General features: G+C 56.3%; 1 protein-coding gene across 4 annotated transcripts; it reads left to right on the forward strand.

The window, feature by feature from the left end:
* The first annotated feature begins 32,152 nt into the window (after positions 1-32,152).
* LOC111157534 (platelet derived growth factor subunit B) lies at positions 32,153-52,472 on the forward strand. 4 transcript variants are annotated; one of them, XR_002641306.1, is made up of 7 exons: positions 32,153-33,217; positions 41,184-41,280; positions 43,571-43,663; positions 44,865-45,070; positions 46,416-46,560; positions 46,910-47,106; positions 50,407-50,446. XR_002641306.1 is itself a non-coding variant. In XM_022519028.1 (7 exons), the coding sequence occupies exons 1-6, from the start codon at positions 33,155-33,157 to the stop codon at positions 50,529-50,531; spliced, it is 729 nt and encodes a 242-aa protein (XP_022374736.1). In that variant the 5' UTR covers positions 32,157-33,154; the 3' UTR covers positions 50,532-50,557; positions 50,922-52,472. The 4 variants fall into 4 exon arrangements, 3 of the variants coding, with proteins under 3 accessions (XP_022374736.1, XP_022374734.1, XP_022374735.1); XM_022519028.1 differs by lacking the exon at positions 46,910-47,106 and adding an exon at positions 50,922-52,472 and having other exon boundaries at positions 32,157-33,217; positions 50,407-50,557; XM_022519026.1 differs by lacking the exon at positions 46,910-47,106 and adding an exon at positions 50,922-52,307 and having other exon boundaries at positions 32,157-33,217; positions 50,404-50,557.
* The last annotated feature ends 16,833 nt before the right edge of the window (positions 52,473-69,305 follow it).

A 69,305-nucleotide genomic window follows, 5' to 3' on the forward strand; every position in this document is an offset into this window, starting at 1 on the left:
GAGGGGGCCCTCTGTTCCGAAGGTCGATCTGCTTGCCCCAATATAGCGGAAGAGACGCTACATCAGAGCCTTGACCCCGCTGGGGAGAAACGGCCACTTCCACGCACATGTCTGGGGACACCTGGGAACTCAGCCACCATGCTGTCAGGAAGCCCAACCGCTCCATGGAAAGGCCACGCAGGGAGGAGCAGAGGCCCCAGCTCTCGGCATGAGGAAGCTAATGTGTCACCCAGGTCCCAGCTGAGCTGCCCCAGCTGTTGCCACCGAGAGCGGGGCTGTGGCTTCCCTGCCGAGCTCTGCTCATTCACAGTGTGTGAGAGAAACTAGTGCTTGCTCTTGTCTGAGCCACTGAACTCTGGTGTCATTTGTTACCGAGTGGCAGAGAGCAGGAACCCCCCTCCTCCCCAGGGCCCAGAGAGTCACTGCCAGTGCTTGAGAACAGCCCTGCGCTCAGACCCACCAGCCATGTGCTAAGAGCTCTCTCTGCAGATAGTGACTATACTGGTCCTCGCCCCCTAGGGCCCTGAGGGAGTGAAATGGGTTGATGCAGGGAGGGGCCCAGCCTGGCGTGAGCACCGGGCGAACGGTGGTAGCCGTTCGGACTGTTGGTGGCTACTGTTGTTTCCGTAGGCACTGGAAGATTCCTCCAGGCTTTATTAAAACAGATTCTTCAAGGCATCTTCCTTCCAGGGCCTCCCCCTCCAGGAAGCCTTCCCTGGTGACACCAGGTTGAGCTGCCACTTCCTCTGTGCAGCTACAGCCCCTTGTTCCACACCCGCCACAGTGTGGGTCCCCCTCCCTGTGTGGCCATTGTCCGTCTGTAGCTGCCAGGCTGGAAGGTCCTCAAGGGCACCCTCAGAAGGGCCAGCGAGTGGTGAAGGGTCCAGTGTCAGGGCCAGGTCTGTATGCACATGGGCAGGGGGCTCTGGGGCGCTTCTTGGCTGAATGCAGCTGGGCTGTGCCCTTGGGCGGGTCTGGGGTGCAGGCCGCTGGAAGTTTGGGCGGGCCTGTGTACTGTGCATGTGTGCGTGTCTGTGCGCACGTGAACACCTGCGTGTGTGTCTGTAGGCGGACGGGGGCACATCTCTGTACGTGGTGCGCCCCCGTACCTGCCTCTGGCGGGGAGACGTGTTCGTTCACGTGCATTCGTGGATTTGCATGAGTGCCGTGTGCATGGGTGTGTGTGCGTGCGTGTGTGTGCGTGCGTGTGCGCGCCCGTGAGCAAGCGTCCAGGCCAGGCAGCTGCTGTGAAAAGCCTTGCTGAGCAGCTGCTGCACCCAGATCCCACGATTCCTCATTTGAGAACTAAAAATAGCCTGTGTCCAGCTCTGTCCCGGCGGGCAGGGGGCCGACGGGCAGCCCCACCGGGCACCCAAGCCAGGCGGCTGCCTCCTCCCTTCTTGGGCCACCATTCTCCTTGCCTGGCCTGCCTCAGGCCCCCATGAGCTCATGCAGGCCCTGCTTAGCCCAGGGCAGGGAGGAGGCGGGGAGGTGCAGAGGCCCTGCCCCTGGCCGGGCGGCTGGACTCCAGCAAGGCCTGATAAGGTCAAGCACGGCGTGGGGTCCGCCCCCTCGCTCCAGCCAGGGCCAGCCGGATGGACATGAGTCAGCGCGGGGGGCATCGGGCAGCCCAGACCTGACCACAGGCTGGTGGCAGGGAAGGCCTGGGGGTGGGCTCTCCCCATTGGGCAGGGCAGGAACTGGCCAGGAGGAATCACCTGCCAGCGTCGGTCAAGCCCTGACCTCATTCTCCATCTTGATGAACGCCGCCTCCGCTTCCACCCACAAAGCCCCTCTCGGAGGCCCCTAGTGGGCTTCCTGCCCCGGTCTGGTCATACCCCTCGGCATCCACAGGGCGGAAGCCCACCGTGCGTAAGGATGCTTCCTGGTTTAGCTGCGCTGTCCCGGCGGGGGTGGAGGGTGGGCCTTGCACACACAAACCCCCCCCTTGGGAAGTCCTCGCTGACCCCTGGGCTGCCCTGGGGCACATCTGAGCTTCCCGCTCCCTCCCTCGGAGCCTGTCACTCACTCTCTGGAGGGAAGCGTGTCTTTTCCATCTCTGTGTTCACATTGTGGTCCCTCAACCCTTCTCCATCACGGCCTGGGAGGAGGTGTCCTTCCGTCCTCTATGGGGGAGGAAGCCAAGAGATGTGACTGGTCCAAAGTCCTCATTTACTGTGTGACTTTAGGCTAATGGCCTAATGTCTCTGGTTTCTTTCTCAGAAGGCTCAGCGGGGCACGGACCTCCTCCTGGTGATGCCATATGTTGTGTAAGGGGACACCACGAAATCTTGAGGTATCCTGCAAATCCCACCTTGGGCAGTATGTACTGGGGGATCCCCCGACATGGGCTCTATCGGGGGCTCTGCGGCCCCCAGCTGGACCGGAGGTTCAGGGATGGAAATGCTTCTGGCTGGAACCCAGATGGTCTCTGGACCTGGGGTTGAGCCATTCCCGGAAGGAATCCAGCTGCTCTGAGCCCAGCTGGGATGGGTGAGAGCGTGAGGGTATGGCTCCGGGACCGGGAACTGCCCCACCAGCTCAGGAAGGAACTTAGAGAAGGAGCCTCTGGCCTGGGGTGTGGGAGGAGCCCTAACATACTCCAGGCTGTGGATCCTCAGTCTAGAAAGGGGAGGACTTAGAGGAGGAGCAAGGACTCTTTGGCTGGGCTACTGAGCTCTGAGCCAGCCTCCCCAACTTCTGGTCGCGTGACTTGGTTTCCTCATCTGTAAAATGTGGTTAAAACTGCTTCACCTCAGAGAGCTGTTGGGGGGACTGAGTGGGTCGTGCGCATGGGGGCCTGGCGCACAGTGGGCCTCATCTGGGGCACCTCCCCTCCCCCATATTCTCTGCCTCCCAGACCCCAGGACACCTGCAAATGCCTCCTCGGTCCCAGGCTCAGAGAATGACACAAAGAGGGGAAGAGGGGACAATTAACACAAATAAATACCCTATATGCTTGCTAACAGGCTCACGAATGTCCAACAATCAAAATACATCAAAGGGTGTGGAATGAAATGTCTCCCTCCCACCCCTTCAGTCGGCTTCTGGAAGCTTCTCCCAGAGACGGCCTATGCAGATACACTTGAATATATATTATCTTTTTGTTCTCCACCTTAAGCCCATATCCCTAAATGGCAGATTCTTCATTGCGCCTTGGAGAGTGGCGCCCACCAATACCCACAGGGCTTCCTCATCCTTCTCCATGGCTGAGATGTAAGGTGGCCCATCGTTTCTTTCACGAGATTGTGGACACAAGTATTATTTACTTATTTATTTAGGAAAGCAAAGGAAGGCTTTAAGGAAAGCATCCTTCCTGCCGTGGGGTCCCCGGGTTTGAGTGTGGACTCCACCGCATACCACGTGGGTGGCGGGGTGGGGGGGCTGGTGGCTTGCTTCTCCTCTCTTGGCCTCAGTTGTCTTGCCTGCAAGATGGGGGTTGTATCCAGCACTGAGATACTTTGCTAACTGGTGGCCTGTTTGTGGAGAGTTTGGTTCCTCCAAGTTTTCCAAAATCTGGAGATGTCACAGTAAATTCCTGACTTTTGAAAATTCAAGCCTGGCAATTGGGGGGCCGGGGCACTTTGGATGGGGAAGTGGCTCTCTGCTTGGCCACAAGCCCCACCACACCCCACTGGCCACTTCATTCCCTCCTGACTGATCTTGTCAGCGTCTTCCATCGGGGGCTGGGTGGTCTTTGGCAGCTGGCATTAGAGTTGTGCAAGCATAATGGGGACTTTGTGAACTCCACAAGTTCAAGGTCGCCAGCACCCTCCACAGGCCCAGCTTCTTCCTCCAAAGTGTCTGGGGCTCGGTAGCTGGAGCCTCGGCTCGTGGGGGCCCGGGGACCCAGGCCCTGAGCAGGAGGCTCCAGAGCGTCTCCCCCAGCAGAAGGGAAGAGGAAGGGCTGGCACCAACGGCTCCGGGCTCCATGCCAGGCAGCTGTGTCCCAAGAGGCAGCGGCTAAGTCTTCTTCCCTAGGCTACAGGCACCTGGAGTTCCCATCTCCTGGTCCCCAGGATGCGGATTCCTGGACGCCGCCCCCCACGCCTTCCTCTTCCCCACCTACATTTGGCAGCCACATCCTGTAGGTTGGGCCCGGCCTGAAGGGGAGGCAGGACGTGGGTGGGCTCCCAGGGGGGACCTCAGTGGCATCCTTTCTCCAGGGCAGTTGAAATCTCTTCTCGGCCCTGCGGTGCCTTGAAATACAGTTTTGAAAACCACAGATGGAGCCCTTTGGGCCAATGGAAAACAGGGGCCTGGGGTGAGGAAGCAGGCGGAGGGTCAGAGCAGGGGCAACCTTGCCGTCCCCCCCCCGAATCTCCAGTCTACGCCAGAGCCTGGCATGTGAGAATGCGGCATGCGGCGCCCTAGTCCTCCTCCCCGGGAAAGCCTGCCTCAACAGCACCCCCTCTTGCTCCTGTTTGACCAGAAGGCCAGGGAGTTGTTCCCTGCTTCCTGGGTCGGACACCCCATTTCTCCAAGCCTCACTGAGCAGCACCTGCCAAATGCCCACCTCCCAGGGTTGCTGTGAGCAGCGAAAGGGATGCTGGTGCCAATCACAGAGATCCGAAGCCCGGGTTACCCCTTCCTGAGCTCCAACCCTTTGCTGCCGATCATTTGTCAAAACAGCTTTACGAAGACCTAACTTGCATCCCATAGAACCCACTCATTTAAAGCGTGGTTTTTAGGGCGTTTACAGAGTCATACAACCATCACCAGAATCTAATTTTAGACTGTCCCTGAAAGAAACCCAATCCCCTCGGGCAGGCACACCGCGTTGCCCTTCCCCCAGCCCCAGGAGCCCCCTGCATACTCTCTATGGGTATTCTGCGCTTCTGGACTATTCCGGACGTAGCAGAAGGTCTCCCGCGATTCACTGAGCGTCGCGCTGTGGCAGGGGTCAGCCCTTCATTTTGTGTTTTTTTTTTTTATGGCTAAATAATATTTCATTGCATGGATTGACCCCATCAGATTTACCCATTGATCCGTGGTGGACACTTGGGCTGTTGCCTCTTTTTGGCTATTATGACGAATGCTTCTATGAACATTCCCGCACGAGGCTTTGTGTGGACATATGTTTTCATTTCTCTTGGGTGTATGCCTAGGCAGAGAGCTGCTGGCTCAGATGGTGACTGTGTTTAACATTTTGAGGAATTGTCAAATCATGTTCCAAAGCCCCTGAATCATTTCACATTTCCACCAGCCATGCGCGAGGACTCCCGTTTCTCTGCATCCTCACCAACGCTTGTTTCCAGTCCATCTTCCTGATTATACTCATCTTGGCAGGTGTCAAGTGGTACCTCGTTGTGGTTTTGATTTTTTTTTTTTTAAACAGGCTCCGTGCCCAGCATGGAGCCCAACGCAGGGTCTGAACCCACAGCGCTGACACCAAGACTTAAGCCCAGGTCAAGTGTCGGATACTCAACGGACCGAGGCACCCAGGCACCCACGGTTCTGATTTCAATTTCCCTAACCACGAATCGTGGTGGTCATCTTTCATACCTATTTTTCGGAGAAGTGTCCACCCAAATGGCAGGATCTCATTTAACCCTCATGATGACATCACAAGATTTGTGATTCAGGGGATCTCATGAGAGACGGTGGGGACAGGGCTGGCAGGCTCTGGGTCACCATGCTGGGTACTGAGTCTGGGGAAGATGGGCCTCATGCATTACAAAATCATTGGAGTGGAGGCCAGAGCTGATGGTGGGGATAAGGCGTATTAGGATCCCCCTTCCCCCCACACCGCACCCGGGGGCTGCAGAACAAAGAACCCAGCCCTGAGTTCTATTTCTGTCTGTTTCCTTCTGTGGCTTTGGACAAGACACCTCCTGCTCTGGGCCTCAGTTTCACTAACATTTATTCTGCTGCGAGAACCAGGTTCGGGGCTACAGGTAAATTCATGGAGAGCAAGATGAGGGGCTTGGAGGTTCCCAGGGCGGTCACCCGCAGTCCCCGGCCTTCCAGGGCTGGCTGCATGCGGGTCCTCTGTTCTGGGTCTTGGGCCAGCCCGCGCCCTTGGGCTGCAGATGCTGGGAGGTCTGGGGCTGCAGGGAAGACCTTGCTCAGGCTGGTGGTGAGCCGAGAGCAGGTGGTCGGTGCCTGGGCTCTAGTCTGTGGGAAGCAGCACATTTGTGGCTGAACGTTCCTCCCCGCTGTCCACCTGCTGCTTCCACCAGGGCGGGGTAGGGGGGCGGGGGTGAGGTCGGAAGCTGGAAGGGGAGGAGGGGGGTCAGGCTGGACTTGCTCGTTCACTCATCAGCTCTTTGTCCGGCCCTGGGTGCCGGCCTTCCTCGGTGCCTTCTGGTTGGAAGTCTGAGCGTGGTATGGTCATCATCTCAGGAGACTTGCTGAGGGGCTGGACCCCGCGAGCCTGGGACCCGTGCTGTGCATTACACACCCCCAGCCCTGCCCCCTGGAGCTCTGGTTGAGCAGGACAGACAGAAAGAGAAGCCAATGTGGGATCACAGCCATTTCTTGCGGAGTTTGCTGGGGCGAGGTGTCGCCCTACGGCCCTTGAACCAGTAAAGTCATTTAATTCACGATGCAGGACTCTGTGACAAACCCAATATCGTCTCTGTTTATAGATGGGGAAACTGAGGCTAGGAGCGGAGGAGGGGACTGGGTCAAGGGCCCCCGGTGAGTTAGTTGCAGAGCTGGGGGCAGAAACCTGGTGTCCTGCTCCCAGCTCTCGGTCCCTTTCCCATCCTGCAGCCCCTTCCTCTTGTCCCCACCCCACCCTCTGGAACTCGGACCTGATGCTTTGTCCCCCCTGCCCCCTACCTCACAGTCTCTGACCAGTGTTTGAGATGGCTGTCCGGTGTGTTGCGGAGAAACTTGCAGCAGCCTGGAGATCCAGGTTCAAGACCTCACTGTGACTTGGGCAAGGCCCCCAACTTCTCTGGTTCCAGGTTCTTCCTTGGTCAGCAAGAGGGCTGGGCTGGACGTTCTTGAAGGTGCTCTGTCTTAGGGCATCTCTGGAGAGCATGGACTGGGTTGGGGTGGCTCCTTGACGAGGTATGGGTAAAACCGGGCTTGGGGAAGGGTGGCTGCAGCCGTTGGGTCACTTTCCAGGGACACTGGAGACTTGTCCTCCCCCACCCCTCAGTCAGCTCTGGCCCCACTTATCATCCGCCTTCTCGGGCGGCTCTTCCGAACGGCTTCTCAGATTTCGGCCTGGGGTTTCTGATAGTGGGATCGTGGGAGACCCGGGGGGCAGGTGGGTGGCCTGCTGCTAGGAGGGCTCGGGTACCCCGTCTCCCCCGGGTTATCTCTGGTCTTGGACAGGCCGGGAAAGTGAGAAGCTGTGTTATCTCCTCCACTTCCCTCCGGAGATAGGGCTGTTTCAAAACCCTCTTGTTCGGCCCCCCTCACACCCACTGGCCCACCCCTGGGAAAGCAGGGAGGCACCGATGCCGCCCTGAGGCCATGGGCAGGGAGGGGAGAAGAAATGGGGCCGAGCAGGACCAGACCAGAGAACCGGGCAGGAAACAAGGGGGTCCTGGAGGGTTTTCAAACCTCAGTCTTCGCTCAATCACTGCATACTCACTGGGCACTCACCATGTGCCAGAGCAGGGGTGGGGGGAAGTTAAAGGAGTTCATACCCGGTGTGGTCCAGGCACTGGCCAATCAGGCGACGGGCTGGGGGAGGGACCCGGGATCCCCTTTTGGAACATGGGGTATACACTAGTTACTAGCCATGAGGAGGTCCGGGGGTCCCCAGGGAGGGCTTGGGCAGGTGGGGGGCGTTTGGACGCCCGGAGCAGAAGCTAGGTATGTTGACTTGGGTTTATTTCAGGATTTTAGCTTCCTGTAAGTCCTGGTGCCTCCCGGCCTGCTGGGTTGTGGTAAGGGGCCTGGGGCCAGAGGCGCCTGGAGTTCTTGTCTGGAAAACGGGTCTGCGAGTGGCTGTTGCTGAGCAGATTGATGAGGGGGAAACAAAGGCCAGGAAGCTCCCAGTGCTAGTGAGGGTCGAAGAGTGGCTATTTGCCCAGCTTGGATAAAAATGGCCATTTCTCATTCTTGGCCGCAGTGAGCGCAGATGAATGGAGGATTTCGGGTTTCCCAAGTCTCTTTCTAGGTACTGGGGACATAGCAGTGAGCAGGGCTGGCCAGGCCTGCACTCGGGAGCCCCTGTCTGGTGGAAGACAGGTGACCGCCGGCATGTGGCGGCTGGTGGCTCCACAGGAAGCGTGGCACATGAATAAGAGAACCCCCCGCTCCAGGATGGCCATGTCCTAAAGCCCTGGACCTGGTGACCGTGTCATCCTACAGGGCAAGAGGGGCTTAGTTGGTGGGCCAAAGTGGGGGTTCTTGAGCTGGGGGGTTAGCCTGGATCCCCCGGGTGGAGCCCAGGTCATCTCAGGGGCTCTAGAAGAGGGAGACGTCAAACCAGTGAAAATGACACATGTTGTGTTAGATATACTTTATTACAATCTGAGGGAATTCATAATGTGATAAACCCCCCATCAGTGACTTGCACACTTCAGATGGGGGAATCGTATGGTGGGTGAATCGTATCTCAATAACGTTCAACAAAACCAAACGAAGAGACACTCTACAGAGCACAAGGTCAATGTCAGGAAAGACTGAAGACCGTCATGTATGGGGGAGACTAAGGTGACCCGAAGGCAAATGCCCCGTGGAATCCCAGACAGGCTCTGGAGCAGAGAAAGGACATCGGTGACAAAGCTGGTGACATCTGAGATCGTCCGTGGTGTGCCGGGTTGTACTCCTGCTAACGTCTTCATTCTGACCAACGCAGCCCAGTTATGGTGGATGTTAACATTAGGGGGATCTGGGTGGAGAGCGCATGGGAGCTCTCGGAATTATCCTTATAACTTCTAGAAGCCTCAAATGAGTTCTAAATAAAAAGGTTAAAAAATGGAGGGAGGGAAGAGGGCCAAAGTCAGAGAGATGTGACAACAGAAACAGAAGATCAGAAGGAGGTCAATGAGGGTATAGCTCAGGGATAGAGCATTTGACTGCAGAAGGAGCTCAGAAGATGCTACGTTGCTGGCTCTGAAGAGGGGGGAAGGGGGCCACAAGCCGAGGCATGCCCGTGCTTCTAGAATCTGGAGGAGGCAAGGAGATGGACTCTTCCCTAGGGCCTCCAGAAGGGCCACAACCCTGCCATCATTCGTATCTCCAAAAGCGGAACTGTGTTGTTTTAAGGGCCCACGCTTGTAGGAAATCATTACAGCAGCCACGGGAGACTCATGGGGACGGTAAGGAGGTTGCAGTGACGGTCGCCACCGCCAAGGAGCTCTCAGAAAGGGCGTGGCAGCGTTCCTGAAGCGGACTATACGTGTTAACTCAGTGACTGTTCAAACACCCCTCTTCAAACATCTAGCAGACGGACTATTATTGCTCCCATTTTAGGTAAAGAAACAGGCCCAGAGAGGTTAAGTAACTTGCCCGAGGTCACATAGTTGAATGGGGCAGAGTGGGACGCTCAGCCGGGCGGGTGATAACTGCACGCGTGTGTGGCCTCTGCCCTCACTGCCCGCTTCACCCTGTATGTCAGGGCTGAGCCCGTGTTAGGCCCTTTACACAGACGAGTAGGTTAACATCATAACTACCCTATAGGCTAGAAGGGAAAAAAGAGGCACAATGAGGTGAAGTCCTTGCCTGAGGTCAGAAGGACAAGGATGGGGAATGCTCTCCCATGATGCTGCTGCCTCCAGCTCCCCTCTCCTGCCCTCCTGTCCACACTCTGTGGGCTCCCAGCATGGGAATGGCGTCCTTGTCAGTTGTCCCGGCACCCCTGCATGCCAGAGGCCAAGGAATATCCCAGCCCCATTGTTCAGGCCAGGAAGCCACCCCCTCCCTTGATGGCCAGGGAAGGCGGTCTATGGGGGGAAAGTTCCTTCCCTGAGAGGTGAATGCCCAGGGAGCAGGCCCCTACTGGGCCCAGGCCAGAAGGCACAAGCTGGTCCTTTAATGGAGGAGCTGGGGTGGGGCCCAGTGCTAGGGGTTTCCTTATGAGAAACCCTTTCTTCCGGGTGGGGGTAGACTACCCCGAAGGGCTGCTGTTGTCAGGAACTGGGGTGGGGATAAGGGGCTCTTGTTGAAGGTCTGGCCTCCTCCTCTCTGGGCTGGGTCTTCTGCGATGTAAAGTGAGAGTGGGGTGGGGGCTCTCGGGGGGGCCTCTGACCCGGCAGGTGCGTGCTCCCCTGTTCATCCACAGAGACATAGTAAATGCTCACTGGGGCATCCACGCCAGGTCTGCTCCTGAAGGCGCGCAAGGCACCCCCTTACAGTGTGTTTGGAGGTGAGGAAGCGGAGGCACAGAGAGCTTCAGGAATGCCCGAGGTCACCCAAACGGAGCACGAGGCTGGGAGGTATGCCCGGGAATCAGACCGCAGGGGCGCCCAACACTCCCCGCCACACCCACAGTCCTGTCTCAGTGCTCATTCTCCCTTTCTCTCCTACCTGCTCCCTAACCCCCACCCCAGGCCCCAGCAGCAGAGTGGGGAGAGCTGGATCAGAGATTGGGGCTTGAGGAGTGAGGGTCTCCTTGCAGGAATTGAGGACGTGGATGTTGCTGAGCTCTACTCCCTCCAGGTCAGCTGCAAACCCTCCCCTCTGTGAGGGAAGGCTTCTGGGGAGGAGACGGCATCTCAGTGAAGGAGGAGTGAGTGTTAAGCCGGTAAGGGGAGGGGGATCCTGCGTTCTGGGCAGGAGGATCCCCAGGCCTGAAGAAACACAGGGATGCCTGGTGGCTCAGTCGGTTAAGTGTTCAGCTCAGGTCTTGATCTCAGGGTGGTGAGTTCAAGCCCTGCGTTGGGCTCTAGGCTGGGCATGGAGCCTACTGAAAACAAAACAAAACAAAACAAAACAAAAACCCACAAAGAATTGGAAGATCTGCCTGACTTTTTTACTTCCAGCTCCCAGGTGCATTTTATTAGGCTGCCTGGGCCTCTGCTGTCCTGGGGGGCCCCTCCAAATTTCCTCTGGCAGGGCTGTCTGTTCAACTGTGGGGGCCTTCTGATACCGGTCTTCCCCACTGAACTCAGGAGCCTGACTGCCCTGCTCAGATCTGGTCTTTGTCCCTTGCGGCTCTGTCACCTGGCCTGAGTGTCTCAGCCTTACTACTGTCATTGGTCTTACGGCTGAATGCTTCCAGCCAGGGTCACATCACACAAGGCTCATGGACTGAGTGTGTTCGGGCAGCACAACCAAGGGGCAGAGCGCCGTGTGGGGCAGGGCGGCAGGTGAGGTCGGGATGGTGGTGGTGGGGGCACTGGGTTGAGCAGTGGCTCCAAGGACCACCTGGGAATTGGCCAGGTCTGCAGCATTTTAGGGAGATGCCAGGAATCCAGACTTTTGTGAAATCTCCCACATTTTAAGGGAAGGCCAAATTCTAGAAAACGATGAAGGGTCCAGGAAAACGGGCCTGGAGGTGCTGCCCGATGTCACCACTCTCTCTCTCTCCCTTCTCACCTGCCCAAGCCTCGGATATGCAAATGAGCACCTTGATTTGCATAGAGCCGCTGAGCAGTAGATCTGCCCTTCCTCCTTTTTTTTTTTTTTTTAAAGATTTTATTTATTTGACAGACAGAGATCACAAGTAGGCAGAGAGGCAGGCAGAGAGAGAGGGAGGAAGCAGACTCCCTGCTGAGCTGCGGGGCTCCATCCCAGGACCCTGAGATCATGACCTGAGCGGAAGGCAGAGGCTTTAACCCACTGAGCCACCCAGGTGCCTCTCTGCCCTTCTTCCTGCTTGTCCCTTCCCTCCATGCCTTTGGGATGGAGTCGCCTTGTGGGAGGGGTGTTTTATCCGTTTTGTTCATCAAAGGATCTCCATGGCCTTGGCCTGCACCTAAGTGAATGAAGGAGGGAATGATTAGAGGGGCCCATAATAACGAGGTGCAGAGGAAGGACTGTGGGCTGGCTCAGTTGACTGCACGGTTCAACATCATCTCTTGCGACCTCTCTTTGTTCATCTGGAGAGTGGGCGCAGCACAGGCCCTTTCCATTGTGCCAGAAACGTGTTTGACTTACTGACCCAGTAATTCCATTCCAGCCAAGGAGATATCCCTAAATATGGAAAACAGAAAAGCTTCCTGTGCAAAGATCTCCCAAAATATATGATAGATGGTGCTGAAAAACTGGAAATCACAGAGCTGCCCAATAATAAAGGAATGCTAAGTAAACTATGGAACTTCCACCGGACAAAATACTGAGGCGGCCAATAAAACTGAGGTCAGACGAGAGGGAACAGAAAGGTGAGAGGGAAACTAGCCGGGGAGCGCCCACGCTCTAATGGCAGGTCCGAAAGGCAGGATACTACCGTTTTGTTTTTCTTTTTCCTTTTAATATACAGTATGATCTCAGCCATGTTTAAAAAAAGTCCCCAAACAAAAAACTATGGAAGGAAATACATCAAACCTTAACAATGATTGTCTCTGGGTGGCGGGGCTGTGGGTGGTGATTTTTCTTCCTTATTTTGACTTTTCTGCATTTTTCAGATTTTCGTAAGTGAACATGTATTGTTGCTCTTATAGTCAGGGGATAAAAAATGAGAAAGAATTAGAGTTTGGGGGTGGGAGCTGATGCTGTCTAAGATCGGCCCAGGTCTCTGGCAGGGAAGGTCAAACTTGCCTCCTGGGTATCAGGGAGGTTTCTGGGCTTGGAGTTGGCACCCCGAGCGTCAGAACCAGGGCCACCAGTGTGACCCTCGGCAAATCTCTCTGCCCTTTGGCACCTCAGTGGTGTTCCCCATCAAATAGGGCCCTGTCCCCTGTTTCACAGGGGCGGAGGGAGAACAGGGCAAGAACAAGGCCCTGTAAAGCCTTTGGGAATTCTCACTGAATGAACAGAAATGGTACCGTCCTTGTCAGTTCCTGGGAAGGCCAGTTCTGCTTTAAGATACCTTTGAAAATGTCAGCATTCTTGCCGGGGAGCCCCTGGGAATATTTTCAGCCCCCAGAGGTACAGATGTTCCTGACTCACTTTGGAAAGTAGAACTGGGGTGATTTCCAGAAATGTATCACCAAGTGGGAGAGAAGCACAGCTGGGGGTTAGAGGCCCCTAGGATCTGGTCCCAGCTCTTCCCCCATAGCTGGGTGACATTGGGCGAGTCACTCAGCCTTCCTGGCCTCAGTTTCCCCTGTGCCTTAGGCTCTGGACCCAGAGAATACTATAGTTCCTGACCTCTCTCTATTGAACCCAGACCTTCGAAGCAAGGACACTAGAGTCTGAGAAGCAGCCCCTATAGCCCGGGGTCCCCAGAAGCTCCCATGGGTGACCTGTGATCTCATTTCTTATAGTCTTTTCCCAGGGGAGTGGGGGGTTGGAAGGACATTTCCCAGCTGGTCTCTGGAAGCTCAGTCTGCCGTGACAGGATTGTCCTCAGTTTCCCTCAACATCCTCTGTTGCATTTGGCTCCTTAGAGGGTCCCCCAGTGGAGGGCAGGGTGGGGCTGCTTCCGGGCAGACAGTGTGTAACCAGACAGAGCACCTGATCACACAGAGCCTGCACCACACTCCCGGCTCTGGGGGTGACAGTCACCCTGTCCTGGTGCCACAAGGACCCTCAGAACCTCAGTATTGGACATTCCTGGCCTTCTGCTCTGACACATAGCGGCTGCATTCACACGAACCAATCATGTCCCCAGAACCAATCATGTCCCCTCGGAAGATGCAGATCGAGGACCGCAGACCTCATTATGATCTAATTAGCCTCAGGTTCCTGCGTGTCTGGTGCTCCCCCCAGACTAGGCTTCCCACAGAGTCCTTGCAGTCCAGCACTTACAGATGGGGGTTCTGAGGCTCAGAGAGGTTAAAAATCTCACCCAAGGTCATGCAGTAGGCTGGGGGTGGGGGGGCGGGGCCGGGATTTGAGCCCAGGCCGTCTGGCCAGAGTCCACACTTGTGACTGTGATGCTTTGAGATCATGCAGCCTCTTCCAGCTGCTGCTTTGCAAATGAGAGGCTCAGCACGGGTCAGTGACTTCCCAAGGTCACACAGCAAATTAGTGCAGAGCCCAGAACTGCTTCAGACCTCTGAACTTGGGGTAAGAGCTCTTTTGCGAGCGGGTTTGTCATTCCTGGCTCCTGGGCCCAGCGTGGTGTTCGCCACGCAGATCGGTGGATAATGGGCCCACTGGACCCAAATAACTCTCCATTCATTCGTCCATCCACTGTGATCCTTCCTGGTGCCAAGCCCTATGCCTGGCCATGGGGTGATAGCGATGAGCAAGACCCATCTGCTGCTCATAACCCAGGGACTTCCAGGAGGAGGTGACAGCTGAGATTTGGTCAGAGGCAGGAGGGAAGAAAGGGGGTTCTGGGACGGCTGATGCATTCGGGGAAACCCCGTGGCTTCTGGGAGGTTGGCGAAGGGGAAGGGGAGGAGGCTGCTAGGGTCTGACACTGCCGGGCCGGAGGGTGGGTGACGGGGGAAGGCAGCTGGGGAGTCCAAAGGGGGTCAGCCACTGACCCAGAGTCCAGGCCAGGAGTCTGAGGCCCACCCGCTGGGAGGGAGTGCAGGAAGGGGACGTCCAGTTTAGGGAAAGGATGTGGCTCCTGACTTCCTGGGTCACAACTAGAAGGGGAAGTAGGGGTTGGGGCTGGGCTGGGTGGGGCTAAGGTCACAAGGCAGGAGGGGTGGTGTAGAGCAGCATCCCAGCTGTGGCCTGGGGGCAGCTCTGCAAAGTGCTAGTCCCTCAGAGGGGGGAAGGGGGAGAAGGAAGAGAAGGAAGAAGATGTAGCCTCTGGGGTTCTCTGACCACATCTCCCTGCTCTGTTCCTCACTCACTTCCTCACTGGCCTTGCTGTTTCTCCAATATACCCAGTTCATTTCTGCCACAGGGCCTTTGTGCCGGCTCCTCCCTCTACCTGATGTGGCTCTCTTCTTTTAATCATTTACCTCTTCAAATGGCAGACCCCAGAGAAGTCTCCTGAGGCTTCTAAACCACACTGAACCCTCCCTGTCCATCTTCCTGTCCCCAACACCACTTGAATGTTCATTATTGCCCGTCACCGTGTGCCATTTCATGCCCACTTGCTTACTTGTTCACCGTCTGTCCCCATCTCAGGACATAAGCTCAAGAGATTGGGGGCTTGGTGGATCTGGTTCATCACTGAATCCCAGCTCCTGTGGACAGTGCCTGGCACCCAGTGGGCCCCCAATAGCATGGCACTGAGCACTCACTATGTACTAGACACAGCTCTATGGGCAGTAACTTACTTAATTCTGGAAACCCTGTGGGAAAGGGCCAATCCTGGGTTGGTGAGGCCTGAAGCTGAATTAATCTTGGGACCTTTAAGGAAATACATATGCTTAAGAATATAAAATAGGGATTTTACACGTGCCTTGGAATGGCTATGCGCGTGAGCAGGGCTGGGGCTTCAAGTTAAAATACTGCAAGGTTTGGATGTTATAAATCATCTGTTGAATATGTGAATGACCGATTCACTTTCAACAAATGATTTACCTTCTCGGGGTCTCAGTTTCCCCCATTTGGAGCATGAAGATATACCCTGAACAGGCTGGAGAGCAGCCCGTTTTGAGAGGCCCCTTCTCTCACCCATCAGGGGTTTTATTGGACTGGAATCATTCATTCACTCATTCATTCATTCATTCAAGAGACATCTGAAGCTCTACTACGGGCCAGGCCCTGGGCACAGAACTGTCAAAACAGCACGTCTGTTAGGAGGAAGCTCGCCTGACAATGGAAGACCGCAGCCCGGTGACAGTTAGTTGAGATACAATGGTTGAGATACAATGGGTCATCAACATCAGGAGCCAGGAGAACCAGTGGAGAAAAATAAAGCAGGAAGAGGATGAGGGAGTCTGGGGGCCACGGAGTTGGGTGGGGGGAAGCCTCACTGAATCGGTGACATTTGAGCTGGATGCCAAGGGGAGCCAGGGTGAGTTAGGCAGGTGTGCAGGGAAAAGAAATCTGAGGCAGAAGGAACAGCATTGGTTAAGGTAAGAGCCAGCTGAGTTTGAGCACCAGCTAGAGGCACCGTGAGAGCAGAGTGGAGGCAGCTGAGCTCAGAGAGGCCTGGGGCAGATCGTGGAGGGCCTGTGGGTTGCTGTCAGGACTTGGGGGAGACGGGAGCCCCTGGAGGGTTTGAACAGAGGCATCTCTGTTACACAGTCCTCGCTCTGGCTGCTGTGCAGAGACGAACCACAATTCAAGGGCCGAAGGAGGGAGATGGGTCAGGAGGCCACTGCAGGCGTCTAGGCAAGAGATCACGGCCGCCCAGAGTAGGGTCGGGGGTGGACGTGCGAGATCCTGGATTATTCTGAGATTATTCTGAATATCGGTCCAGCAGGATTTGCAATGGGTTATGTTCCCGTGAACTACCATGGTCTAACCAACAAGCCCCAAAGCATCTTAAAACGATCAGAACCATTTTGTTATTTCTCATAGTTTCTGCACCTCAGGAATTCGGGACAGGCCCGGCTTGGTGGTCTGGCCTGGGGTCTCGCGTGCAGCTACAGTCAGGGACTGGAGCTGGGATGGCAGGGTGGAAGCAGCATCTGCGCGCTGGGCGTCAGTCCCCTCCTCCGGTCCAGCCGCGGCCTCTCTGTTGGGGCTGCGTGGGCTCATTGGGCTTCCTCCCAGCATGGTGGCCCAGAGCCCTCAGGCAGGGTCCCCAGAGAACCAAGCGGAAGCTACGCTGCCTTTTCTGACCTAGCTCAGAAACCATAAAGCATCCCTTTTGCAAATTCAAGTCTATCCAGATTCAAGAAGAGGAACACGGGATGAGCATCGTCAGGGCACCGTTAAGAGTATGTAGGATGGGAGAGACCGCTGTGGTTCTCTCTGGAAAACACAACCTGTCGCAGACAGCAGAGGCAGGATCCGGTGCTGCCACTGGGTGACGTGACCAAAGTGCTCTGCCTCTTCACGCCTCCGCTTCCTCAATTGTAAGGGGGTGTGGGTACCAGAGACAATCCAAGGTTGGGATTCCACACGAACCGTGCCTCCCCCAGGGATGTGCTCGGCGACCGTGGGCTTCTCCTGCCCACGTCTCACCGGCCACATAGGCTCCACTCTGCAGCGCAGGGAGGCTCCGGTCCATGGAGACAACGGAAGCAGACGCTGAGCGGCTGGGCCTCGGGGTGTCTGTTGACCCCACGCCACCTGTCTGGGCCTGGACCACCCTCCTCGCATGTGCTCCTGTGCACGTGCATGTGTAGGGTGTGCTCGTGTATGCACACCCATGTGCTCAGTGCTTAGGAGGGCGTCCCTCTCCCAGCCCAGCTGTGGGGGCATCTCAGCCTCTAGCCGGCTGCTCCAGCGGGAAAACTTGCCTCGTCTGCCGTGGCCAGACACTCATCTGGTCCTGAAAATTCCTCTCAAAGCCAGTTCTCAGGGTCGCCCCCCTTGACCTTTCTTGGGCCAGCACTGTCATGGTCGCTGCCTCCAGCTGACTGGGTCCCTCCATCCTCCTTGGGCCTCTTCTCCAGGGCCCATGTGGGCGCAGAGCCCTCCCAGGTACAGGCATGGAATTCTAGAAGGGGCGACACCGTGGAGCTAGAAGTCAGGTCAGTGATGGCCAGGGCCAGCGCCAGGTGCATGAAGGAATGTTTGGGGTGGAGAACACGCCCCGTGTCCCCTCCGGGTGGGGAGTGACACGACTATATCTGTTCAAGTTTTGACACCTGCTGACTTTTCCACCCTGCTAAGCCAACAACAGCAAAACCTTCCCAGGGTCCTTATCTGTCTGAGCGCTTGTCGAGCCCCTGCGGTGTGGCCGGCACTGTTCTGGACACGGGGCACAAAGCGGGGGTCGAGGCAGAGGAGATCCCCATTTTCATGGGGGGGGCGCCGGTTGGGGGCAGATGAGTTAGAACTACAGGGGACATTACAAGCAGCAATGCGAGGGGGGAATCAAAGCGGCCCAGGAACCAGGAAGGACCAAGCTCATTGCGAGGCCTTCAGCGACCTGTCCCCTCTCCACCGCCCTCTCCCAGAGGTCTCCCTTTCAGACTGTTCCCCAGCAGCCCCAGTGGGGCCAGGCTCTGGGAGACGGGGGCCTGATGGCTGGTGCTTCCTGTCTCACCAGCAGAGTACAGTGGGATGGGACACGTGCCCCGGTGCTCCCACCTCAATGGCAGGACGAGGGGACATAAGGCGTTTCAAGTCCTCACGAGCACGCCCTCGGCACACACATGCTCCATGCTCCAGTGTACACATTGTCCTTGGTCGCTGGTGCACACACTCGAACACGGGGCTCTGGCCTGCGTGTAAGTCCACACCCCGACTCGAACACGGGGCTCTGGCCTGCGTGTAAGTCCACACCCCGACTTTGGTGTCTGTTCTCTTTCGATCCCGTTCGAGGGCTTCCACCTTCTTCGGGAGCACGCTCTCTGGGCAAACACAGGTGGGCACACGCGCACGCAGACCTCCTGGCTCTGCTGCACACGTGGTTAGTGCGGCTGCTCGCTGCAGGCTTACTTGCCACATGTTCTGTCTCTGTCTCCCCCACAGCCCTGCGAGGTGGGCACCATCGTGACCACATCTCACAGATGGGGACACAGAGGTGCTAAGGGGCATTAGCTATCTTTCCCCAAAACTGCAGTGACAGTAGAGAGCCGGGATCTGAAGCCAGGCCGGCTGGCTCTGGGCTCTGGTGTTTGCGGCTCTCCATGGAGATCACCAGGTGTTGGGGACACCTGTCTGCAGTGTCTCCTGCTCTTGGGGAGGCCCCATGCCCCAGGTGTGCCTAGCACCTCAGAGCTGACCCAGCTCTCTCCCCTCCTGAGATGCGATAGTGATGGGTCTCGCTCAAGGTCACACAGGGGTTGATGGCAGAACCCGGATTAGATCTCGTATCTGTGACTCCCGGTCTCCCCATCTTGCCCTGCTCTCCAGGGATATTGAGCTGCTGGTCACTGCCCCCCTGCTGCATAGACTCAGGAATTTTCTGGAGAGCTGTGAACAAGGGGGAGGTGTGAGGAGGCAAGAGTGCCTCACTGTGCCGGGCGAGGAGCCTTTCTGAGGAGGTAGAATAGCCAACCTAGTTTTGGAGGGGTTAAGAGGAAGGAGGGGCAGTCTGAGGGGCCCGGTGTTCTGGGACTGGCCCCTGCAGGGGGCTGAGGACAGCAGGCGTGCCTCATCCGTGCCTGTCCCAGCCAGAGGACAGGGATCCTAGCATCCAGACCTGCCCGCACAACCCCAGGGAGAGCAGGGTCAAGGCCAGGGATGAGGGAAACCTAAGCAGGGTACCTGTCTGGAGATGAGGAATGTCGGCCCAGGAAGTGTGGCTCCCAGCCCATCCTCTCGAGCTCCCCGTCCTCTGTAGAAGGCTGTGCACGGCCAGGCATTGTTCGCGGGTTTAAAAATAAAGGCATCTTGGCCTGGGCCCTGCTGGCAGAGCAGGGGAGGGGGTGGCCCTGCCCCAGGCCTGAAGGGCATCTGGCTGGAAAAGGAGGCCTCACCCAGCTCCACCACCAGCATAGCTGGGAGTGGGGGGGTGGTCCCCAGAGAATTGCCAGCTCCTCAGCTTCTGTGATGAGACGCAGGCAGAGGGTACCTGGTGCTGTCCTGTCTTCACTTCGGCCACTCAGGGCTGCCCATCACACTTACCAGAAGATTCCAACAACCTGGGGCCCCTGGGGAGATCCAAGTCTCCTCCCAGCACCCTCTCTGCCCCACCGGCTGATAATACTGACAATAATAGTTGTGTCCCAACAGCCCTGGTGGGGAAGGGACTGTTACTACCATTAATCAAACGAGAAAAGCGAGGCTCAGAGAGGTTTAGTCACTTGCCCAAGGCCACACAGCTGGCCAGTGGAGGAGTCAGGGCTCAAACCCAGATCTGACTCCTGAGTCAGGGTCCTAACCAGGTGCCTCACTGTCCCTCGCCACTCCAGGGCTCCACCTCCTCCCAGGCTCCTGTTCCAGGCCCCCATCCTGGGCAGCAGAAGCAAGAAGCAGTCTACTTCTCCCAGGCGGTCAGGGAGGGAGGCAACCGACAGACGAGGAGCGCTGGGGTGTGCCAGGGCCTGGGTTGGGGGCGGGCTTGGTGTTTCCTTATTCAATTCTTTTTTTTTTTTTTTAAAGATTTTATTTATTTATTTGACAGACAGAGATCACAAGTAGGCAGAGAGGCAGGCAGAGAGAGAGAGAGGAGGAAGCAGGCTCTCTGCCGAGCAGAGAGCCCGATGCAGGGCCCGATCCCAGGACCCTGGGATCATGACCTGAGCCGAAGGCAGAGGCCCTAACCCAGGCACCCCTCCTTATTCAATGCTTACACTAAGCCCTTGCATAGGAGGAACGTCCCCATTTTGTAGATTAAGAAACTGAGGCCCAGGGATGCAGTCATGGTCGAGATGGGATTTGAACTTGGGTCAGCCTCAGTCCAAAACATTTTTCCTCACACTCAGTGTCTGAAGGGTTAATAGGAATCTCCAGCACAGAGCCCCACCTCCCCCCACCCCCAGCAGAGCTCCAGTATAAACCAGGAGGCACTGAGGGTTTGAGGAGCTGGAGGGAAGAGCCTGATGGGGGCGGGGGTGGGGGGGGTGTGCTGCTGCCAGGGAACCACCTCCCCCCTCCTGGAGAGATGGTCAGTAGCTACTACAGGCCCATAGTCCAGGGTGCCCCCCACCTCAGATGGGACTGGCAGGGCCCTGCCCTTCCCAGATGGCTCACGGCTGCCAGCCTCCCCATTCCAGACAAGATCCGGTGACCCCCCCCCCGTCTGCCCCCCAGGCCTCTGGTGAGGTTGGCACTCTGGTGCTGGCTCCGGAGAGCGACATTCCAGAGGCCCCCCGCAACTCCCTGCCAACCTCAGATTCTTGGCAGAACCGGGGGGCGGGCGGGTTGCGGTCAGGGAGGATTGTGGGAGGGGCCGGAGTCAGAACACCTGTCCATAGGAGGTGAGAGGAACCAGGCCAGAGACAGGCTGTTATCCCCAGAGACAGGGCAGACCCCCCCAACAGAAACACGGCAGACCCCCCGCCTCCGGCCACTTCCCAGGGACTGTGCATCTCTGGCCTGCACACCACCCTGAGGGCAGCATCTCAGACACGGCTTTCTTGAAAAGGCACATCCTTTTCACGTGGTAAAGTTCCTCTTCCTACCTTCTATAAAAGGATTTCCAGGCAGAGTTGCCACTCGCTGTGTGACCTCGGGCAGACATGTGCCCTCTCTGGGCCTCAGAGACTCATGAGAGGGCTGAAGTGGGACAATCTTGAAGGTGCCCTCCAGCAAACAGTGTTTATTATCCCAAGGTGCTATGACTTTAGTCTCTCCCTGGGCTCCCTGCGGGTCCCTCTCCACAGAGCAGCCAACAGATCCTCTAAAATCTGAGGGAGGTTGGGACTCTCCTGCTTGTCCCCCCAGGGAGGGCACCACCTCCTCTCGCTCAGGGAATGCTACCCTGGCTTCTTCCCCATCTGGCCCCTGCCACCTCCTGACGCCCGTTCCTGCCCCTCTGTCCTGGGAGTGGACTCCTGACCTCCAGACTGCCCCCAAACCAGACACATTCCTTCTCTCCTTGGAGTCTGCCCTTGCCCCTCCTCTGGCCTGGAGGGCTCAGCCACACGGAACCCTTCGAATAGTTCTTTGCGGCCATCCAAGTCTCAGCTCAAATGTCACCTCTCTGGGAGAGGCCTCTCCTGACCCTCTCTCTAAATCAGGGCCAGCCACGCCACCCCACCCCGGTGTCGTGATCCCATCTCTCTGATTTATGTCCTTCATAACATGTGTCAGAACGAAAGCGATCTTGGTCATTGACTGTTTGCTCACTTGCTGACTATCTTTGTCCTTGGCGCGGTCCACCCTGGGAGGGCAGGCCCCGCTCTGTCCCCAGCACTGGGCCAGACATGCAGCTCGGACTCAGCCTGTCTGTTCTCAGTGGCCGACTAGAGACCTCGTGCACCTTCCTACACGCCCCAGGCCCCGGGTTCCTCACTCTGTGCTCTTCCCTGGGAGCTGGCCCACCCCTGCCTCTGCGGCTTCCCCGAACCCAGGCCGGTGCTGAAGTTCTCAGGGACTCAGCTCAGGGCCCAGCGGCCCGAGGGGCAGGGTAGGCAGCGGGGAAGACCCACGGCCCTGAATCCCGGGCCGCCCACTCCCCAAGAGCAGGAGTTTGGCCTTGGACCTGGAAACCCCCTGGGTCCTGCTGCTGGGCAGGCAGTTCCGGGGTGACCTCATCGCCTTGAAAGGAGGGCAGCAGGGGCAGGAAGCCGAGAACGCATCAGATGGGCTAAATTTAGAGCGTTTGATTCAGCTCAGGCGGGACAATATTCCTGGAGTCCCCATTGTTCGTGAGGGGCCAGAGGGCAGGCTGTCCGTTGAATGGCTGGGTCTGAGCCATGCCAGGCTGTCTGGGCAAGGCGAGGTGGGGGGGGGGAGGTGGTAGGGTGATGGGGGGGGTGACCCACTCCTTGCTGGGGGAGAAGCCACGTCAAGGGTCCCGGGGCAGAGCCTGGTGGAGTGGGTGCCAGCTCTGGGGGCTCTGCCCTTGGGATTAAGGCCCAAGGTGGGAAGGAGGATGCCTTCGAGGTAGAGAATGGGGCTCTGGGCGGTTACTGCTCAGCTGTGTGACCCTCACAATGGCCAAGACAGCCATTAGTTCCCCTCCCTATTCTACCATTTTACAGGCCAGGAGCCTGAGGCTCAGACCCAGCAAACTGAGCCACCCCTGGGCCACACAGACGCCCCGTGTCCTATGCCCAGCCCCGGGTGGCAGTCAGCTGTGCCGGAGCCCTGCACCCTCCCAACCAGGACAGGTGCTACGGGCCCTCACCCTGGCAAAGCCTTCTCCCTGCAAGGCCAGGCAGCTGCAGGGGGACACGAGAGGAGGGTGGCTCCGCCCAGGCAGGCTCCAGAACCCGTTGCCATGGCAACCCCGGGGTCCAAGCCTGCCCTGTTCTGGAGGCGAGCCCGAAGCCGAGGGTTTCCCTGGGCGAGTGGGCAGGGGCTGGAGGGGGCTTCTGACCCTTGCCTGCCAGAGCCCAAGACTGGGTCAGCAGCCTTGCGCAGCTGCCTGCGCTAGGCCAGCGCTCCTCGACGGTGTCCTGTTTCTACACCCACACCTCGGGCCCACATCGGGGCCAGGCAGCCAAAAGAGGGTGGGGATCGTCCTAGATCCAAGGCCTTCTCCCCGGATGGAGAAGAAATTGCTTCCCCCACCTCGCAGGCTTCGGGTCCTTCCTGCAAATTCCACTGGGGCCCAGGGAACTCCTTGGGCCACCTGTCCTTGGACATGGGGGCAGGGACTAGACGTTGCCATGGACCCAACCTTCCCACTGACCTGTGACAGGCACGAGGAGAGGACCAAGGATGCTCACTGTGGGCCCAGCCCTCTTTCCTCTTCGCGGCTCAGGGAGGGCCTTGGCAACGAAGCCCAGGTCCCCCCCTCCCGCCCCCCCCTCCCGCCTACAGTTCCAGGTGAGTAACCAGAGCGTCTGAGCCCGGATGAGGCTTGTCTCACACCATACATGGGGCTCTAGCTCCGCCTGTCCTCCTGGGCCCTGCCTGCTGCCAGGGCCCGGGCTCCAGACCCCCACTCCCTGGAGCCCCACTGCCCTGCCCCGGGCGGTGGCCCAAGGCTGTTCGCTGCTCCTCTTGATTTCACATCATGACTCATGTTATCATGTTCTCAGGAGCTGAGTAACCACCTGAGTTATTTATACCCTGGCTTAGCAGGCTTCCTTCCCTCCTCCCAGAACTCAGGCAGGGAGGACTGGGAGGGGGTGGGGAGGAATCTCGGAGCGGGGGGGATGTGGACTGGGAGAAGGCAGCTGAGCACCCCCCGTATCACCTCCCCTGGGGTACCACCCCCGTAAAACACCCAAAAATAACCATGACTATCCCAGCACAACAGGATGGGCCTGGATCTATGGCATCGATATATAGGTATTATGATGGTTTGGGGAGGGGGGAATTCCTTTCCCGAGCGAGTCACCCGTCTGGAAAAATAAAGAAGGAAAAAGCTGAAATTTTTTCCTTCCATCAAAACAGGAAGGAGCTGGGGGAGGTAGGGGGGGTGGATGGGGAGATGACGGGTGGAGGCTGAGATGCATCCTCTCCCCTGTGGTGGTCTTCAGGGAGGGGAGGCCCTGGGCAGCTGCACGCAGGGCCCCCTGGCCCTCGGCTGGACCTGGGTGCCCCTGCTGTGGGTATCCCTGGCCGCCCAGGGACGTTTTCGTCCCCTCCCTCCCAGGCCTGTGTACGTTCACGGACACACACAGATGCCCACGTGCGCACAGACCCACGTCCTTCCTCCTCCTCCCCCATCACCATCCCTCTCATACGCACATCGCACAGACACACTCGCTCACCCCCACGTGCCACCACCAGATCCCACAGGAGAAAAGATCTCACCCTGGGTGGGCGGGACTTGGGAGGTCTGCCTTCCTGACTTACTTGTTTTTCCCTCCCCTGGAGCACTGCTCTGGGAGTCCTACAACTTAAGTTCCCTCTGACTTTGCTCCAACAATGGCCAGCAGGACGACCTTAGGGAGGTCACGGTTCCTCTCTGGAGCCTCAGTTTCTCATCTGTAATAGGGGTCATTCCCGTGCTGCTTTCCTCGGGGGCCAACAGTGGGAATGGTCTCATTTGAGCTAGGGAGAGCCAGAGTTCCCCTTCCTGAGAGCCCTCTGTGTGCTAAGATCTACAATCAGTCGCTAGATTAATCCTGTCACCCAATGTGCTAGTTCCAGAATTATCCTCAGCTACAGCCCAGAGGGCAGGGACTCACCCAGGGTTACACCGCTGGGGTGTGGTGGGGGTTGGTTTTGAACTCTGGGCTCCTCCAAGGAAGAATGAAGGAGGTGCCGTCAGAGCCCCAAGGAAGAGGAGGAAGAGGAAGGGGAGGAGGTGGAGGGGGGGAGCAGGAGGTGGATGAGGGAGATCTCGCTTCTCTGGCCTCGTGCTCCCACCTGGGACCACTGATGACAATGCCGTGTCCTCAGGGGGGACGTGCCCTGGTGGTCAGGTGACGCATCTGTGCCCAACGAGCGTTACGCCCGCTGTGGTGGTGGTTTCCATTAAGACGGTTAGTCACTCCCACTGGGCTGCCCTGTTTGCTTATTGACTTATGTAAGCACCGCCTGAAGGTGTTTGTACAGTTCCCCGTCTTTCTGTCTGTCTGCCACCTGCCTGCCCCAGCCTGTATGCTCCTCAAGGGTAGGGGGCTCCAGAGAGGTGAGTTGGCAACGTAACACCCGATCCTTCATGAGGACAAGTCTGGGGTACCGGGCAGGGCCTGTCTGCACAAGCTGCCCACAATCAGATTGTGTTGGGACCCCATTTTACAGATGAGGACGCTGGGGTCCTGGAGTTTGCTTCTTCCAGCTCCACACTGGACAGCCCAGGACGGCCACTCAGGGAATCGTACCTCCGAAGCTTTTGGCACTGGTTGAAATCTGGCTTGGTGACCCCCTGATTGTGTGAATCAGGGAGGGCATGTGATCTCCCAGGACTCAGTTTTCTTGTCTATAAAATGGGGATAAAATACTTTGTTCTCTCTGGATCGCTGGGTGCTCAAGGAGGTCGACGTATTCATTCGGTCCACATGAAATCACGCTGCTTGACCATTTTTGACCTTCCCTTTAGATTAGGGCTTCTCAAACTGCTGTGCCCATGGATCCCTGAGAGTCTTCTTAAAATGCAGATGCTGAGCTGACAGGTCTGGGGAGGGCCCAGCGTGGTGCACTCCTGACAAGCCTCCAGGGGCGGCAGCAGCTGGTCAGGGGACCACACTCTGCGGAGCAATGGTGGGGGTCTGGACAACGATTGAAAGGGAGTGGCTGAGCTGTAGGCTGAGCAACTGTGCACCAGGCCCTGGGCGGGTGCCACGGGTGCCCATCCCCACATCTGGTCTCTCAGCAACTGCGCAAGGCAAATGTAGTGATCCCAGTTCGCCGCTGAAGAAAGTGAGGCTCAGAGAGGTCAGTGTCCTGCCCAAAGACACACAGCCAGTAACTGGCACAGCAGGGTCTCCGAGCCAGGCCTGCAGGGCTTACCCACCAAGGGCCTTGTCCATGGATCCAAACCCCCGCGCAGGTTCACAGTCCCTGCCCTGGAGAAGCTCGCAGGTCTTCGAGCGGGGTAGGGTGGTGAGTGGGGTCCTAAGATACATCCAGGACTCAGAAGCCTCTTCAAGGAGCCTCTTGGTAGTGGCAAGAAGGGACAACTTGCTACTTCTGGTAACTCACTCCAGGGAAAGCTCCCCAGCAGGCAGGCAGGACTGGTGAGGAAGTGGGCAAGATGTGGTTGGAGAAGAGAGTGAAGGCTGAACTGAGAGGGGCATCATCACAAGTAAAAGTATGGTCTGGGGTAAAAATTAGCCATCCACTCTTCCTTGTGAACTCCAGCTTCATCCAGAACCTTCTCTCATATCCATCTGTTTCCCTCCCTCTCTCACTGACCACCCTTCCAGACTCACCACCCTGGAGACCTTGCCCCCCACTCCCTACCAGCAGGAGAGGGCTGGGGGTCCCTGCCGTTGGCAAAACTGTTGCTCATTTCTGTCCCTGACTCACTGTGTGATCTTGGGCAAGTCACGTGTTGTCTCTGAATCTCAGGTATCCCCTCCGAACAGCCTTGGCTTGTACAGCAGGGACGGGGGCTTGAACATCGATGTTGTGTCAGACTTTCTCCCCAAGGAGGGCTTCCTAATAGCAGTGGGAGGAGATGGGGACTCTGGTGAGGAAAAGGAGTGAGGAGGGCAATGACCATCCATTACTTGCCATCCGTGTCTCCTTTCTAGCAGCCTCCCCTGTCCAGCATTAGCCCACCGTGGTGTGGCACCACACATGGCAGAGAAAGGAGGCTCCTTTGGCCAGGGGTCCAGCCCAGGGCCCACCAGAGGACCTTCCCCATGTGGGGGTGGAGCGAAGGCAAAACCAGTGGGTGAGGGCGGGCAGTGTCCAGGTGGGCTGGGCAGCTGTGTTTCATCTTTGACCGGCCTGGCAGGGACAGATGTTCAGAGGATGATGCTGGCACCAGGCTGCCCAGGTTCAAGTTCCAGCTCGGCAGGTTGTGAAGCTTAACTGGGTGAATATACCTAAAAACCTGGGCTCATCTGCTCTCAGGAATATTGAGGACGAATCTGTGACTTTGTCACTGTGATCAGCTTCCCATCCTTCAGACAGGTCCGTTGTGTTTCCTGCGGTTACAAATATCTTCCTCTGGAGAGCTGGGGAGGGTCTGTGGGCTGCTGTAGCCCCACCAAGAGAGGCTGCCTGCTACCTGCCGGCCCTTCTCTCCCTCGTGCATCATCCCAGTCGAATCTTCAGAGCACGGGCGGCAAGGACATCCTGATTTGGAAAGGACCAGCTAACCCAGATCTAGCACACAACTTCCCATTTGTGGGGCCACAAATGGCTCCCCGCCCTGAGGTTGTGGGCAGGTCTTGGGGGCCCGCTGCCTCCAGCCCTGCTCAGTTTCCTCCGTGTAGCTCACTTAATTTGTTGAATTTTCTGCATGGAAAGTGACATGAAACGCTGGACGGCTCCAATCCAGGCCCCACAGCAGGCATGATGTAATGGGGAGACGGGAGAAGTCTGGGCTTTGGCATCAGGGCTCTGGATTCAAATCTTGACACTGCCGCTTCCTTGCTGGGTGATGCTGGGCCAGCGAATGTCCCTCTCTGAGCCTCAGTGCCCCCTCCCCCAGGGATGAAGAAGATAAGAGCACCAGCCCTCCAGGAAGTGGCTTGTTCCTTTGCTGGTAGAATGGTGACAGTTGCTATGCTCTCCTCAGGCAGAGCGCTTGGTTCAGGGCGAATGCTCTGTAGGGGACCGCATCCTGGTTACCAGAGGCCCAGCCTGGGAGCAGCCAGGGGTTAGGGGTGCCCAACACCAGCTCCGAGGCGGAGTCATCTCCCAGCATGTTGGGGGGGTGGGGGGACTTTGCTCCATTTCCAGCCAGCTTTCAGGACAGGTAGATCTGAGCTGTCCCGTCCAAACATCCTCTTCCTTGTCTGGAGACTAGAGGAGCTAAAAATGCATAACTCTGCCCCAGCAAAACAAACACCGAGCTTCCCTTGCCTTTGTATACAGGACATGAGGCCCAAGGCAGCAGAGGCAGTGTGGTGGGCTCCCCCAGGCTGCCCTCGGCCTTGGGGGGAGGGATCTGTCTGTCTGCCTTCCTGGGGTTCTCTCCTGCCTCCTGGGTCCTCACATCCATAATGGCCAGAGCCTCACCAGTGTGTGGGCGTCTCCAACAGAAGTGGTGGGGGGCTCATTGTGAGGCCCCCCCCCTCCAGGTGATGTGACCAGTAGCTCCCCCGGCCTTGGGCTCCGCCCCAAGCCCTGTCTCCCGAGCTCACAGGTGGGTGTGTGCGCGTGCGCATATGCCTGCGGCTGGAGGGCTGAAGCCGTAACAAGGATCAGCCCAGCACCAGCAACTGACATGTGTGCAGCGCACCCGCCGTGCTTTCAACACTGAGGATGCGTTAACCCCGTGAGGTGATCACTACTGTTATCCACATTATATAGATGAGAAAGCCGAGGCTCAGAAAGGTGAAGTTCAAGGTCATGGGCTAGTAAATGGCAGAGCAGGCTTTGAACCCCTGCTGTCTTTGCTGGGAAGCCTCCGTTCCTGACGCACGAAAGGAGCACCAACGCAGAAGTCGCTCCCTTCCTGGGGTTGGGTGAAGCAGGCTGGGGCCCGGAGGCAGGGGCAGGGCAGGGAGGGGTGAGGGGCCAGTTGACTGCAGCTGCCTGGTGTGGGGGTAGATGCCTGCTTTGCCATCATACAGCCTCAGGCTGGGGCCTTGGGCCATTTGTGGCTTCGCCTTGGACTGTCCCCAATTTGGTGCCTGACCTCCTCCCTGCCCCCCATCAAGCTGGAAAAAGCAAACATGCCTGGCATGGGGCCTGCTAGGCCTCTCTCAGGAGAACGGGGATACCCACTCTGGACTTGAGGGCCGAAGGCTGCCCCCCCGGGATGGAAGCCAGCTCCTTCCTTGGCCCTGAGCCCCCACTCCCAGAGTATGAGATGTTTTTGATGGAGGAAAGCTTAGACTGCTCTAGACATACAGTCTAAAAAGGCCTGGCCTTGGAGGGGGGGCCCTCAGCAATTATCGGAGGGCTGTGGCCACTTGGTTTCTGCTGGGCTCAGACCTATCAAGGGGGTGGGGGGTGAGAATTATGGGGTGTGGCTTCCAGCCCACAAAAACAGCTTCCAGAACTATTGGAAAGCCTGATTCTTCTGGGCCCCATTGCCAAAAGATGGGCGGGGGTCTTTCCAGGTCTGTGAGGTGCCCCTGTAGAGTCCGGTTTAGAGGCTCACGTTATAAGCCCCTCCCCGAGCCCTTCCACCCCCTCAGGCAGGGCATGGAATCTTTGCACCACAAGGCCAGGACTCAGAGGAACAAAAAGGCAAGATACTTATTCATTTATTCTTTTCTTTAGCAGATATTTATTGAGCAACTGCAGTATTGTGGGAGCTGGAACGAGACCCTTGCTCACCCGGATCTCAGTCTAGAGCTAGACCAATAAATGGGCAATGACAATACCATGCGGCACATGCTGTGGGAACCCAGAGCAAGTTCCAAGCCCAGGGGGCTTCCTGGAGGAGGTGTTAAGTCAAGTCTCACAGGAGGAAGAGGAGGAGGTGTTCTTTAGAGAACTGCTGGTGTGGAAAGACCCCCCCCCCCCCCGCATTGGGAAGGTGTCTGCGAGGAGTGGGCATAGGAAAAGCGTTCTCCTGAGCAAGGCATTCAGGCTGGGTGCCCTGTGGTTCTGGCCGCCTCTGCTGTCCTGCCACTTCTAACCAGCGCACGAAGACTTCTGGACTGTGATGATCTGTGTCTAGCTCACTCAAGAGCCTGGTAGGTCGCAGAGTCCCAGCTCTGGGTCTGCTTTCTTACATTTCCTCTTAGGCCTGCAGATCGTGTGTGCTCAGTGATGCAGCTCCCATAGCCTCCCCCTTTCACATCCTTCCCCTGAGGCTGAGCCGTGTGCTCCCCTCCTTTGTGCTCCTCCAGCACTTTTGTGTGTAAGTCAGAACTGCTGTTTGTACAGCACTTTCAGTTGGCAAAGCACTTGGACATATATTCATGGATTTGATGCTCACAAAAGTGTAAAATATGTCCTAATTCTCACCGTCAGTCATCACCTGCCAAGAGGCAGCATAGCATGGTGGTTTAAGCCTGTGGGCTCCACAGCTGGAATGCTTGGGTTGGAGTCTAGCTCGACCACTGTAGTGGCTGTGTGACCTTGAACAAATTGCTTCAACTCTCTGTGCTACAATTTCCCCATTTGTTAAGATGGGAGCAGCACACCTAACAAGAGCACCGAGAGGCTACATGTGGAGTAAAATGAACACTCCTATGACGCGGTCCCCTCGATGATAAAGGGAGCTGTTCGCATCTCTTTTATGGATAAGGATCCACAAGGTCAAGGTCAACATCACCTAGTGTCCTGTGGTTTTATGTCTAAGTCTTTGGACTTCAAGTCTTGTGTTTTGGGATTATCTTCCCAAACCCCCACACCTCAATCTCCCCTGTCACCCTGTCTCCTGATTTATCTGTTTATGTCTCTGTCTGTCCTTCTGGATAGGGACTCTGCTAGGGCAGGAGGCTGTTATTAGCCTTGTGTGTTCTCCCCAGCGCCTGGAATAATGCCTGGCCCCCGGGGAACACTCAGACTCCGTGCTCAGTCCTTCCAGATGCATTATCTCCTCTGAGCCTCCAGACCGCTTCAGGAGCTAGCTAAGAATTCTACAACTGCACGGAGGTCTAATAAAATGCATAGATCGGTTCTGATGTGGGGAGATACCCGTGAACTCATTGTTCCCAGCAAAGCTGACAAACATCCCCATTGTCCCTAGCATTTTCCCAGGCCTCCTTGAAATCCTTCTCTCACTCCAATTCTAGATTTATTTCTAGCTTTCAGGGGGAGGAAACTGAGGTACGGAGAGGTGAAGCTTCCCAGAGACACCTGACCTGCTCAACTGGCCACACTAGGATTTGAACCGAGGTGACCTGCCCCCAGCCTGCCTCCCAGCCACTGTGCCAGGCTGCCCAGGTGGTCGTGGGTAGAGGGGAGTGCTTGTAGCTGTTTGTAAAGAGGCCCGCCTGGCAAAATCCTCCCTCCTCTGGGTCCCCCTCGCTTGGGTCCAAGAAGACGCTTCTGAAGAGACAGCGGGTGTGCCTGTCTGGGCGACGGAGGCGTGAGGAGCAGGCTGGCACCCCAAACGGATGTCTGGGTACCAAGGGCAGACAACAGAGAGTGCAAGCGGACCAGAGAAAGGTGCCCTATGGCCAGGAGCCCAGTGATACAATGAGGCTGCGGTCCCGTGGTGGGTGTTGGGCTGGGCGGGCGTGTGTGTGACTCTGTGACTGTGACCGTGCGACTGCGGGGCCACCCACCGCAGCTCTTTTGGCACTGGGGGTGGAAAGCGTTAACCCTGTCAATGCCGGTGGGTGTCCCTCTCCCACCACCCCCCACCCCAGGCCTCAAAACCTGGGGGCTGAGGGAGGTAGTAAACACCAGGGGGACTGTGGGATGGTGATGGCGGCCCTGCAAGGATGCTGCAGGGCAGTGGGGGTCTGTGTGACTTTGCAGTTCAACACACTGGCGGTGCCTGTGGTGTGCCAGGCAACCGGCGAGGAGGCGGAGACACCGACCCAGCTTTCTGCTGAATGGTACTGGCCGCGGGGTCTGTGTGATCACCTTGTGGCTGGCTCCCAGCTCTGTGCTGTCTGCCTTTTCTGGCCCCAGGTCCTCCCAAGAACCTCATCCCATCGGAGGCTAGAGGGAAGAGTGAGGAAAGGAAGTGACTTGCCCAAGGTGACCCAGCTGCTCAGTGCCAGGGCGTGATGGGAACCAGGCTGCAGAGCCTGAATCCTTCACCGCTCCTCCTGGGTCAGGGTGCAAGTGCTGCCCTGGGGGCTGCGGGTTTGGACTCCCATCGGTGGTCCCGGAGACAACTCCCCAACCACGTGGGCTAGAAATCAGGCCACGGTCACTGTGCTAAGGGGCGGGGCGCTCGGTAGCCCTTAGTTCTCCCTTCCCACGGGCCAGATCCTGGACAGAGGGGCTGTGGGGCTCTTAGAGACCCCTGAACGCCCCGCCCCCCACCCCAAGCCCTCCCAGAGCTCCCCCCCCCTTCCCGGTGCTGACTCTGGGCCAGAAGAGGAAAGGCAGTCTCCACCCACCTCTAGCGCTCTCCCTTCTCCTTTATAAAGGCCGGAACAGCTGAAAGGGTGGCAACTTCTCCTCCTGCCGCCGGGAGCAGCCCGCCTGTCTCCCCGCGCGCCCGCAGCCTCCCCCGCTGCCTCCCTGAGGGCTCCCCTCTGGCCGCCCGCGCCCATCTTTCATTCCCGAGATAGAGATATTTTGCGCACACACACAAACACACACGCGCAAAAAAGGGGGAAAAAAAAGGCCCACCCTCCAGCCTCGTTGCAAAGAGAAGCCGGAGCAGCCGCAGCTCACAGCCCGCAGAGGACGCCCAGAGCGGCGAGCGCGCGGACAGACGGACCGACGGACCCGAGCCGCGTCCACCTGTCTGCCGCGCCCGGCACTGCGCGCAGCGGGCACGCCGCGAGAGCGGAGCAGCCGTGCCCGCCGCGCGGGCCCCGCGCCAAGGCGCACACGCTCCGGCCCCCCCCACCCTTCGGCCCGGGCGGGAGTTTGCACCTCTCCCTGCCCGGGTACTCGGGCCGCCGCTGCAAAGCCAACTTCGGAAAAAGTTTTTTGGGGGAGACTTTGGCCGTGAGGTGCCCAGCTCTGCACTTTTCGACTTCGGGGGCCTTTCCAGAAAATGTTGCAAAAAAGCTAAGCCGGCGGGCAGAGGAAAACGCCTATAGTCGGCGAGTGAAGACGAGCCATCGACTGCCGTGTTCTTTTTCCTCTTGGAGGTTGGAGTCCCCTGGGCGCCCCCACACGGCTAGACGCCTCGGCTGGTTCGCGACGCAGACCCTTGGCCGTGGATGCTCACTCGGGCTCGGGATCCGCCCAGGTAGCGGCCTCGGACCCTGGTCCCGCGCCCAGGCCCTCCCCAGCCCCTCAACGACGGAGCCGGGGCCGGGGGCGGCGGCGCCCAGGGGCCATGCGGGTGAGCCGCGGCGGCGGCTGCAGCGGCCTGAGCGCCTGATCGCCGCAGACCCGAGCCGAGCCCACCTCCCTCCCCAGCCCCCGCCCCCAACCCTGGCCGCGGGGGCGGCGCGCTCGGTCCACGCGTCCGGGGCCCCGCGGGGCCGGGCCCGGAGTCGGCATGAATCGCTGCTGGGCGCTCTTCCTGTCTCTCTGCTGCTACCTGCGTCTGGTCAGCGCCGAGGTGAGTTGCGACGGCTGCCAGGGCTGGTTCGCTTCATTCATTACCCCCACCCTCGCCCCTTAGTCGTCCCCTCCCCTCCCCTCCCTGCAGTGAACTTTGGACCTTTGCAGCCCACGGGCCTAGCGCCGGGCGCGAGGTGACCTCGAGGGCTGGGACGCGAGGTCCGGGAGGTGCCAGGCTCTAAGGGGAGGGGGCAGGGGCAGCTTTCTTTCCCAGGGTGCGATCCCAGATCCCCGGCCCTTTCAGCGTCGGGGGAGGGTGTGTGTGTGGCCCTGTCACCCACCCCTCAGGAACCCGAAGGGAGAGAGGGTGGGGGTGGCGCCGGGGATGCAGAAGGCGGCGCGTTCTCCCAAGCCCACTTTGGTTACAGCTTCATTCTGTCCAGGAGCCGGCTTGCACGGGAGGTGCGAGCTCGCGCACCCGTGGCAGCTACGCCAGCCTTCCGCGGGGATTTGCCTCCCCTCCCAGGCTCTGGCTCCCGGTCGGCATGGGCGCCCTCGGGCCAGCGCAGGGCATGTTCAGCCCTAGAGCGCAGTCCCGCAGCAGCTTGTGTCTTGGGTGCAGGAGTTGCCCAGAGAGAGGTCTTGGGCACTCGGGAACTGGGGAGGAGTAGAGGCTTTTAAAGAATCCAGCCCTCGGGGCGGTGTGTGCCCCAGGCCCTGCCATACCTGCGCCCGCGCCCTGCGAGAGGGAGCGCCTCTCTCCCCCGCTTGCGGGGTGCGGAGTGCGCCAGGAAAAGCGTAGCTGCAAGGCAGGTGGGGTGTAAAAGCGTCTGCGGGAGCGATCAGGTCGTATCAGTACCCCCACCCCTCCCAGCCTCACGTAGCAGTGAGTTGGCAAGTCCACCCGGAATCCAGGTGGGAAAGGGGGCGGGGCAGGGAGGAAGCGCGAGGTTGGGAGGAGGAGAGGCAGCGGGGAGCGCGGCGAGCCTGGGTCCCGTCCCGCCTCCGCTCCGCGGCGGCCGGGAGCCCGCACCTCGCCGACTCCCGAGGAGGGCCGGCCCCTCCTGGCGTCCAGCGAGGCGCAGGAAGGCGGCGGGGGCGGCGGCGAAGGGGTTAAGGTGAAGGGCTCCGAGGCCGCAGCCAGACCTTGGGCCGCCGCCAGCGCAGGTTGTTTTGACCACGGCGGAGCCGTCGCCGTCTCCTTTTGTTCTCGGGGCTCCTCGAGGGCCGCCGGCCGCCCGCCCTGGGGCCCCGCCCTTCCGCGGCCACCCCCCCGCGGTCCGCACCCGGGAGGGAGGCCGCAGGGCTCGGCCCAGCAGCCTGCAGGCCCCTCCCGACGCCCCCTCCTCTCCTCTCTGCAGCCCCCCGGGCCGCGGCCAGCTGTTGGGGAGGGGGGCGCCGGCCGGACCCAGCTGCCGCCTCGCCTTGCCGCGGGGCCTGGGGGCTGGGGCCGGTGCCAGGGCGTCCTGGGAACGGCGGCGCCCCCGCCGCTGCTCTCCGCAGCCCCCCCCGCCCGGCCCCCGGACTCGCTCACTCACCCCACGCACGCACACTCTTGGCCGGAGGCGATGCTGCGCTCCGGCGGGCGGGCGCGCAGAGCGACGGGCACGCACTACCGCGGCCGGGTCGCGCGCCCGCCGCCGCCACGCCCGTGCACACGCGGGACACACGCGCGCGCACCGCACACACACGTACGCCTGGCCCACGAACACGCGACCTGAACACACGTGCGCGCACACCCACGCACGCACCCGGGCACGCACGGCTCCTATACACCCGGCACCAGGAGCCCACCCCCGCGCAACAGGTGGGCTCACCGTGGGCCCTGGAACCTCGTCGTCTCTGCGGGGACCACATCTCCTTGCTGGGCCCTAGGAGGGAGGGGAAACAGGGACCCTCCCATCAGGTCCTGGCTCCGCAGCACCCACTGTTTTTTGCTGGCTCAGGTCAGCTTGCCGCCGCTCCAGCATTACCCCTCCGTGACTGCTTTTTTCCAACTACCCGGGAGGCGGAAAGTAGTGATGCGACCGGGGGCGCTGTGATGTCCAGAGCAGTCTCCCTTCCTATAGGCCCTTCTTTGAGTCTCCAAGACTGGAGGACCCTCTCTGCTGGAGGGGCTCCCCCTGGCTGTTCTGTCTCCTTTGCTGATCCCAGCCAGCCAGCTCGGAAGAGGCTTGTGACAGCTGGATGAGTCTTTTTCCCAGGCCTGCCCTCCTCATTTCCAGCTTCCTCCAGCACCTCCTCCTCCTTCCCCCAACTCCATGGATATATTTGGGGAAACGCTGTGACACCGAAGCTGGTGCCTTGCTCCCCACTGTAATCACAGTGGCCTGGAGCACAAGGCCTGGAACACAAGGCCCTCCGGAAGCCACAATTTCCGAAAGAAGCACTTTCGAGCTAAGCCTTGGCGGGGCTCTGGGGGAGGAGACATAAAGGGGAAACCCATCAACATGGGGGCCAGTCGGGGAGGGGAGACCACAGGAGAGCTTGCCGTGGAGATGGCCTGGTCCCTGGCCCGAACCTCAGGTAGAGGCCAGAGCAGGTGCACAGGAGGGGTGGGAGCTCTGATGGGAGGCCTGGCAGAGGGTCCGCAGAGGCCTAGGAGGTCCTATCTCCATCAGCTGAGCTGGATTTGGGGGAGGGTAACTCCCACTGTCATATGATACCTCCGCCTCAGCACCCTTCTGCCGGGAGGGAGTGGCTTGCTAATGGCCTTAAAGTGGTGGGGGACCAACTTGCTGGGTTCTCTCTCCCAGCCCTAGAAATGTCTGCAAATTTAGGACTGAACAGAATTTCGAGGCTCTGGGGCAAGACCTAAACTGGGTGCCTATACGTGTGTGTGTGTGTGTGTGTGTGTGTGTGTGTGTGTGTGTGTGTGAGTGAGAGGAGGAGGGGTTGATTCAGCGATAGTGGTAAAGAGGTGTTTGCCATGGGCGTCCTGGGTCCCTTTCAGTCTCCTCCTCCTCCCATGCCTCACCTAGGACAGCTGTTCCATTTTCTGGTTTATTTATTGTCCGTTTTCCCTCACTAGTCTATATTCCTCCAGAGAGTTTATCTTGGTCACCACGTCTCCCATTCTTGGAACAGTGCCTGGTCCAAGGTGGATAATCTGTAAATATTTGGGGAAAGGATAGTCGATGTGGGGAGGGGTGCGGAGGGGGGCGGTTGGTGTCGAGGAAGGACCAGACCAGATGTCTGTCTAGCGCTTGCTAAGTGCTTTATAAACATGGCCTAACTTAGTCCTCAGTCACCCGCAGGGCAACGCAGCCTGCTCTGCCCTCAGGCAGACTTTAGCATTTGAGCCCTTCCCCCCATCTTGAGAGACAAGCTTGTCTTTCTGTTCCATGTCTTGGGGCTTGGACTGTCAAGATCAGACAGGACAGAGGAAGAAACAGAAGGGAAATCGGACTGCACAGATTCTGTGTGTCTTGCGCTGGGTCTCAGTTTCTCCCACTCCCCAAAATGTGAAGGTTGGATTGGCTCAGAGTTCCCCAGGTGCAGCGGAATTCCCTGGCCTCTCGAAAATGCAGATTCCTGCTCCGCCCTGCCCCTGTGCTGGGAGCTGGGCCAGCCTGGGATGGAGGGTAGGACCCCCGGTGGGGGGGTTGGGGCAGTGACTGAGATGGGCTACCCCAGTGGTAACTGCCACACTGGCCCCTTTTCCAGCCCTGAGAGTTTTTCTGCTCCAGGGAGAGGTGGACAGCCCAGTGTGGGGCTGGGCTAACATTCAGGAGGGGCGGGAGGGTCCCAGGAGCAACAGGGAAGGGAAATACTAGGTGGGAAAGTCTGGTTCTGAATGGCTTCTGTGGTCTGCCCAGAGAAGGCTTCTTCAAAGGGCTTGGCTTTGGCATTGAATCTAAATCAGGCCCTAGACTGTCAGGCAGGCGGGCGCTTGGAGGCCTTGCCGGCTTCTCTCTCCGCCAGCCACAGCCAACGCCCCTGGCTGCTTGGGCTGAGCCTGTCATCTCCCTTGGAGGAGCAGGGGCTGGGGAGTGCGTATCTGTGTGTGCAGCTGGGGCCCTGGGGGAGGGTGGGGTCCACGCCCCTTTGATCTGCCAGCCTAGTTGGGAGCAGGTAATTCACCTGGCCTCACGCTAGTAGCTCATGCCCTTCCTACCTTCTGCAGCTGGTGTCGGGGGTGGGGCAGCCTGGGGAGGAGGCTGTTTGCCTTGGCTCCCACCACTGGCTGTGCCCCAGCTGCCTTCTCACCATGCCCTTGCCCTGTCAGGAAACCCAGGCCTGAGATCTGGGGCAGCCACATCTGGATGCCATGCTCTTTGCCCTGCCCACCTAAGGAGGGTTCTAGAACGTGTGCCCAGGAAACCCGGGCCCGGGCTGCTCACCCTCCCACACCAAGAAGAGCCTCTGACCCCCAGCAGGTGCCCAGGCGAGTCTCCCCCAGGGCGCTGCATCCTGGAGCCGAACACAGGCTGAATTTCCCCCATCCCTCACCCGCCCCCAGCCCCGGAAGGGACCTACCAGCCCACGCGGCCCTGGGCAGTGCCAGTGGGGGCTTGGGTGCCATTTCCTGGGGCCCAGCACAGGGTGGGGGGGAGAGGGGGCTAATGCAAAGCCACAAGCTCTCCAGGGCAGGCGGCTCTCCACCCACCAACTGTCTTCCTCAAAAATGCCCTGCCTTGCTGGCCCTGGGTGTGTGTGCTGAGTGCTGCTGTCCTCGAGGAAGGAACCGCTGCAGGACTGAATCGGCCAGTGACAGCTCATTAAGCACCAGTTACTTGCCGGCTGCTCTGTTACGTGCCATTATACCTCCCAGGTCAGGTGTTCTTCGCCCCATTTATTTATTTATTTATTTATTTATTTTTAGATTTTATTTATTTATTTGACAGACAGAGATCACAAGTAGGCAGAGAGGCAGGGAGAGAGAGAGAGAGAGGGGAAAGTAGGCTCCCTGTTGAGCAGAGAGCCGGATGTGGGGCTCAATCCCAGGACTCTGGGATCATGACCTGAGCCGAATGCAGAGGCTTTAACCCACTGAGCCACCCAGGCGCCCCTCTTCGCTCCATTTAAAAGATGAAGAAGCTAAGGTTGTTCAAAGGCTTAATCCAAGAGGCCAGGTTTCCTTGGCAACTGAAGTCCCTGCTTTTCTGTGTGCTGGAGTTTTTCAACATCTGCCCTTTGGACATCTTGGGAAGCTAATTCTTTATGGTGGAAGACTGTCCTGTGCCCATTAGGACCACTGGCCGCCACCTACTAGATGGTTGTGACCACCCCAGCTATGCTCTGGTTGTGACCTCCTCAGCTATGGCCCGTGTCCCCTGCGGAATGTCTAGCCCCTGCTCTGGGACACCTGATACCAGAAAGCTCCATGGTGGGCTGGAGGAGGGAGGGGCACGACTCTGCTCCTTGTGGTATAGACCTGGAACCCTTTCCTCCCTTCTCTAAGCCTCTAGCTTCCTCATCTGGAAGATGGGGACAAAAATATAGAGCCAGCTGCTTAGGACTGGGAGTACAGCATTTAGCTCAGTGCCTGGCTCATAGTCTACACTTAATAAAAGTTAGCTGTGGTCTTATTATCGAATCCAGGTGGCTCTTAGTGAGTCTGGGCAGCCAGGGGCCAAGTTACTAGAAACACGTGCAGGGAAGGCCTCTCTGCTTAGAAGAGGAGGCAGTTTGTTCAGAGGGTGGAGGGGGAAGAACCCAGGAGGTCTTCCTGGTGGAGGAGGTAGGAGGATCACATAGGAGAGAACCCCAGGGAGAAGTGCAGAGTCCTTCATGCATTTTATGAGTACGTCTTGAGCACCGACTGTGTACTTCTCCCACTTTCCCAGGCTGTCCCGGGCTCTTCGCCACTCAGCTTGGGAGGGTAACATCATCTCTTGGATCGCAGGCTGGGTCTGGGGCATCTGCTCATCCTGTCTGGGGTCTGCCTCCTCTGCCCCAGCTGGCAGCTGCAGCGAGCTCTCCAATGGGCAAGGAGGTCTTGGCATGAGTGCCCTACGCCATTTGGTACTGGGCCTCTGGGCCCTCTCCTGGGGGTGAATTGGATCATTAACGCACAGATAGCCTGGGGGCCAGGGCTGGGCACCCTCACCCTTGGCTTTCCTCTGCTGCCTCTCCTGCCACCACAGGCAGAATTAGAATGGAATCAAATGTCTGTGATCCCCGATGCACAGATGAGGGCCAGGACCAAAGAGGGGCAGTGAGCCCCCCGAGGTTGAGGGGTGGTTAGTAAGTACAAGGGTAGAATTAAGCTCCCTGGACTACTAGTTCTGGGCTTGGCAAAACCCTCAGGGGAAGTAGTCTGCCTTGGTCTTAACTGGGGACCAGCCGCCTGCTTTCCCGTCTGTGGGTAGGGCCCTGTGCCCACATTTGGGGACACCAGAGGCATGGGGTTTCGAGGAAAGCGAGGGGCAGCTGAGCTGGTGTCCCTCCCCTCTCACGCCCGCAGCCCCAGCTTCAAAGACTTGGACGCTGAAGGGAAGACCCCAGCTGCTGGGGGTGGGGTGGGCGCTTGCTGCTTACTTACAAGCTTACTGCTCGGGCCCCAGGCTTTCCTGCCTTGAACCTCCCAGCAGGTCTAGACACCAGGCAGGATCATAAGCTCTGTGTTCAAATGAAAAAACAAACAAACAAATAAAACTGAGCTCAGGGCTTTCAAGGAATTTGTTTTAAAAGTGGACATATCCACACTCCACCCCAGCTCTAAGGCCGACCTAGATGGCCAGGGCTGATTGGATGGGGTAGAACCCCTGGAGGAGATGTTCCCAGATGCCATGATAACCATTGAGGAAACAGACCTTTGGGGGAGCCAGAAACCGATCCATCTCCAAACTTCAGCTTTTGGGGAGAACCCCGTGGGGCTGGCTCTGGGATAGATGACCTCCTTGCCCACCACCCCTTCCATCAGGCAGGGACTCAGCCCCTGCAAAGCCAGTCAGAACTCCGGCCCTTAGAGTGTTCCATGAACTCACTAGAACTGGAGCTCCCACCTCCTCAACCAGAGAAACTGAAGCACAGAGTTGTTTAAGTAAGTCAAGTCTGCCGGCGCCCCCTCCAGGGCTCCCTCCCCAGGACCGCGCCATCCTGCATCTGTGTGTGCACATGTGTGTGTGTGTTTGCACGGCTGTGAGTTCAGACATGAAGCAGGGTCTCACTCGTTTCCTTTGCCCCGAGGTGCTGGGTGCCCAGATTGGGCCCTCCTGAAGACCTCTGACATCAGCCCCTTAGGTCTCCCTGGACCATGAGGGATGTGGCCGTGACCTTCCTATCAGGCCGCTCTCATGTCATTGTGAGGCCTGCGGTTTCCCTGGAGGAAGCACGGCTCCGAGTGGGGCCTGTTAAAGCACTTATTAAGTTTCAAGTGTTTTTGGTAACAGGCCAGAGGGACTCTAAAAATAGGGTTTGGTTGGGCATGGGGCATGGGTAAGCTTTCAGGTTTCGTGTCTGTATCCGAGGATTCCCTTCTCTCCTCTTTTGAGCAAGAGACTAAATAAATCTGTCAGTACCTGGGGCCCCCTGAGCCTGTCCTGCTCCACAAGCACTTAGGAACCCCCTCATGTACCCAGGAGGCTGGGGGCACAGGTTCTGCCATCGGAAAGCCTTGGCTTTGAATGTAGCTTCTGCTGATAATTGGCTGGAGGACTCTGTTTTCTCATCTGTAAAATGGGGACAATTAGATCTCCTGTGACAGATGCTGGCTGTCTTTGGCTGTCAGGTAGGGAGGAAAAGCAGAAAGATGGTTGGAGTCTCCAGGAGCCTGTGATGCGACGTGGGAGACGGGGGTCCACCAGCTGATCTCATTCAGAGCAAGCCGCAGCTTCATTTGGGACAGGAGATGGGCCTCTGATTTGGGTCTTAGAGGCTTGAGCAGGTTCGGGGCCCCCAGAACTTTGTGCTTCTGGTTGCCATGGAATCTGCCCCCCGCCCGGCTGTCCATTTGCCCATGGCCGAGAAGCCCTGTGGGGCTTTTCCGTGGGATGGTGCGTGTGTGCGGCAGGGAAGAAGACCATGGCTGGAAAGGACTCGACTTCTGCTCACTTAATCTCACGGCATCTGCCTGGCAGGGGGACCCCATTCCCGAGGAGCTCTACGAGATGCTGAGTGACCACTCGATCCGCTCCTTTGATGACCTCCAGCGCCTGCTGCACGGAGCCTCCGTAGGTAAATTGAACCCTCATTCAGGGCTCTGGGCCACCACTAAGTCCTTGGGGGGCTGGGCCGGGCCGGGCAAGGGGTAGCCTCACTTTCTTGACTTTCAGAGAACTAGAGGCCTGTGGCAGCCCCGGAAGGGCTCGGCCATACCTGCCCAGGGCGGGGCTGAGTAGATGGACGGGTTGGTACCTGGGACGTGGGGTGTGGCAGAAGTACCCACACGTGGCTCTGGCTTGGTGCATGGGGTGGGGTGCTGGGAGGAGGGGGGGCAGGGAGAAGGTGCCCAGGGCATATGCTGAAAGTGTATCCAGGTGTGGACTCAGCCAGGGAGGGTGGTGGCGAGGGAGCCATATCCTGGCCCCTCTGGCCAAGCGCCCAGTCTGTAAGGTCTCCCGGGGACACCTGGCCCAGACCAGCGTGCAGCCATGCCCTAGCCTAAGGGTGCATTCAGCGAATGGGCACGTGCTTGGTGGCACACACGTGGCAGGGCTGGCGGGCTGGGTCGGGAATGTATTTATAAACGCTGTCTTCAGAGCAAATTCCATTCTATTCTAACCTCTGGCCTGTTCCCTGGAGCCCTGGTCAGCAGCGCCCCCCCCCCGCACCCCCAACTCCCCTTCCTTCTAGGGTTTTGTCTCTTTGTCACTTTGTAATCCTTGCCCAGACTCCTATCTACGGGGGACAGCATTTCCTGTCTTTGTTTCCTCTCCCCGTTGGGCCCCTGGCTCCCTCTCAAAAGCATTCCCGGGCCCTTTCAAACCCGCCTGTGCCGGGGGCTGGCGAGGCAGTCGGGAGGGGGCCCCAGCTGGGCCCCCCCATTGTTCACTAGGCCCCCCACCCTACGTCTCCCCCCCCCCCCCCCCCATGCCCGACTGGCCAGCCCTGGCCAACACAATGGGGCAACTTCCAAATTTAGCCTTTCTGCAGTTTCTTTCCAAGGCCCTTGGCCCCCACCCTCGGACAGCCCCTACACACCCCGGCTGGGGGTCGGGATTGGAGACAGAGGGTTTCAATAGCGGGCCTGTTTGGAGGCAACCATGTGGCTATTTTTTCCTAATCAACTTAACCTTTCCACAAAGCACATCTCTTCCCCCATCTCCTCTCCACCAGAGACATTCCAGAGATGACAGCGAGAAAGGAGGGGAGCGAGAGGGACAGACAGACACACTGACGCGGGAGCAGTAGGCTGGATGGAAAGGCACCCGTTGTAGGGACCATCCTCCTCCAAACAGGACCCCTGGGAGCCCACACAGAAGAGAAGGAGCTTTGTCCTTGGCAGGGCCAGCGGGAAGGGGAGACAGCAAGAGCAGCGAGAGGGCTGCGTGGAGGGGACAGGAGTTTGTCCCCAATATCCCTCGGTCTATTTGCTCCCTCTTCAGCCATCAGAGAGCTGGAAGGGTCTCTCCAGGATTCAGTGTCAAGCTCAAAGTCTTCCGATCTGGCCCTCACCTCCCACAGTGGTGTCCGCTGCCTCTAGAGAGAGGGATGGCTCCAAGGAGCACCAAGGATGACACCAAGATGAGGGCCTCCCAGGCTGGAGAAGGGAGCTGTAGTCTGTGACCTGAGGGTGCAACGGACAGTTTAGGGCAGGTACCGGGTCAAAGGTTAGAGGGGAGAGGCAAACACAGTGACACTCCGGGAGCTGGAGCAAGACCCAGGCCTGGAAGGGCTCGGGGTACGGGCGCCCTCATCCCAGCAGGCTGGCTCCCCACCCCTCTCTGCTTTCAGCCCCCACCCCCATTCCTGTCCCTCCTCCCTCTCTCCAGCTCAGCTGGGCCATTGTCCGGGGCTCCAGAGGGGCTGTGTCCAGGGCATGCTGGTCCCCCCGGGGATTTTGGGAATTTCTCCATTCAGCACTTCCTATGGGAACGCTGGGCGGAGGGGCACTGGAAACTGGCCTTCCGAGCTCTGGGTCTTTGCCCTGCCCTGGAGGCTAAGGAGGGTTCGCTTACAGTAGCAAAAGGGAAGGGTTATTTTTAACTCCTTTGACATGGGTTCTGTCCAAAAATGTGGCTGAAGAGCCCAGAGTGGGGCTGAGGGCCGCCCTGGGATGCAGTCCAGGCCCCGCTACCCCCTGAGCCCCAATACCACCCTGGGGTTGCCTGGAGGGCCCCTTGTCAGAGCGAGGACCTTCCATTTTACAGGGACCTGCAAGGAGAATCTGTTCTTTGGAGTGGGGCGCCAGTGAGGGAGGAGAGGCCGCTTCCTGCCTGCCCCAGACCCTCCATGGGAGCCTCCACCCCACAATTGGAGCACCCAGGGGCTATCAGAGAGCATCTAACTGTGCCTTCTCTTGCAGATGAAGACGGGGCCGAGCTGGACCTGAATTTGACCCAATCCCATTCTGGCGGCGAGCTGGAGGAGAGCCTATCCCGAGGGAGAAGGAGCCTAGGTGAGGCTGCAGATGAGAATGAGGACGGCTCCAGGGCGGGAGCCAGACTAGGAGACCTGGGGTGGCCACCCGCCCCTGGCTCCAGGCCGTCCCATTCGTCCCACACTGAGGACTGAGTCGAACTCAGAGAGTAGAACTGTCCTTCAAAACACTATATTGAGGAGTTGAGTCATCACGCCCCATTCCCCAACACAGTTTCCTAAATATAGTGCTTTTAAACCCATTTGTGCATTACTCCAACCCTAGAGATAGAGATCGTTGGCCCCATTTTATACAGTTGGAAAGTGGGGCCCAGAGAGGGTGAAGCCCTCATGGCCCAAGTCACACAGCTAGCAGGGACAGGGCTGGGATCCCAGAAGCTCTCTCACTTAAACCCAGTGCCATCCTGGTGGGGTGTGTGTCTCTTCCGTGGCTTAGGGCTGCAGCCTGGGACGGCAGGCAAAGCTTGGCACCTGCTCGGGTCCCATGGAGGCCTCCCAGGGAAGGCCAGAGCCTGCTCTAAGTCCCTTCTCCTCTCTGCCCACTTCTAGGCCCCCCAAACACTGTAGACAGTGGCTAGGGGGACCTCTATGAATTTGGGCAGCTAGTCGAACCTCAATGTCTCTCTATGAGGACGACGGCAGAGCCCCAGTATGGACAGCAGGCTTGCTGTGGGACACTCCCATTACTCAGATCTGTAAGTGCAGGGTATAGGCGCTGTTAGCCCCCAGGCCATTGATGAGGAAACAGTCTTTGAAAGAAGCAAGGATGTAAGAGTAGGTAACATTGTAAACCAGCAACATTTAAGAGTGTTTACAAAATAATAAGCCAGTAGGAGCCAGGGGTCAGGGGAGCCCAGAAGTGTGTGAAATCGCAAATGAACCTGAGGGCAGGTGGAAGGAAACTGACATTTACGACAGACCAGCCTTCTCAATGATCTCACTGGATCCTTACAGCGGTTCTTGGGTGTAGGTCTCATGGGGAAACTGAGGCTCAGGGCACATCGGCAACCTGTCGGGGTCCCACAGCTTATAACAGCCAGGACGCGCAGACGCCCCCCCCCCCCCCCCCCCGTTTCCCCCCTACCCCGGCGGTGTAAGGAAGCGGGACTTGGCCGGCCATTTGTCGGGGAGAGCAGTGCCCGAGCTGCCCTGCTGGGCCTGGCCTGGAGGGGGCCTCTGGGCCGGCCCACCCTCCTGACGGAGGTCCCCTCTCCCTTCAGGTTCCCCGACAGTCGCCGAGCCGGCCATGATCGCCGAGTGCAAGACGCGCACGGAGGTGTTCGAGATCTCGCGGCGCCTCATAGACCGCACGAACGCTAACTTCCTGGTGTGGCCGCCGTGCGTGGAGGTGCAGCGCTGCTCCGGCTGCTGCAACAACCGCAACGTGCAGTGCCGCCCCACCCAGGTGCAGCTGCGGCCCGTCCAGGTGCGCAGGCGCGCCGCCGCCCCGGCTGTGGGCTGTGGGCGGGGCTCCCCGCGGGCCCCGCCCCGGTCCCCGCCCCCCTCCCCTCCCGGACTCGCTGGCCCTGCTTCCGCAGGGGTGGAGAGGCGTTCCTGGCAGGCTACTGGGCTCTGTCCATTTAGGGCTCTCTGGGCAGGTGCGAGGAGGCCACCTGTGAGTCCTCAAGACCACCCAGGCCGCTATACCCAAAAGCCGCATACAGACCCCCAGGCAGGGCTGGGTGTGGAACGTTAAGTGAAGGGCGCTGCCTCCTCTTTTACAGGGATCAAACCCCAAAATGCCCCTTGAAGACACCTTTCTATAAGCATTTACTGGATACTCAGAATGTTCTGGGCTGCTCGGTTTTCCTCCAAACTGGTTTGAGTTCCTTGCTCTGTCTTTAACAAGGAGGGTACAGAGTCCCTCCAGGCAACAGACACAGCAAATGCTGGGGCAGCCCCTAGCAAAGGGTCAGAATGCGGAATCCTGCCTCCTTTCTGGAGAGATCAGGTATGCAGTCTGACTCAAGGCAAATTCTAGAATAGAGGCTGCTCTGGGGAGCTCCAGGTCTCATGCTGGGCAGGGCCGGGCCAGAGAAGACTCAGCTGTCTTCTGATTCATGTGGAAAGGTTTTTGTGCCCCTTGGGTCAGCCTTGCCTACACAGCAACTCAGGAGGGGCAGAGCTGCTGGGCACACCTAGGGATCAGCACTGGCTGGTGAGCCCTGCTCTTGCCACCTGCTCCACCTGCTTCATCTCGCTCCCCTCCCTGAGGTCAGCTGTGGCCTTTCCCCATGCCCACCATCCATCCCAGGCCTGGGCCTGTGTCCGAGATCACAAGTGTCACCGGCTACCACACCACCCACTGTCAGGGTATCTCCTGTCCGCAGTGTTTCCAGCTCCATGGACGGACACCTGACAGCTGACCTCCCCCTTCCCGCCTCCCTCCTGGATAAAGCCACCCCCTACTTCCTTCCAGACAACCATCTCCCGCCTCTGCCATAGTCCCTGACCTTGGCTGGCGCTCCGGGAATGAGGACACCACAGGCCCTAGACTCAACCCGGAAATGCCTTTCTCCCTCTCCGGGAGCTCCAAGGGGGATGGGGCCAAGCTGGAGGCCAGGTCGGGAGGGCTTGTTTTGATGGAAAAGCTACGAGAAGGGCAGAGGGCAAGGTCCTGCTATTGTTTGGGCCAGTGCCTCTCTACTCCGGGCTTTCGAGGAAAGATCCCTGTGGGGGGACAATGGCATGAGGGAGGAGCAGGCAGGCAGGCTCCCTCAGCCCCTGCCTGTGTGGTCTTACAGAGGCACTTGGATGGTTCTGTCCTCCAGGTGAGAAAAATCGAGATTGTACGGAAGAAGCCAACCTTTAAGAAGGCCACGGTGACCCTGGAGGACCACCTGGCATGCAAGTGTGAGACAGTGGTGGCTACTCGACCCGTGACCAGAAGCCCGGGGAGTACCCAAGAGCAGCGAGGTAACCGCTGGTCCAAGGTCTGCCTCTGAATTGCTCAGCCGGGCAGCTCCCTTCTCTTGTGGCAGCTGCCAGGGGCAGAGGTGATGGTGGTGGTGGTAGAAATTGAATCAGGCATGCCCCTGGTTAAATTCATTTGAAGCTTTCTATCTCACTGAGAACAATCCAGATTCCTCCCCTGCCTGTAAGGCTTTACACAAAGATGTTAGCCCCTGATTGGCCTACCAGCCTTGCTGCCCACCCATTCCCCTGACCTGCCTGACCTCCTCGAGTGGTCAGATACATTTCTGCCACAGGGCCTTTGCACATGTCACCTTCCATCTGAAATTCATTTCTCTCAACTCTTCACAAGCCTACTCACGTTCATTTGGGTCTCAACTCGGAAGTCACCTCCTTCTTGAGGTCTGCCCTGACTACCTTGTCCAGAGTGGCTCCCATCCCCGTCTCGCTACCATAGCCCCCTACTTTGTTGAATGAGTACATGAAATTATGGGGCAAGAGAAGACTCCACGGACATCATCTTCAGATATTTGACAACCTGTCCTGGGGGTGAGAAATCAAACTCATTTCCTACGGTTTTCAGAGGGGATTAGGACCAGTGGGGAAAAGCCACTGGAGAGAGATTCACTCCGTGTACCAAAAGCTGTTGATCAGTCAGGGGGCCAAGATAGAATTGTATGCCTTGTGCAGTAGTGAGTTTCCTGTCATTGAAGATGTGTAGGTAGAGACTGGGCAACTGTGCAGCAGTGATGTGAGTTCAAGCACTAGATGGCTAATTGGAAGTGGAGTTCTGTTCTACTCTTTACACTTCATGAATTCACAATTTCAGGGGCATAGTTTGACTCAAGTTGAAAGGGACCCAAAAAATGATCTGATCCAATTGCCTGGCTCACATTTTACAGAGGAGGTGCCTGAGGCTCAGAGAGGCTAGGGTCTTGCCCAAGGTCACACAGCCAGTCCCAGGCAGGGGTGCAGCGGGAGTCTAGGGATCCTAAAGTTCTATTCTTGGCCCTTCCCTCACCCTGACAGCAGTCACCATTTCTTACCTGCCTTGTGATTTTCTTTTTTTTTTTTTTTTTTTAAAGAATTTAATTTTGTTAGAGCTAAAATGGTCCACAGAAATGACCCTACAAGTCAGTTGTTTAGTGTTCTTGATGGGGCTCCTAGAGCCCAGAGAGGTTAAGGGACTTAATGAAGGTTGCATAGTGGTGAAGTCTAGCCCAGAGCCCAGATCTTGTACCGTCTAGTTCTGCATTCTTTAGGCTGTCCTGCTGCCTTTTCTCCCTCGAATGTTTGCAGTAAGGATCAAGAATTATTATTATTATTATTTTAAGATTTTATTTTTAAGTAATCTCCATATCCAAGAAGGGGCTTGAACTCACAACCCTGAGATCAAGAGTCTCATGTCCTGTTGACTGAGCCAGCCAGGAACCCCAAGGATCAAGACTTATCAAATTAATATGCTTAGATGAGCATTAAAAAAATCGCCTATTGATTTTCAGTAACTTTCTATCGGTAGAGGAAAGAACACCTTAGAAGCTTCCTAAAGGCAGGCCTGCCTCTTAGCCTCTTTGTCCTGATCCGAGAGCCGAGCTGAGGCCCGGATGCCCTGGAAGGGTTGATAATTTGACAGCTTCAAACTGACCGGTTGTAAATTATTAATACTGTTAACACAGAACACATGGGGTAGTGAATAGCATGGAATAATAAGAATGAACATGGAATCACTTAGTCAGAAAAGATCATATTCTCCTCTGTGTTTAGGATGGTGTTCTTTCGTGTGCCCGGGCTTCATGTGATTTTTCAAGCCAGATTTTGGAAGGCACGTTCAGCTGATCGATATGTAGATTACATAAAGTCTTGCCATGTCAGTTTCGGCAGTTCGGCCCCAGCCTGGCTATGGCTTGGTGCTGTTGCCCGTGTGATGCCAGTGTCAGACCTCCTGGGCTCCAGATTTGGCTCTGTCACTCATGAGCTGCATGATGACCTTGAGCCTGGTCAGGACTTGCCCAGCTCTGGGTCCTGCTGATGACTCCCATCTCTGGAGCCCAAACTCCAGGCCCTTTAATGGCCCTTGTAGGTGTCTCTCCTCCAAGGGAGATCTGAGACCTGTCTGCATCCTTATACTGCCTGATGGCAGAGATGGGCTGCCTCATGGGAGCTTGTGTCTGGGAGATGGGAAGCCGGCTTTGGCCCCGCAGAGCTGGGGGTGCTGGGAAAGGCTCCCAGGAAGAGATGGGCCTTGAGCTTGGCAGAGAAAGCTTTTGCAGCAGGGTGTTGACATGGGGGTTTGGGAGGAAGAGACGTAAGTGCTAACCTTGCCCGAGGCTCATGAGTGCTGTGATTTACAGGCCGGTGGTTGAAAGTACGGACTCCAGAGGCCGACTCCTAAGTTCAAATACCAGTGCCTCTGCCTCAGTTTCCCTATCTGTTAAATGTAGATAATTGTACCTGCTATGAGGATAAATGAGTTTAGAACATTGCCAGGTGCACGGGAAGGGCCACCCAAGGTTTTCTGGCTATTTCCGCATGTTAACACCTAACCCGAGGACCAGAGCTGCTGCCCGCTCAGTTTTAAAGATACAGAAATCGAGGCACAGGGAGTTTCTGTGACTTGTCCCAAAGCACGCCATTAATACCCGGGAGAGCTCAGATTCGAATGCAGGTGGTCTGGCCCACAGCCAGAGACCTGGCCCGCCCCCACTGAACCTCTTCTCGGAGTGGTGAGGGCCAGGTGAGGACAGGCACAGGGATGAGGTGGCCCAGCTCCACGGTGGGAGTGTGTGGTTCTGGCCCGATGCCCAGCGGCTCCCCCATCACAGGACTGGAAGGGGCTGGGCGGCTGGTGGGAAGAAACCTCAACAGGGGTCCAGAGAGGGAATGAGAAAGAAGTGAGTAAGAGCAGCCCCCCTTTGCTGATTACTCCTTAGTCTGATCTTAGTGGTGTAACACAACCACTATGTTATCATCTCTCCCTGATGCTGGATTGACTGGGCTCCGCCCGGCGGTTCTGCTAGTGTCTCCTGCAGTCCTAGTGGGGCAGCTGGGCCCGTGACCCTCTCTCTGTAGTCCACGGTGTCTCCTTCCCACATGCCTTCCCCAGCAGAGTAGCCAGACTTCTTAGGCAGTGGCGCAGGGTTACTCAAGGCAAAAAGGGTGGAGCTGCCAAGTCTTCTTAAAAAAAAAAAAAGATGTATTTATTTACTTTAGAGAGAGAGAGGGAGCATGTCATCAGGGAGAGGGGCAGAGGGAGAGATAGAGAGACTGTCAAGCAGACTCCTCACTGAGCACAGAGCCTGACGCAGGGCTCAATCTCAGGACCCCAAGATCGTGACCTGAGCTGAAATCTGAGCGTCAACCAACTGAGCCTCAACTCAACCATCCAGGCGCTCCGGGAGCTGCCAACGAACCTTCTTAAGGTTTTTGCCCAGAACCAGCACAGCACCACTCTGCCTGCTTCTACTGGTTAACAGATTCAAGTCCACGCCAGGCTCAAGGGGAATAGAAATTAGGAAGGTCAGTGGGATAAGGACAAAGAACTTGAAGCCATAGCAATCTACTCCCCTCTGTGTTTGCCAATAAACTGCCATTTATTCATTTTACCAGTCCTGTGAGGGGGTGGTCTTACTATCCCCATATCACAGGTGGGGAAACTGAGGCACAGAGTGGTTCAATAATTGGTAAGCGGTGGAGTTGGGATTTGAACCCAAGGAGGGCTGGCCTCAGGCTGCTGCCCCTTCTTTCAGCCCAGAAGATCTAGAGAGGTCTGTGGCAGGTGTCAGTTGAGAGCGATAGACCCTCTCCAGAAGCTGTCTGCCTGCTGACAAGACCTTTCTTTCTCTCAAGCAGCCAAGACACCCCAAACTCGGGTGACCATTCGGACAGTGCGAGTCCGCCGGCCCCCCAAGGGGAAGCACCGGAAGTTCAAGCACACGCATGACAAGAAGGCACTGAAGGAGACCCTCGGAGCCTAGGGGCATCTGCAGGAGAGTATGGGCAGGTGAGGCCTGGTGGGGAAACTGAGGCCCAGACCCCTGGCCTTTCTTCTCCTTGGCCTGAGGCTTGGGCTGTAGAAGGGGACAGGGAGAGGTATTTCCCCACACAAAATCCCGGCTCTCAGCCTGGATCCCCTCTGCCCAGTTTCAACTGAATTTTTCCATAGGAAGGTGGGTGAGGGGCTTTGGGGACCCCAGCCCAGATGTGTCCCAGCTGCCCTATGAGAATGGGAAGTCTAAGCCTCAACTCCCCCAGCCCTGAGTGTTGCTGGAAATCAGCTCCCCATCTCCGGCAAGAGAGGCCTGTGAGCGTGGGATGGAGCCCTTAGGCTGTCTCTGACCCCCCATGTCCCTCTGCTTGGCCCACAGGGTTATTTAATATGGTATTTGCTGTATCGCCCCCATGGGGTCCTTGGAGTGATAATATTGTTCCCCTCGTCCGTCTGTCTCGATGCCTGATTCGGACGGCCAATGGTGCTTCCCCCCCTTCCGCGCATCCGTCCATCCACCAGTGGGTCCACTCATTGGCCTCCAGCGCCTTGCCCAGCAGCTCGAGAAGGAAACGGAGGACCTGAGCTCCATGGCTGTCTTCCTCTGCCAATCCCAACGACCTGGGAGAGAAGCAGAAGAGAGACCAGTGGGCCCGCTGTTCCCCGGCTCCCTGCCTGGGTCACACCTGTGTGCTGTGGACTGGCCCGAAGCCCTGCACAAGGCCCTAAGGCCCTCTAGATGTGGGTGGCCTACCTGGTCCCAGGACCCCTGGCCAGCTCTGAAGGGAACCCCCCAGGCAGGCCAGGGTACCTGGTACTCCTGTGGCTGAGACCACGGGGGGGAGCACGAACTAGAGAAAAGCCCTCCCACGGCGCCCAGGCCCAGTCACTTCTCCCTGGTCGCCTCTGCTTACCGTGGCTTCCTTTTGTTTTCTATACCTGAGATCTTTGACGGTGTGGACTCCTCTGGGTGGGCGTGACCCGAGCACCAGGCAGCCAGGTGCCCCCTCAGATGGGTTAGAGACGAAGTTTGCTCTGGAGCTGACATGGATGGTGACCTGGGCATTCACTGCCTCCTTCCACTCCCCCCACCTTCACTTTCTCTGTTTTATCTCTACCTCCACCCTGTATCTTCCTCTTGTCCTGGCCATCAATCTGCTCCACCAAAGGTCTCTTGGACCCCATGCTTCTGCTCCATCAGGCAGAAGGCCAGGGGTCAGGGCAGCAGGGGGCCTGACTGTCATATCCCAGCCCAGCCAAGACTGCCATGTAGGTTCGTGCAGGGTGTGCACTGCACAAGGGCACTGCCTGCAGGGATCATTGTTCACACTGTAGAATGTGGACAGTTTTTGTATTTATTAGGACCGTCTTCTGGCAGAAAGAGATAAAAACGTCTGGAGAAAGGGATCCTTTTCCTAACTGACAAAGGCTCCACGTGAACTGGCTGTGCCCTGACCTGGCCAATGGCTCGGAGTGGCTGGACAAGAGCGAGCCCACATTGGGTGGGGAGGCAACACTGTTGTCCATCTGGTCTCCGTTTTCCTGAGTCCTTAGTTCAAGCAGTTCCCCTTCCAGGCAGGTGTGAAAAACCCAAGAGAAAGTCTCCAAGGGAAGGGGTAGCCCTTCTCTCCCCCTGCACACCCCCCCCATATTAGATTCTTTTGAGTTCCACTACTGGTGGCTCCTTCCAGGAAACCAGCTCATGGGCTGGGAGTTGGGGAGAAAAGGGAAAAGATCCCCAGGGCTCCCTGGAGTGGGGTCTGAACCACCTCCCTCCCCACCTTCGACTGCACTTTCCTCCCTACTCCCCCCCCCCAAACTCTGCTTCCTTCAGTTTGTAAAGTTGGTGATTATATTTTTTGGGGGCTTTCCTTTTATTTTTTAAATGTAAATTTATTTATATTCCGTATTTAAAGTTGTAAAAAAAAAAAATAACCACAAAAGAAAACCAAGTGAATCCACCGGAGTTCTGTCTGTTGGCGTCGTGTGTGACAATCACACTTCCCAAACTGGCAGGGTTTACTGACAGCCTGTCACGTGTTCCTCTGGCTCTGGGAAGCGCAAGCCCACGCTCGTGTGCACGCTCACACATGGGCATGTACACACGTGGGCCCGCTGTCCCGGGGGTGGGGAAGAGCCATACAGCCTGGCCTGTAGATTTTGGTCCTGCAGCAGCTCCTGATCCCCGACCACAGGTCTCAGCACTGTGCCTGTCGCTGGCAGTGAAAAGAGACGGTTTCCACCAGCACGAGGATCTCTGTAAGGGCACCAGATCCTTGGCCTCATAGGGTGGGGCTGGCTGTGGGGAAGGGGGTACCCCATGTGGGGAAAGCTGGAGGAGGTCCTGGAGGGGCTGTGAAATTCAGAAGGGACACAACTGAAAGGTGGATCTGGGGTCCGATCTTGGCTCAGCCCTTACCCTGCTGTGTGGCCTTGGGTGAGTCCCAGCCCCTCTCTGATCAGAGCTTCCTCTGAAACACTAGAAGATGACCAAGAGGCTTGTGGCCTTTAAGGTCCAGCTGTGAGATTCTGTACTTTCCCTTGCCTGCATAGATTTGGATCCTCTAAGTGTGTTTTGGGTCCTGAATCTGACTGGTCATAAGGACAGTCTAAAACTAAAACCATTTGCCCCTGGAAGTAGTGATCTCCCCATCACTGGAAGTATGTAAATGGAAGCTGGGTGACAACTTGGCTGAGCTTACACTGAATGACACCATGATTGGGTGATTGGTTAATTGATTGACTCATTCATTTTTTCCTTCACTCATTCGCTCACCTTCTTGAGCCCCTACCTTGTGTCTGTCCCTAGCAAGGGCTTTTATGGCAATCTAGTTTAAATTCTTCTGGGACTCCTAGTCCCACACTTGAGGAACTGGAGTCCATCTGTTGGTGGTGGTGATGGTGGTGGGAGGCACAGGTCAGAGGGGGTTAGCTGGAAATTTAGCCTGCCTGCCCAACTCTGTAGGATCCTCCCTTTCCCCCAAGCCCTCAAAGTTCTGGGTTCCCAGGGCACCAGAGAAAACTCTGGCTGGGAGGATGGGGGACAACTCCAGTAGGAGGTGGAAGGTGGGGGGCCACTGGAGGGCCCAACACGTGTGGTTTCTTGGAAGTGGCCAACTGCTATATTGTTCCAAGAATGACTGCAGGAACATCCCTGGAGACAGGCAGAACTGTCTGCTTCTCTCTCTTCCCTTATGCCATCTCAGACAGCAGCAGTGCCAACACTGTGGGCTTTCCAGGGGCATAGTGGGCCCACTCTGGGTCTTAGAGCTGCTAACCTAGAATGGCATTCTTCTGGAAACCCCTCTGCTGGGGAGAAGACATTCCCTTTTTTATTCCTTCCTCTGTCCTGTTGGCTGTGATACAGACACGATATCTGTACTCAAGCAGCCATCTTGAGCCATGAGGTTAAAGCCAAATACTGAGATTGGGGGAACAAGATAGAAGGGACTGGGTCCCTGCCACCTGACGGCCTAGCTTAGGAGTTTTTATTCTTTTTTTTTTCCCCCTTTTTTTCCAAGTAAGCTCTATGCTCAACATGGGCCTTGAACTCATGACCTTGAGATGAAGTCTCATGCTCTACCAACTGAGCCAGCCAGGCGCCCCAGGAGTTTTTACATAAGAAAGGAAGAAATTTCTGTCTGAGCTACTCATATCTTGGGTTTTCTGTCCTTTGTAACTGAACCTAATCCTGTTAAATAGCCCCCTTCTTTCTGGGAAAGAGAGGATGTGGCCACCAGGCTGGTCTGGGCATTTGGCCTCACGTTATGAAGGCTTTTCCTCTATTTGAGGCCTGCCCGGATCTCATTTTTCCCGAGGAGCCTTCTGTGTCCCAGCCAGCAGCTCTCCTCCCTCAGCTAGAGCAGAACCGGAATCCTCTTTAGAGGCTTAGCATTTATTGCCTCCAGAAAGCAACGGACGAGTGAACATTGACAGCGTATAAAGTAAAATATCTGTGAAAATACAGGCCTGTTTTAAGGACCAGAGGGAAAAACGAACAGTAACATGATAGCAAAGGGGTTCAAGGGATTGAGATCATGGCTGGATTCCAAGAGCGCGCTCCTGTGCTCGGCACCAGGTCTGGTGTGTTTCCCGCATTCTGTAGTGTCAGATCGGGAACCCCAGAAACCCAACACCTGTGCATCGCTTCGCTTCTAGTCTGACTCAGCCGTGTAAGTTACTGTGATCCTGGGACAGTCACTGCTCCTTCCAGATCTGGGCCTCCCTCCCTTCCCTCAGGCCTCCTAAGTGTCAGCTTTTCCAATGGAATTGCCCCTGGCCTCCAGAGCCCCCCTTTCTTGCCCTGTTTTGTTTATCTTCATGGTGTTTACCCTCATCGGGCTCACTCTTCGCGTACGTCATCGTTGTCCGCCCCACACATGCTGGAATCTCCACATGGAGCTATTTTGAGCACTGCTCTATGCCCAGAGCCGAGGATACTGGCTGGGACTAGGGGCTCAGTGAATGTCTGTTGAACAAATGAACAAAAAGGTCTGTTACTGGGGTGATCGAGTGTGTCCGCCCCAAGTCACAGCTTGCCTGGCTGACCTGCAGCACACACTCTGTTGTGGCTGGAAAATGGCAGACTCTGACAGCGTCACTAACTGCGCATGTTTCCGTCTCCCAGTTAGGTCCATGCTTAGCACTGCCTCTTTCTTGACTGGAAGATCCTCGAGGGCTAGAGGTCGTGTCAAATCCATCTTCTAAGTCTATCTAGTCATTATCTCTCTCTGGGTCTATGTTTCTCTATCATGCATCCACCCACTCACCTACCATCCATTCACCTACCTACCCGCCTTCCATACATTCCCCTCATCCACTCACTCACCAGCCATTCATCTGTCCACCCATCCATCCATTCATTTATCTGTCTGCCCATCCATCCACTCAGCCACCTGTCCATCCATTCATCTGTCCATCCATCTATCCATTCACCCACTGTCCATCCATCCATTCATCCATCTACCATCCGTCCATCCATCCTCCTACTCTTTGAGCCATACCCCCTCCTTCTTTCTTGATCACTTTCACCTTGTCCCAAGCTCTGTATTTACCACCTCATTTTATTAACTTCTGAGGATCCTGGTGCTACAGTGGAGAGAACACAACTAGGTCCCCATCCCAGCATTGCTACCTCCTGCCGTGCGAACTTGCTGAGCTATTGCCTAGGTTAGAGACCCGGAGTCCAAGCCCTGCCCCGGCCACATGCTTTCCCCTCAGTCTCTGGTAGGGGTTGTAAGTTTTGAACAGTGCCCGGCACAGGGCTGATGATAGAGCAGTGGCGTGAAGATGGAAACAAACGAAAGAATGAACACAAAATCACAGAGGGATTAAAATTCAGCTGCAGGCAATGTGAGTTTATATTCCAGCCACTGTCCCGTTATTCCGCTCAATTAACCCGACAATCCCTTCAGGCAGATTTTATTGTCCTCGTGTTACAGATGAGGAAACAAGGAGCCCACAAGGCTGGAGCCCACTCCAGCCCACTTCCCCTGCTTCCCAGAGCCGGGTTCTCCTGTAAGTGGCCATAGTCCCTGTGGGGTAGTGTGAGGGAGATGAGCGGACAGACTCAGTCTGGGGGTGGAGGAGGAGATCGCATGTATCTGTCTGTGGTGGGAGGGGTGCTGGGGGAAGGGGCTCACGTCAGGCTTCTACTTACCAGACCCAGGTCTCTCTGGTTATAAAAGCCACATGTCCTGGGGGGTCACTGATCCATTCTTGTCCTGGGGAACTTGTGATCCATTAGCCCCATGAGTCCCCGCCGGGCAGACCATTGGGATGGCCGCTTGGTCCTGCTACTGTTAGAAGGATGTGGCCCCCACCCCCACGCCGCCCCTGGCAGTCATTGCTGCCTTGGAGTCTGTACCTCCCAGGGCCTTGGTTTCCACCTGAGAAATGAGGAGTCGGGACCCTGAGGCCTTCTGAAAGCTGTTGGGCTGCAGCCACAAGGCGGTTCATTTGTGGTGTCTTGGTGAAAGGGCTGTGGTTCGGTGCGGTGGGTCACCTGTGGTTAATCCACAGCTCTGTCTCTCCGTTATGCCTGGGCACTTCCGTCCCCTCCATGCCAGTGAGCACGGGCCGCCGCTGAGTCAGCCTTCAGCAGCATACCTTCCAACCCGAAACCAGCCCTGGAAACAATGAGAGGCACCCCCAGCTGAGACCCACACCAGGAATCCAGAATGGCCGCTGGGTATAAGCTGAGCTCAATGGATCCATTCACACACTGTCTCCAGATTTTTGATCCTACGAAACAGCAACGTTTTGCCCAGATTTTGGTTTGGGGTTGATACTCAGACCCGCCCAGTCTGAGGACTGGACTGTGGTCTGAAAACATGGGAGGATTAAAGGGGCCCTGTTAAGGCAAGATCAGCATTATCAGACAGTGAAGACAGGCTGCTTCAGCCTGCAAGGGGGCTTGGCGGGGATCAGGAGTTCCTGATAACCCCAAACTCTCCCACGTGGCTCCATGCAAACACCAAGTTCACTCTTTCCTGGTCAAAGGCCTGACTTCCGAGGAGCCGAGCCAGTGAGGCCCGTGGCCGCAGCCACCGAGGTAGCTCACCATTCTGCAGGCTCAAACATTGGGTTTCGTTTTTGGCCGTCTCAGCTCGGGGGCTGCAAACATTCAGGGTCCTCTCTGGTGTGTGATCCAGATCTTGAGCCAAGAGTCCAGGATTTGGGGGCTTATCTTCTGTTTCCTCAGTGGTCCAGCCCCATGAGAACCAGCTGCCGCACAGTCTCATCCTCACCTCTTGCAAGGTGACAGACCCCGCCTTTGTCTTGCTCTCGGCAGGCTCTTCATTCCAGGTGACTCTTGGTGGGGACTCTGAATTCCTGTTTCCCTCTGCATGCCAGAGGATTCCAGAGCTGATCCCTTCTACTGTGCTGAATTTTTGGTGTCTTGGCTCCCAAGCAGTCCAGATCCCCAATTCCAGCTTCTCTGAATCTCTTTCAACATCCATTGCCTGCAACCACTCTGGGCACCAATTTCTATATAAGGCACCGTTCTTCCTTATGGGTGGCAGAAACCAGCTCTCGTTAACTTACGCAGAAAAGTTGTTCAAAGAACAGATATTCAAAAAGGATATTCAAAGGATGTGGGGTGACTCATAAATTCTAAGTGAGCAGAAGACCTGGGCTTGTGGTCTGCAAACCAGGACCGATCCTCTCAGACTCTGGACACCCTTGCAAGCAGCACAGCCCACACCCGAAGCCCTGCACTGGGCACTGCTGTCCTAGGGGTTCAGTGGGGAGGTGCTCTGCTCTTTCCCAGTGTGAGTTTTGTTTCTAGTTCTTGGGCTGGTGAGCTCTGAAGCCCCATCTGCAAGGGAGACAGAGAACATGGGTGGCTGATCCTTCCGGTTTCTAGGCAGGAGGGTGATGCATGGGTCCAAGACCCATGAAGTGGTGTTCAGAAGCGGGGAGGGGGGTGGCAAAACGATGAAAAAAAAAAAAAAAACCAAAACAAAACCAAATGTCTGTCTCCTTCCGTAGCAGGCTTCTTTCATCTCTTCTAGCTTAGTACAGGGTGTGTCGACCAGCCCAGATCTCTGCCCCTCTTCAAAGTCAGCAATTCCTCAAAAGATGAAACAGAGTTACAGTATGACCCAGCCCCTCCACTTCTGAGTATATATACGAAATAAGTGAAATCATCAGTCTCCAAAATGTGTTGGTGCACCCATGTTCATAGCAGCATTATTCACAGTAGCCAAAAGGAGGAAGCAGCCCAGTTGTCCGTTGATAGATGAATGAATAAGCAAAATGTAGGATATTCTTATAAGGGAATATTATCCAGCCTTAAAAAGGAAGGCAGCTCCGACAGCTGCTCCAGCATGGCTGAAGCTTGGAAACGTGATGTTAAGTGAAATAAACCAGACACAAAACGATATATGCTGCCTGATGCCCTGCAGTGAGGTCCCTGGAACGGTCACATTCATAGAGACGGAAAGCAGGATGTGGGCTGCCGGGAGGATGGGGGACGGAAAAATGGGGAGTTCGTGTTTAATGGGCACCGAGTTTCAGTTTTGCAAGATGAAAAGAGCGCTGGAGATGGATGGTGCTGATGGTTGTACAAGGATATCAATGCGCAAAGGACTGCTGCTGACCTGCTGCTTAAAAATGGTTACGATGGTAAATTTCAGGTTATGTGTATTTCACCAGTTAAAGAGGAGGAGCAAAAAACCACTGCCCTTGGAGCTTTCCTGATCAGAAATGAGCTTTCTCTCCTCTGAACCTCTTCAAACATTCCATCCCAGATTTCCCTGAATTAGGAGACACCGGGTGGCAAGACTCTTTGAGGGCAGGTTCTGTGCCTGAGCCACCGATCTGTACCCCCCTCATCACCCCCACTGACGCCTGACTGGGTGCCTGGCACCAGCAGACATTGGGTGGATGAAGGAAAAAGAAGTAGGGATGCAGCCCTCACCCCTGGCCAAAGCTCCCTCCAGCACAGTGGCCGCAAGGAGCACCATGCAAGCACACGCCCACCGTCCCCAGACAGTGGCGTAGTCGGCTGTCTATAGGTGCGCACTCGGGCGCCCTGACCCTCCACACTCATAGCCAGGGGACGGCAGGCGCGTGGTGAGGTGGGTGGTGAGCGGGGCCTGACCGCGGTCCCTTCAACCAATTTCCTGCTTTCGGGGGTCTGAGTCCTTCACACCTGGCGGTCTGGTAGAAGGGTTAAAGACACAGACCAGCTCTGTGCTCACTAGCTTTGTGTCCTCATTTGTAAAACTGGCATAAAGAGTCCTAGATTTATGAGGTTGTGTGAGGCCCCAGTGAGATGATACATGTGAACTGCTTAGCATGGTATCTGGGGGAGCACACCTTGCCTGTCCCACGTGACTGGTGGCTGTCCTCCCTTTTCCTGATAAACAGAACCCTGATCTACTTATGGGACCAGCAGAAATGATCGGGGCGCCTGGGTGGCTTAGTCGTTAGGTGTCTGCCTTCGGCTTAGGTCATGATCCCAGTGTCCTGGGATGGAGCCCTGCATAAGGCTCCCTGCTTAGCAGGGGACCTGCTTCTCCCTCTCCCACTCCCCCTGCTTGTGTTCCCTTTCTCGCTATCTCTCTCTCTGTGTCAAATAAATAAATAAAATCTTAAAAAAAAAAAAGAAAAGAAAAGAAAAGAAATGCTGTGATCTCAGCATCGGAAGATGGACCGGGAGGGGCCTATCCCATTCATGAACATCTGATTCCCTTGGTCCCCTGGTTGATCTAAGTGTGGCCACGTGACCCTACTCTGACTGAGGGGGAGCAAGAGGAGATCCGTTGGGTATGGAAGGAAGGTGACAGTGAGGGCCCCTCCTCAATAAAAAGGCAGATACTTACAGGGACACGGCCCTTCCCTATTCTCCCTTCTTCCTGCTTTGGACGCACACACGATGCTTGGGGGATCAGCGGCCATTTTGCAGTAAGGAGGTGATAAGGACATTAAAGAAACCCCAGGCCTGACATCATCAAGCCACCTGACAATGCCAAGGTCCCCATCCGAATTTCTTGGAATGGAAGAAGATGAAACCCCCTTCTTTCTTCCCTCAGCCTGTATCAGTTGGTGTTTCATTTCTCGTACTTGCAAATGATGCCTTCCTATAGCACACACGGTCTCATAGCCCAATAAATATTCACTTGGATCTGACCTCCTATTCTCTTCCACCCGCGGGCAAGACACGGGACTCTCTGGATGTCCCATCATGTATAAGATGGAGAGACAGCTGTCTCCCCAGGGTCTTGGGAGGATTAAATGAGACACGGCCTGTGAAATTGCTCTGTGGACCATGAGGGCTTCGGCTGGGAAGGAGGGTTGTTGTGGGCCTCTCTCCTGGAGACCAGGGCTCCCTGGGTGAGGAACAAGTTGGCTGCAACCAGAGAGAAGAAAGCAAGGAGACATACTGGGGAGCAGAGCCCCAGCCCCAGTGCCTGATCTCGGGGAAGGAGGGGGATTCCTGGGGAGCCACGCCATAGGTCGGTCAAGCAGTCAAGCACTCAAACTCTGGGACCCAGCTGCCTCTGCCTCTCCCTCAGGCATGTGGTAGCCTCTCTGTGCCTTGGATTTGTCTTTTGAAAAAGGGGGGATAATGAGAGTGGGATATCAAATAAATAAGTACATGTACAAGCTTAACCAACAGGGACTGAGGGTATCCTGTTCTGTGCACAGGTCGGGAGAGACTGGCATGGCCCAGGGTGATTCTGGAGGACACCTTGAAGGGAGGGAGGAGTGAACCTGACCCTGAGGGAGGCTGGCCTATGGCAGGTGGATCAGCCAGGGGCCAGAGGTGGGGTGGGCAGGATCATGTTCTAGGACATGGGTCAGGAGTTGACAGGAGATGAGGCTAGAGGGTTGTAGGGTCCGATGATGGTGACTGCAGGACAGTGGGTGGGGCTATGTCCAGGCGGGGCTGCCCAGTCATTCACAAATGTTCACCGAGTCCCTACTATGTGCCAAGGCCCCGTGCTGGGTGCTGGGGTGCATCTGTGAATGGGAGAGAGATCCTATCCAGGTAGAACGTATATCCTAGGAGGCAGAGAAGACAATGGAAAAAATAGGTACAACCCAGGGAAGGTCCAAAGGTGACCAGTGCCATGTGCCAGTCACTGCAGACCTACTGTGTGCCAGATACGGGAGAGCTGGGATTGTTGCCCTCTAGTCTCTCAGCCCGGCAGGGGCCAAAACTGTGTGTGCATTGGCCCCCTCCTCTGTGGTTCGTGCTCGGTGGTCTGTGTCCGTGGGCGTACAGCTGTCTGTGGGCGTGGCTGAGTGGATCTGTGCTTTGCTGGCAGCCCTGTGTTTTCCTGAGAGAGAGAGAGAGAGAGAGAGAGAGAGTGTGTGTGTGTGTGTGTGTGTGTGTGTGTGTAAGGAGGGAGGCGAGGTAGTGAAGGCTCTGATTCAGACCTTCCTCTGCTCTGGCAGAAGCTGAGGTCTGGTGGGGCGGGAGTTGGGGCGGGCTTCTCCCTCACACCTGTCCCCTTGGCTCTGGGGTGGGGGTAGGGAGCCCTGAGGGTGCCCATGACTTTGTGGGAAGAAGGTCAGGGCGCAGCCGGAATGTGTTTGTGTTTCCTGGGTGATTGACGATGGGAGCAGGCCGTCTTCCCGAGACAGATGTAGGAATGTTTCTGCTAATCAAGCGGAAAGCAGGGGCGTGGGGGCCGCCTGAGGCCCCCCCAGCCCTGCTCCACGGCCACCTGTTGGGGCCTGGGAAGCCGTTGGGCAATGCTAGGGAGAAGCTCCCAGACCCAGGCGACCCACCTCTGCCTGCCCAGTAGTTTCCAGTCAGGCTTGGCTCACCTGCTCCCCAGATATGCCTGGCTGGGTGGGAGAATGGGGTCCAGGGTTCAGCCCAGAGCGTGACCCTGTGTGTGGAGGGGGGTTTGAGTGGGGGAGTGGGACTTCAGGCATCTGTCCCAGCAGCTGGGGAGCAGGCAGGAAGAGGAAGCATCCATTTTCCCAAGGTTCCTCCTCCTGATCCCTGTCTCCAACCAGCCCTGCCAAGGGCAGCCTCAAGGCACCCCTCTTTTCTTCCCTGAGCTCGGGTTTAAGAGCCCCAGAAGAGTCAGCAAAGGCAGGAAATTACCCAGATAGGAAACCGGAGGTGGGGGGGGGTCCCTGGTCTCACGGGGGTGAGTGGCGTGGGTGTCCCAACTCCAAGGGTCCCACCCCTGGGGTCCCACATTCCCCCAGCCCACCCCTCCCCTGTTCTAGGAAACCCACGTCCTGGGAGGTGCAGGGCAGGGGGGAGTGGCGGATAATAGGACATGCAAACCAGTGTGGTCTGGCCTCTGGCAGGCCTAGGTTGTAGCCATTTATCTTTGGAGAGACAGTGACTCTCTGCCCCGTCAACAAACACCCCCCTGGGTGGATACAGGCCCTTATGGGAGGACTCTGTCCCTCAGGGCTGAGATGGGAGTGTCCAGAGTTTCACTGGAGGTAGTGGGCTCCCAGTCAGAACGGCTCCCACACCAAGAACTCCCTGTGAAGCTGGGGTTGATGCCTGTCCCAATGTCATCCCCTCTCCACCCAACAGCCCCCCCATGTCATACCCCCTCCACCCAACACCCCTCTCCCCCCACCACCTTGCACTGCAGTGACTTCCCCAGCACAGTCCTGTGGGGCTCGTGAGCCAGGACTTGCTGACTCGGTGACTTGCCTTGTTTCCCAGGCTAGCACAGGCAGAACGCCCAGACCCCCAACCCTGGCCCTGGCAGGGTCACAGCCCAGCTGGGTCCAAAGTCTCTTTTCTCAGGTTTGGCTCTGAGACACCTCTTTCCCCCTCCCACTTTCCCAGTCTCCCCGTTGAGGATCAGGGGAGGAGGGGCGTGCCTGTGAGTCACTCTCTGACTCACAGGAGGCTTAGCCAGGGCCTGGTGTGTGAGGGCGTGCGTGCGTGCGTGCGTATGTGTGTGTGTGTGTGTGTGTGTGTGTGTGCATTGGGAGGGGAGGAGGCTCAGCTGAGGTGGGGAGACATGTCTTGGCTTTGTGGCCTTTAAAAGAGCTTGGGGCACCTGGGTGGCTCAGTCGGTTAAGTGTCTGCCTTTGGCTCAGGGTCCCGCTTCAGGCTCCCTGCTCGGTGGGGAGCCTGCTTCTCCTTCTCCCTCTGCCCCTGCTCGTGCTCTCCTTCCCTCTCGCTCTCTAAAAATCTGAGCTCATTGCAGCTGGACCCCAACTGATGGGACCACTTGGTCACAGCCAGGTTGGGTCAGTCCCCTGGAGCAGATGGGTAGGGCCTGGGTCCTGGGTCTGTGCTGACCCTGTGAGGGCTGACCCTGCAAACAGGGGATCCTGGAAGCTACTTGGATGCTCATCTGGGAGGTACTAGATTTCTCCCCAACAGGACAGCCCAGCAGTGAAAAGTGCTGGAATTCACGTAGCAAACCTATTACTGTTGGATTAATTAAGTGACTGAACAAATATGTCAGGCGGGGTAGACGGATTTGGGTTTCCTGGCTATGAACCGACACTTCTCGAACCTTAAATGTGTGGGAGAATCCCCTAGGGGCTTTGTCAGAAAGCAGCCTCTGCCTCGGCCGGAGCATCAGAACCACAGCCATCACCTCTGAGGGGGTCGGAGCCAGATGCTGTCAGCAGACAAATGTCTCACATGTTGACAAGAAGGGAAATGTAGATACCAGAAAATATAAACTGGACAGCTGGACAGAATCCCTGGCAGACCTCCAGGGCGGACAGGGACACAGACGGTATGTGAGGACTCAGGAGGAGTACTTAAACTCCAAGCACCAACTTGGGTTCTCTGTGTTCTAACAAACCCCAGGTGATGCCAGCTCTGTGGGTCCAAGAGCCACACTGGGAAAGGCAAGAACAGAGGAGGGTTTAGAAGGGAAACCTCGGGGTCAGCTCAGCAGAGTTCCTGGTCCCGAGCCGGTTGTGAATCTTCTGGGCGCGCCCTGAACCAGAACGGTGTGATGGGGTCACACAGCTCCTGCCTGTGGTTCAGGGGTCCTGGCCCAGGAGCCATGAAGGTGGCCAGAGCTCCCAGAGAAAACCCGCTTGCTCTAGGACCAGGTCCTGATGGCCACAGGGTCGGCGACCTGGAAAGTGCGTCCTGCCTCTGTTTCCTGAAGACCTACTGTGTGCACGCGAGGCCCATGAGTTGGGGAGAGATACAGACATTGGGGAACTGAAGGTCAGTTGGGGAGATCATACGGTTGGTATTGAAAGGGACTGTGAAGGTCATCATCCTGTTTCCATTTCACAGATGGGGGAACTGAAGCCACAAAGGGAGAGGAAACAGACTCAAAGTCTTACAGGTAATCAGTGGGGTCAGGACTCAAACCCTAGCCCTCTTGCTCATGGAACAGTATTTTTTTCCTCCCCATTCTAGAAAGGAACATACTGGGAGGAACAGGGGCCTATGGCAGGGGAGGATGTGGGACCGATCAGGCTGGTGTCCCTGAACCTCATGCAGGTCCAGAGAGGCCTGGAAACTTCCATTTTGTTGAGGCTTTTGGTTATATTGAAAGCATGAAGAAATACCTAAATAGGGTTAGCAAATTTGTGCTATTTTAGATATCTTACATTGATCAAATTAACATAACGCAGCATACCATTCAGTGACTGTATGTGAATCTATTTGGAAATAACCTCAAAATTCAATATAGGTGTTTCACAAAGTGGAACCCAAGCCCACAGGCCTGCAGGCGACAATGCCCCGTGTGTCTCCAGGAGTCTCGGATGGCCACGGATGAAGGGTAGAGGATGGGTGGAGAGGCCAGAGGTGCAGGTGGGAATCTGAGCCCAAGCGGGCAAGGGTGTCTGTATCTGCTTTGCTTACTGCTATTTTCTGAGTCTGTAGCCATGCCTGGCATACAGCAGGCTCTCACTGTGCATTGTTGGCTGAACGTGACTGAGCCAGGCTGCTGCTGTGGGGGATGGAGAGAGGTGCTGGGGCAGGGGACTCTAACCATCCTTTCTCTGGGTGCAGTGGGAGCTTTCTTTTTCCCCAATCCTGACCAAGTGAAGTCAGGCAGAGAGTCGGATGCCTGAGTTCTGATCCTGGCCTCCTGTGTAATAGGGTAACCAGGTCCTGTCTCGAAGCGACAGCTCCCTGGACTGTAGAACAGGGGCAGGCCATGTCACCTTCGGGATCTCAAGGCAGCACCAGACAATCCTTTGAGGTCCTGTCTAGCTCTAGGAAAGGTTTGGGAAAGGAGAATTCTGGAAGTAGTTGGGATGGGGGTGGAGCCGCGGGCGGGCAGGGGCACAGCGACAGAAAGGACAGAGAGACACTGCTAAGAAACCCAAAGCAACTCGCAGACCCAGGCGTTTTCTAGTGATGATCAGTAACAGAAGCACGCGAGTGGTCCCACGTGGACCGGAATGCGCTGCGCTTCACAACCATCCGCAAATCCGCCCACTTACTCCACCAGTGGCCACGCCCCCAGCCCCGCCCCACTTCCCTGTCTTAGCACGTGGCTGTCTGAGACGCACGGTGGCTGTGGCTCTTTCCACATGTAGGGTCCTTGGCTTTTCCTCGGAGTCCCCAGCCAGTTGGCCTGGACAAACCCAAGCATCTGGCCAGCCCCCATGACTCTCCCTCGGAGAACCCGCGCTGTCTCGGGCGCTTTAGTTATTCCTCCTTCGTCCTTGCACACCATCCCCGTCTTTGTCCATCCTGGAGGTCTGCCACGGTTTATGTCTAGCTGACCAGTTCATCTTTTCTGGTATCCACATTTCCCTTCTTGTCAACATGGGAAACGACTGTTGCCTGCTGCGACCATCTGGTTCCCGCTCCCCTCTCTAGGTTCCCTCGGTGGTGATGGCTGTGGGGCTGGTGCCCTGGTTCCCTGGCCACAGCTGGACATTCCATAGCAGCTCAGTCCCCGGAAACGGGACGTCAGCCCCAGGTCTCATGCAGTGTGGGCTCAGGAGGTGAAGAGGGTGGTGATTCTGGCTAATGTCTTTTGCAAATTTAACTTTAAAACAAAATTAAAAAAAAAGATCTTATTTATTTATTTGACAGAGCACAAGCACAAGGGGAGTGGGGGGTGGGGGGGGAGAAGCAGGCTCCCCGCTGAGCAGGGGGCCCGACCATGGGCGCGGGGCTCGATCCCACAGATGCTTCCCCTACTGAGCCACCCAGGCACCCCTGAAAGTTTTCTTTTATTTTGAGATAACTGTTGATTCACATGCAATTTAAAGAAATAATGCAGAGAGTTCCCCTGTACCCTTTCTCTGTTTTCCCCCACTGGGAACATCTTGCAAGACTATATAGTACAATATCACAACCAGGATGTTCACACGGATGCAGCCAAGATACCAAACGCTTCCATGGCCACGAGGATCCTCCTGTTGCCTTTTAAATGGCCACGCCCACTTCCCTTCAATCCCCGCCCCCTCCCTAACACCCCTCCCCCCAAAACTGATCTCTTCCCCATTTTTGCAATTTGTCATTCCAAGAATGTTATATAAATGGAATCATACAGTATGTAACTTTTGGGGATTGGTATTTCTGACTCAGCATAACCTCTGGAGAGCCATCCAGGTTGCTGTGTGGGTCACTTGTTCATTTTTGTCACTGAGTCGTTCGTTTCCCATGAAATGGATATACGCAATTTATTTAGCTATTCATTTGTCGAAGGACATCTGGTTTGTTTCCAGATTTTGGCTATTATGAATACAGTTGCTATAAGCATCCCTGTATAGGTTTTGGTGTGAGTATAAGCCTTCATTTCTCTGGGACGAATGCCCAGGAGCGCAATTGCTGGGTTGAGCGGCAGTTGCATGTTTAATTTTTAAAGAAACTGCCGAACTATTTTCCGGAGTGGCTGTACCTTTTCATGTTCCCACCAGCAGTGTGTGAGTGATGGGTTTCTCTGCATGCTCGCCAACATTTGGTCTTGTCACCATTTTTTAATTTAAGCCATTCTGATCGCTGTGGAGTGATAGCTCATTGGGGTCTAATTTGCATTTCACTCCTGGTTAATGATGTTGAACATATTTGCATGCGCTTATCTGCCATCTGCATATCCTCTTCAGTGAAATGTCTCTTCATGTGTTTTGCCTATTTTCTAACTGGATTTTTTTCTTTTTTCTTTTCGCTGTTGAATTTTGAGCGTTCTCATGGGTTCTAGACACTGGTCCTTGGTCAGAGAAGTGGTATGCAAATATTTCCTCCCAGTCTGTAGTCTCTCTTCAGCTTTTTATTTTTTTCTTCATGATTTATTTATGTGTTTTAGAGACAGAGACAGAGACAGAGAGTGAGCAAGCGCAGGGGGAGGGACAGAGGAAGAGAATCCTGAGCAGCCTGCCCTCTGAGTGTGGGCCATCGCAGGACTCAATCTCATGACCCTGAGATCAGGACCCAAGCCAAAATCAAGAGCTTTCGGCTTTTCAGCCTTTTTTTTTTTTTTTTTAAAGAATTTATTTATTTACTTGAGAGAGAGAGAGAAAGAGAAAGCATGAGAAGGGAGAAGGTCAGAGGGAGAAGCAGACTCCTTGCTGAGCAGGGAGCCCGATGTAGGACTCGATCCTGGGACTCCATCCTAGGGCTCCAGGATCATCACCTGAGCTGAAGGCAGTCACCCTACCAGCTGAGCCACCCAGGTGCCCCTTGGCTCTTCAGCTTTTTAAGAGACTCCTCCATGGGAGAGCCTGGGTGATTCAGGCAGGTAAGCATCCCACTCTTGATTTCAACTCCAGATTATGATCTCAGGGTGGTGAGGCTGAGCCCGGGTTTGGGCTCTGCGCTTGGGGGAAGGGGGTCTGCTTGGTCCATTTGAGATTCTCTCTCCCTCTCCCTCTCTGCTTCCCCCCAATAAAGAAATAAATATTTTTTTTTTAAAAAGAGACCCTTTCATGAAGGAAGAGTTTTAAATTTTGATGAAGTCCGATTCATCAATCTTTCCCTTTATGGCTCATGCTTTTGGTCTCACTATGAGCCCTGGTTGCTTAGCACTGGATCCCCAAGTTTTTTTCTTTCTTTCTTTTTTTTTAATTAATTTTTTCCCCAAGTTTTTTCTAAAAGTTTTCTAGTTTTACCTTCCACATTTAAGCCTCTGGTCTATTTGGATTGATTTTTGTGTAAGGTATGACTTAGGTTGAGGGTCTTTGTGGTTTTTTGTTTGTTTGTTTTATTTTGTTTTGTTTTTTACCTATGGATGTTTAACTGCTCCCACACCATTTGCTTAAAGGTCTGCCTTTCCTCCCTCAAATTGCTTTTGCATATTGTAATGCAAATATTTGTGTGGTCTGTTTCCGGGTGCTCCAATTCCTCCCACTGATCTCTGTGTCACTTGCTCTGCCAATATCACACAGTCCTTCTTACTGTAAGTATGTAAGACGTCTTACTTGCTTTCGATATCAGGTTTTTGATACAGCCCACGGACTGGATCCCTTCGTTCCTTTTCAAAATTGTTCTGATGATTCTGGTTCCTTTGCTTTTCCATATCAGTTTTATTTATTTTGTTTTATTTTTTATGTCAAACATACTTTATTAGCACAAAAAAGCAGCCATAGGGGCGCCTGGGTGGCTCAGTAGGTTAAAGCCTCTGCTTTCAGCTCAGGTCATGATCTCAGGGTCCTGGGATCGAGCCCCGCATCGGGCTCTCTGCTCAGCAGGGAGCCTGCTTCCTCCTCTCTCTCTCTGCCTGCCTCCCTGACTACTTGTGATCTCTGTCTGTCAAATAAATAAATTAAAAAATCTTAAAAAAAAAAAAAAAGAAGCCATAACAAGCCACAGCAAGAAGAAACATATATTAGCAGTCAAACAGTTAATGTTGCCTACAAATACAGCTTTTCCTTTTTGTAGCCTTGGCAGTAGCCAACAGCTTGTAAAAGAACTTTCTGTCACAGCAGGGTAAGGAAACCAAGGAGTACTGACCGGTGGTCCAGAGCACATTAACAAAAAGACACAAGAATGGATTCGACGAGTGCAAAATGTCTGGGACAGAACTGTAAATTCAGTTCGATACTCAGAAGCAAACACTAGCACTTGGCATCACTTCCAAAATAGCTCACTGAAGTAGTATTTCATACTATTCTAAGTGACCAAAAGGTGCTAAGTGAAGTTATTTATAGATACAATGGTTGCACAGTATCTTTTAAGCCTGCAATGTGAGTTTCAGATTTTCCATTAGAAATTAACTGCCCTGAAATTGTACAAACTGTACTTAAGCAATTCAGCTATGAGAGTTTACAGCTAAGAGCTATATCCTGCCATCCAAACTGTTCATCGCGGTTTAACAATCATCTCAACGTCGGCAACCACTGCTGTTACCATCGGACTTGTCTGGGCATCTTCTAGTCTCAC

This window comes from Enhydra lutris, unplaced genomic scaffold (genome assembly GCF_002288905.1).
Source record: "Enhydra lutris kenyoni isolate GAN:26980312 unplaced genomic scaffold, ASM228890v2 scaffoldscaffold55, whole genome shotgun sequence".
NCBI lineage: Eukaryota > Metazoa > Chordata > Mammalia > Carnivora > Mustelidae > Enhydra > Enhydra lutris.

Bases quoted from the DNA above. Each gene is read 5' to 3' on its own strand.
- LOC111157534 (XM_022519026.1), top strand. From the start codon at position 33,155: ATGAATCGCTGCTGGGCGCTCTTCCTGTCTCTCTGCTGCTACCTGCGT. The intron at 41,281-43,570 runs GTAAATTGAACC...CTTCTCTTGCAG, and splicing joins GCTGCACGGAGCCTCCGTAG to ATGAAGACGGGGCCGAGCTG. The intron at 46,561-50,403 runs GTAACCGCTGGT...CTTTCTCTCAAG, and splicing joins GAGTACCCAAGAGCAGCGAG to CAGCCAAGACACCCCAAACT.